General features: G+C 50.0%; 2 protein-coding genes across 5 annotated transcripts; both read right to left on the reverse strand.

Annotated features, from left to right (window-relative positions):
- Positions 1–1,032: 1,032 nt before the first annotated feature.
- Sema4a (semaphorin 4A) lies at positions 1,033–29,172 on the reverse strand. Of its 4 annotated transcripts, none has more exons than XM_074047882.1 (15): positions 29,097–29,172; positions 22,642–22,806; positions 20,779–20,939; positions 19,326–19,388; positions 18,977–19,075; positions 18,639–18,744; positions 17,708–17,824; positions 17,195–17,319; positions 16,867–17,039; positions 15,700–15,850; positions 8,542–8,722; positions 5,846–5,967; positions 5,545–5,702; positions 5,124–5,224; positions 1,033–4,739 (listed from the first exon to the last, which is right to left on the reverse strand). In XM_074047882.1, exons 2-15 carry the CDS (start codon positions 22,778–22,780, stop codon positions 4,147–4,149), a joined length of 2,289 nt encoding a protein of 762 aa, XP_073903983.1. In that variant the 5' UTR covers positions 22,781–22,806; positions 29,097–29,172; the 3' UTR covers positions 1,033–4,146. The 4 variants fall into 4 exon arrangements, with proteins under 4 accessions (XP_073903983.1, XP_020025421.2, XP_073903982.1 ...); XM_020169832.2 differs by lacking the exon at positions 29,097–29,172 and adding an exon at positions 27,061–27,253; XM_074047881.1 differs by lacking the exon at positions 29,097–29,172 and adding an exon at positions 26,844–26,940.
- Positions 29,173–36,755: 7,583 nt separating this feature from the next.
- On the reverse strand, positions 36,756–57,406 carry Lmna (lamin A/C). The gene is made up of 12 exons (XM_020169831.2): positions 56,753–57,406; positions 43,690–43,846; positions 42,331–42,456; positions 41,899–42,069; positions 41,577–41,702; positions 40,847–41,067; positions 40,531–40,753; positions 39,703–39,810; positions 39,476–39,595; positions 39,028–39,117; positions 38,018–38,284; positions 36,756–37,731 (listed from the first exon to the last, which is right to left on the reverse strand). Exons 1-12 carry the CDS (start codon positions 57,106–57,108, stop codon positions 37,705–37,707), a joined length of 1,992 nt encoding a protein of 663 aa, XP_020025420.1. The 5' UTR covers positions 57,109–57,406; the 3' UTR covers positions 36,756–37,704.
- Between the last annotated feature and the right edge of the window lie 11,138 nt (positions 57,407–68,544).

Here is a 68,544-nt window from a genome sequence, read left to right on the forward strand (position 1 = left end):
ATAGGGTCTCATGAACTATTTGCCCAGGCTGGCTTTAAACCATGATTCTCCTGATTTCTGCCTCCTGAGTAGCTAGGATTACAGATGTGAGCCACTGGTACCCTGCATGAAACAAGATCCTGTCTTAAAAACAACCAATGCAGAAAGGACTCAATTGGTAGAGTGCCTATTTAGTAAGCCCAGGGCCCTGAGTTCAAACCCCAGTTCCACAAGAAAAAATAAAAAGAGGTAGGAGTTGCCATTGCAGCAATAGTCAGGAAGACATTAACCATGGGTCCTTTTAAAGGGAAAGAGGAGTCCTTAAAGGAAACTACAAAGTAGAGGCTAAACAGAAAGAAAGTGAGGAGGAACCCTGTAGCCAGAGATCAAAGGACCAGTGTTAGGGAAGGAATTGTCACCATGAGAGAATTCCTAAAACTCAACAGCAAAATAAGCAACTTTGATTCAGCAGCAGACAAAATATTTGAGTAGACATCCCTTCAAAGATGATACACAAATGGCCAATGAGCACATGAAAAGAGTCTCAATTATCACTAGACATCAGAAAAATGCAAATCATTAAGATGGCTACTAGCAGACAAACCACCACCACCAACAACAGCAACAAAACAAAAAACAGAAAATACCAAGGGGTGGAGGGGATGTGGAGAAACTGGAATGCCTGTGCACTGCTGGTGGGAATGTTAAATGGTACACCTGCTATGGAAAACACAATAGTTCTCAAAAAAGTTAAACATGGTATTTCTGTATGACCCAGCAATTTCCATGTCTGGGTATACATCCAAAGGAACTGAGAGCAGGGTCTTGAAGAGATAGCTATGCACCTACGTACAAAGCAGCATTATTCACACTAGCTAAAACATGGAAGAAACTTAGTATCATTGACAGTGAATGGAAAAGCAAAATATGGAGGAAACAGACACACACACACCCATGTGATGTTGAGGGAGGCAGAGAGTGGTTGGAAAGGGGTATATTAGTCAGGATTTCTGGGGAGACAGAACCAATAGGACAGATGGATGGATGGCTAGATGATTGATGAAATGGGATTTATTAAAGGAATAAACTCACATGACTATGGAGACTAGCAGTCCTATGACAGGCCATCTGCAAACTGGAGAACCTGGGATGCTGGTAGCAAGCTCAGTCCAAGTCCTGAAGCCCCAGGCAGGACCCAGGAAGCCGATGGTATGACTCTCAGCCTGAGAGCCTAGGGTCCTGATGTCCCAAGGCTAGAGAGGTTGGAGTTCTGATGTTCAAGGGCAGGAGGAGGAGAAAGTCCCAGCTCCAGGAAGAAGGAAATCCTTTTCTCTGCCTTTTTGTTCTATTCTGGCTTCCAGCCAATAGGATGGTGCTCACCCACATTGAGGGTGGGTCTTCCCCACTCAGAACCAGGACTCACACACCAGTCTCTGGAAATGCCCTCACAAACATACAAAAGTAACACGTTACAAGGTTTCTAGGTAGTCCTTAACCCTAACAAGCTAGCACCTAAAATTAACCATCAGAGGGAAATTGTTCTAGAAGCTATTGGATGACTTGGATAAAGATGTCTAGCAGGCTTCTGTGCTCCAGCCAGTATAAGAAGAAAGCTTGGCTCTGGAGCTGTATAACTGGTGGTGAGGGATCCACAATGTTCTAAAGCAGGAAGATTTCACTGCCCATTCTTTTCATCCACCAAGTGAAGGAATCAAGGTACAAACAGGAAGAGCTGTTCAAGTGTATTAACATCACGAGGACCCCAGGAGTCCAATGTCAGTCCAGTGCCCTTCCCACTGCCCCATGCTATAGGCCCTTGGTCCAGCGGTCATCAGGGGAACAGAAAGACCAAGAAAGCTAATGGTGTGACTCAGTCTGAGACTGAGAAATCTGGGAAAAGGTTCTTGGAATGGTGAAGGATGGGCCTTTGGATAAAAGTGCCTTGGATAGAGACAAGGAAGAAAACGAACCAGCAGGGGGAAGAGAAATAACTAAAGAAGCCAAGCAGCTTCAATAAAATAACACCATAGTAGACAGGATCTGGAGAAGATATTTGCACACCTATGTTCATTGTAGAAATATTCACAAGATCCAAAGGTAGAAGCAACCTAAATGCCCATCTATGGATGAATGGATAAAGAAAATGCCAGGCATGATGGATCACGCCTGTAATCCCAGCACTCTGAAGGTCAATGGAAGAGGATATTGGGTTCTAGGATTGCTTGGGCTACGTAGCAAGACTATCTCAAAAAAACAAAGGAACAGTCTGGCACCTGTGACTCACTCCTATAATACTAGCTACTCAGGAGGCAGAAATCAGGAGGATCATGGTTCAAAGCCAGCCCTGGGACCTTATCACGAGACCTTATCTTGAAAAAACCCATCACAAAAAAAAGGGCTGATGGAGTGGCTCAAGTTGTAGGCCCTGAGTTCAAACTCCAGTACTGAAAAAAAAATTACCCAACACAAAAAGGACTGGTGGAGTGGCTCAAGCAGTAAGAGCACCAGCCTAGCAAATGTGAGGCCCTGAGTTCAAAACCCACTGCTGCCAAGAAAAAAAAAAAAAAAAAACCCAAGACCAACAAAACAAAAATAAAAAGAAAGAATTGAATGAAGAAAGAGAAAAAAAGAAAAAGAAAGAAGAAAATGCAGTTCAACCTTAAAAAAGGAAATTCTGTCATGTTCACCTCCTGGGTGAACCTGGAGGACATATGCTAAGTGAAATAAGTCAGTCATAAAAGGACAAATATATGGTTCCATTTATAGGAGATACCTAGAGCAGTCAAACACACAGAAATAAAAAGTAGAATAGTAATTGCTAGGGGATGGGGCGGAGTTGTTTCATGGATACAGAGTTTTAGTTTTGCAAAATGAAAGAGTCCTGTAAGAGTGCTGGGATCATAGGCATGGGCCACCCTACTTGGAATGTTTTTTTTTCACACAGAGCACACCTGTAGGTGATGAGGGAGTGGGTAGGTGAGGTGGGGGCCATGGTGGGGGCCAAATAACTTACGGATATAGAGAAGGAACTAACACACCAGCTCGCCTGGGCTAGAGGAGGGCAGAAGGCAAGTGCCTTCATGACAGGAGGGATGGGGGGAGGTATGTGGAGGTGTGGACAGTCTTGTTTGTCAGATATGGAGAGGGGATGTGGCCAAGATGGGGATGGCTGCACAGTCTTTCTATAAATTTGTCTACCAAGTGTCAAAGCCAACTTCTGGGGGCGGGGCCTGAGCTGAAGTCACTAGCAATGTGGGAGATCTGGGGACAGCAACTGTGGCAACTGCGGCCAGGGAGTCAGTGGCAGATGAGCTGTCACTGGGGCTGGGAGGGTAGCAGAGGTAGGAGAGTCTGAGGGAGCACGACCCTACAAGCCTAGTCCTCCTCCCTGCTAATACTCTCAAGCTGCCTGCTTCTAGCACATACAGGCCACCCTCTGCCTGTCCCCAAAAACCAGTCAAGCTTTGTCTTTTAATAAAAAATAAATTGTCTTTAACAAGCAGTCCCAAAACAAAGGGAAGAGGAAAGGAAAGAGATCAAGGGGTCGGCCAGGGTAAGGGAGTGAATGAGGCTCAGATTTGCCTTAGCCAGGGCAAAGGATAACAATCTGCCCAAACTGGAGCAAAAAGGAAGGTGGTCATATTTCAGGAAAGACTTCCTTGGAATCACTGTGCATGGCTGGTAAGGGAGAACATGAAGGAGCAGCTTCCTGCAGAGTCTTAGAGACCCCTGGGAGAGGACAGAGTTGGTGTCCAAGGTGGCAGCTGCTTTCATAGTGGTGTCTTAACTTACGGTGTTGGGATGTTTGGCCTTCATTACCATAGGGTCCTGGAACTGTCACCTGGAGCACTCTGCTTTCAGAGGGTCTCTGGAATGGCCAGAAGGGAAGGGTCCTCTCCAGCTTCTCCTGTCGTAGCACAGGTGCAGATCTAGGGCAGTCCCCAACCTGTTACAGAGTCCCCATGTGCTTAGCACAAGGGAGTCCCACAGGGGAGGCGGGCTGTGGATGCTTTCAGTGGTACAGAGTGGCAGAAGAGGCTCCAACCATGGGAGGAAGATGGTTGTCTGCGCCATTCCCACCCTACTCAAAGCTGCCCTGCTCAGGGCCCCCCAGCCAACATGGCCAGGTGACTGTCCTACTTAACAGCCCCAGCCTGTGCCCAAAGTTTAGGCCACCTCGGTGCCCAGGCGGTTATTGTCAGCGTCCACATCACTAGCAGAGGTCCTGTGTTCCTTGGAAGGCTGGTGGTGCTGCTCCCTGCTCAGTGGGGCCTTCTCCCCAGGGGGCAGAGTCCCACAGCCCTGGACCTTGCCCCTGGCCCGGAGTGCTCCCAGTGGAGAGGCGAGAAGGACGATGAGGGCTACAGAAAGCACTAAGGCAAGGAGAACGGTGACGATGAGAAAGTGAGGCCAGTAGGATCTCTGGGCAGCCATGGCGACACCACCACTGACCCTGGTCAGTGGGACCTCCACACGCTCCCGGGGAATGCCTGCCAGTTCAGGATCCAGGGCCAGGGACTGTTCCTGGCTGTCCACCCAGTAGGAGACCACAGGGTATGAGAAGCCATTCTCAGTGGCCACACACTGGTAGAGGCCCCCAACTCCATCTCGTGGCAACAGCAGGAGCGAGCCATTGTAGATGGCAGAAGAGGCTTCTGGGATTGCTGTTTTGCCATGAGTCCAGCGGTAGGAGGCCAGCGCTGACAAGTGGGGGCAGGGGAGCTCTAGGATGGAGTTGGGGACAGACAGGACTTCTTTAACTGGAAGATAAGGAAAGGAGAAAAACGGTTACTAGAAGGGAGAAGAAGGAAGACAGGAGAGAAAGTCTCTAAACCGTATCTGGACCCCAACTCTCATCTCTAGCTTCTGTTTTAACTCTCAGACTTAATACTACCCCCTTTTCTGTCTCCAACTAACCTCCATCCTTTTAACTCCAACTGTGACACCAAAATCATTTCTACCTTAACCTCTGAATCCCAGTTCAGAATTCCTATAGCTCCTTCCTATAGTCGGGACCCAAATCCATTCTGACTCTGGGGTACAGACTCACACTAGACAGGCACTGGAGTAGGACATAAGAGCAGGAAAGCCCACCCTGCCTGACATCCTCTAGAGTCTCTGTGCCTCCCCAGCCCTATACTTACTGAGTTGAGGGCGGCTCTGAGGCCTGAGGCTCCTACCCATAGGGCCAAGAGCACATGCCCACTCCGGGTTCCCTCGCTCCATGTCCTGCTTCCAGGAGCTCCTTAGAAGGCAAGGAAATCAAAAATCATCCCTTGAAACAGACAAAAATGGGTAGAGAAGGAGGAAGGGAAGGAAGTACGAGGGGAAAAAGGTGGACCAGGGAGACTCGGTAGAAGAAAGGGGCGATGGGCTACCCAGGATGCCCTGAGAAGCTTCAAAACTGCCTAGCAAAACACCATCCCTGGAGGAGTCAACACGGGAGGGATGGACTCTTGGAGTGACTATGTCAGTGGCCCCTGGGAAGAAAAGAGCAGTAGTAGAAACTGGGTCAGAAAGGTCTGGGCTGGCCATCTTCAGCCACCATCCAGGTCTGGCACTCACAGGATGGGGGTGGACAGAAGACGGCACATTTGTGACTCAGGGTCCCAGGCACAGTGGGGGTCCCGGGCAAGGACACAATCCACACAGCTCTCATAGACACTGCAGTTGGCTCGGGGAACCCTCCAGACGCCTCCTGAGAAACCTACAAACACTGCACCCTGGAAGAGAGACAGAGAGCGTCAAGGAGCCCCAGCCACACCTGGGAAAGTCCCAGGCCCTGACCAGGCCCAGGAGATAGCCCACCCCGGCCCCCATGGCCAGACCCACCAAAAGGCCATCTCATCATCAGGTCCCTTCCCACCTGGGTGGGGGCCAGTTGCAGGTTGCGAACAGGTTCAGGGTCAGGGAACAGCTGGATCTCCTCCACCAGATAAGCTCTGCTGTCTTCCCCACTCACCACAGCCTTGTGCAGGAACCCCGTGGCTATGGAGAGACCGAGAACTGAGATCTTCTTCCTTCATCCCCAGACCCATCTCTGCCCTTATATGGTCTCCCCAGCTGTTAGCCACTCTTTCTGAAGCACTTGTGCAAGGGACCCAGAACGTCCAGACTGCTCACTTCCCTCCTTAGTGCAGACAGGAACTTTTTTTTTCTTTCTTTTATTTTATCATTTTTACATTTACTTATATGTGTATACATTGTTTGGCCCACCTCCCCCCACCCCAGACAAAAGCTCTTGTAAATGGCTTAAAGTCCCTGGACCCTCTCCTTCCTCTGCAACTGCCTGACAAAACTCCAAACCTAGGGAAACCCAGCTGTCCAGCTATTAATTTTCTCCATAGATGTGGGGCACAGGGCAGCTGAGTATAGAAAATCACATTGCCAGCCTGCCTTACCTCCTTCAAATGTCTCTGCTCAAAGACACCTCTGGGAGATCTACCCTGACTACCCTTTTTAAAGTTGCAATCTAGGGCTGGTGGAGTGACTTAAGTGGTAGAGCACCTGCCTAGCATGAGGCTCTGAGATCAAACCCCAGCACCATCAAAGAAAAATTATTAACAACATTGCAATCTAGCTAGGCATGGTGGTGCATACCTGGAATCCCAACCTTAGAAGGCAAAGGCAGAAAGATTATAAATTCAAGGCTAGCCTGGGCTACAAAGGAAGACCCTGTCCCTTAAAAAATTTTTTTTGTGGAGTACAGTGGTTCAGGCCTGTAATCTCAGGTACTTGAGATGCAGAGATTGGAAGGATCAAAGTTTGAGGCCAGACTGGGCAAAAAGCTAGCAAGACCTTATCTCAACCAATAGTTGGACATGGTGGCATGTGCCTATAATCCCAGCTACCAGGGAAGCATAAATAGAAGGATCTCTGTCCAGGGAAGCCCAAGAAAGACTTGAGCTCCTATCCCAAAAATAATTAAAGCAAAAAGAATTAAGGGCCTAGCTAAGGTGGAGAGTGCAAGGCTCTGAGTTCAAACCCCAGTACAGCAAAAAAAAACAAAAAAAAAAAACAAAAAAAAATTTTTTAATGGCAACCTCTCCACTGGCATTTTTGATTCTCCCTTACACTGCTCTACTTCATGTTCTAATCTCATAACTGACATACTATCTAATTTACTTATTTGGGATGCCTATTGTCTGTGTGCACCCACTCCACAAGGATGGAGATTTCGTCTGTGTTTTTCCTAATGTGTTCAACACAGGCACACAGTGCCTCTTAGCATGGCCTGGAAGAATGAATGAACCTGGTGGACATCTCCCACTAACGTTCAAGTCAGGCTGGCAGAGTGGCTCCACTGGTAGAGTGTCTGCCTAGCAAGTGTGTAGCCCTGAGTTCAAGGCCCAGTACTGCAAAACAACAAAACAAAAACAATAAAACTCAAGGTCATGCCCTCAGCCAGCCCTCAATATGCTTCGCCATCTTGCTGTATTCTCCCGCTGACTCTCCCCTTTTTCCGCAATGTCTGAATCTACTCCTTCCTCAAACCCACTCCCATTCCCGGTCATGATCTTGTGTCTTCCTACTTCAGAGGGAACACAGAAGACTTCAGCTGGGCTGGTGCAGTGACTCAAGTGGTGGAGTGCCTGCCTAGCATGTATGTGTGAGGCCCTGAGTTCAAACCCCAGTACTGCCAAAAAAAAAGCAAAAACTCCCCAGCTTCCTGTGTGCCCCCCCTCCACACACCTACTCCTTCTTATTCTTTCCATAGCTTCACTCTCAGCCCAGCAGAGGCACTGTGGTGACTCCACCCACAGTGCCTGGGTGCTGGGACACCTGCCTCCTCCACATCCCCTTTTCCTGCCCATCTCTTCACATTGCCCTGTCTAACTGAATCCTTTTAGTCTTTCCTGTCTATGAAAAAAAAAAATATGCTGAGCCTCAGCTCCAGTGGCACGTCTGTAGTTCCAGCACTTAGAAGCCTGAGACAGGAGGATGGCAGGCTCGAAGCCAGCCTGGGCTAAGTATTGAAAACCTGTCTCAAAAGCAAAGCAAGGAGCCAGGTACTGGTGGCTCACGCCTGTAATCCTAGCTACTCAGGAAGCAGAGATCAGCCTGGGGAAATAGTTTGTGAGACCCTATCTCAAAAAAAAAAAAAATTACAAAAAAGGGCTGGTGGAATGGCTCAAGGTGTAGCCCTTGAATTAAAACCCCAGTATTGACAAAAAAAAAAAAAAAAAAGCAAAGCAAGACAAATAACAACTGAAAAATCACAAAAGAAACCTGACTGGACCCCAAAACCCTCCTCTAGTCATTACCCCTTCCTCTCTGCCCCTTCACAGAAGAGTGACCTCTATATTTCCATTTCCTGCTCCTTGCCACTCACTCACTCCTCACCCCCCTCAACATGGCTTCCCCCAGAACACAAGCAGCTATTGCTAAGACCACCCAAGACTTCCCTATCTGTGTTCCCCACAAAACTGAAGGTCCAAAAAGACTAGAGACTGCCATTCTTCTAGAGCCTCACGGGGTGTCCAGCACCCAAAGGTTTCCTCCTCAGCGGGGTGCAGCCCCAGCTCTAGTCCTCTGAGGGATGTCCTGATGTCCCATACTCACAGGTGCCCAGGTACATGACCAGATGACTTCGTCCATCAAGGCCCTGGGCTGTCTCCACTGCAAGTTGTGTGTACTCTACACCAGACTTTGCCAGCAGAGGTGTCCCCACCACCTGCTCATCCATCAGGAAATGGTCCTTCATGAAGGTCAAGGCTTTATCAGAGGAGGGGCCCACAGAGCACTAAAGGAGGAAGGAGGCAGGTCAGGTTGTCTTCAGCTCATCTTTGCCCCTGTCCTCCCTCCCCTCAGCTGCTCTGTGCCCTCCTCTCTTAGGGCAGTCTTCAGCTTAGGACGGTGGATAAAGCTCAGATTCTGGAATAGCGTGACTTTGAGCCTCAGCCTTGGTGTGCCTGAGCTCCTCAGTACCTACCTCACAGGCTCACATGAGGGCAAAAGGCACTAATGAATTAGTGATTGGCATGGGTGTGGTATGCAGAGGGTACTCACTAAACACTATCGCTGTCCTCTCCCTGAGCCCCTGCATCTGGGTGCCTGGCAGACAGGAGGGAGTGGAGTGAGTGAAGGCTCATTCTAGGCAAGGACCAGGTTTTATTCATATCTGTGGTCCCACGCCGAGCCCAAGACCAGCTCCACTGTCAATTCTCAAGAAATGCTGGCAGAGTCAACGATTGAATGAAGATATCACAGAAAGGGGTGGTGTGGCACGGCGTGTCTCTCAGCATAGTTTTGCATGAACTTGCTACATGATGCTGGGAGTCCGTTCTCCATTCTGAGCCTCCTTTTTCTCACCCATAAATGAGGGGGCTGTACCAGCTGTTCTCTAAAGGCCCTGCCAGTATGAACAGGTTGTAGCTCTGGATAGCTGTCTCCTGCTCTTTGGTCAGGATTCTTGTCTGTCATACCATCTTGGGGCCATCCCCAACTTTGTCACTGTCTTGGGGCCAGCCCCAACTGTCACAACTTGTCTAAGTTGTGTCCTTAGACTAGTTACTTCATCTCTCTGAGCCTCAACTTCCTCATCTGCAAAGTGAGGTAATAGCATCTACAGTATGCCATTTTGGTTCTAACAAGAACACATGCACTTACTTTCACCTCCTCCTAAAGGGACTTTTTTTAAAGGCATAATCCTTCAGGGATGTGGAGAACAGGAAAGAAATGTTCACATTTTGGAAGGTGGAAAGCAAATGAACAAAAGGTAAAAGACTTAGAAGAGAAGGAGAGAAAAAAATCTTCTTGAGCCAACCCTGGGGAAGCCCAAATCATCTGATTCCAAGGCAGAACTGCTCAGGTGCCTGAATTATGTCCTCAGCTACCCATGGAAGTGAGGTTAGAGGGGAGGCTAAGTAAAGAGGAATATTAAGTAAAGAGTATTTGATTTTTTGTTTTTGGGAGATGGCATCTCACCATGTACTGGAAATTTATTCCTTAGAAAGGGGAAAGCATAAGTATCTCAGTCAAGCATGGTGGTACATGCTTGTAAATCCCAGCAGTCAGGAGACTGAGGTAAGAAGATCTCAAGTTTGAGGACAGCCTTGTTAGCATAGTAATGATAAAAAAAAAAAAGAGTGAGACCCTATCTCAAAAAATCAACCAGACAACCAAACTACAACAAAACTCCTAGAGGGTTTCTGGATAGATAACAGCAGGCACAGTTGAGAGGGACACCATCCTGAATGAAATTCAGGTGGGCACACTACACGATGAGATTTCCCCATACACAACCATCTTCCCCTGTGATTCCCAGACACCAGGGGCCGACCATCTTCCTCCAAGCACAAGCCCAGATGAATCTGGAAAAACCGACTAGATGTCCAAGAGGAAAGACTTGGACACAAAAACACAGCCCAGCCAGACCACCTTAGCAGAGCTACAGTGGAACCAAATTGCCACATCTTGCTCATGGCACAGAGCATCCAAACAGATTTAGTGTGTCTCGCTTTTTTTTTTTTTTTTTTGGTAGTACTGGGGTTTGAACTCGGGTTCTCAAGCTTCTGAGGCAGGCACTGTACCACTTAAACCACACACTCCCAGTCCAGCCTTGGACTTTTGAGCCTCTTGAACTCTTGATCCTCCTGCCTCAGCCTCCCAAGTGCTAGGATGACAGGCATGTACTAGCAGACCTGACTACACACCCTTAAATATGAGTACATAGCCAAGGACTATGAGATTTGTGCATAAAACCATAAACATAGGCCAGATGCTGGTGGCTTATACCTGTAATCCTAGCTACTCAGGAGGCAGAGATCAGGAGGATTGCAGTTCAAAGCCAGCCCCTGGCAAATAGTTCTTGAATCCTATCTCAAAAAAACTCATCACAAAAAAGGGCTATTGGAGTGGCTCAAGGTATAGACCCTAAGTTCAAACCCTGGCATACCTCCTTCCAAAAAAAATAAAAAACCCAAAAACATGGTTTATAATCCCAGCTACTTGGGAGGTATAGATCAGGAGAATCAAGGTTATAGGCTTGCCCAAGCAAAAAAATTAGTGAAATCCATCTCAACAACCTGGGCTTGGTGGTTTGTGCCTGGAACCCCAAATAAGCAGCAGCAGGCATGAGTAGGCCTCTGTCTGAGGCCGGCCCCAGACAAGGCAAAAAAAAAAAAAAAAAAAAAGACCCTATCCAGGGACTGAAGGCTTAGCTCAAGTGGTAGAGCACTTGCTTAGCAAGCATGAAGCCCTGAGTTCAAACCCCCGTACCATCAATCAAACAAAACAAACAAACAAAACCTATCTGAAGAATGAGTAAAGCACAAAAGGGCTAGAGATGTAGAGCTCAAGTGACAGAACACTTACCTAGCAAGCTCAAGACCCTGAGTTTAAATCCCAGTATCATGAGAAAAAGAAAAAAAACTTAAAACAAACTAATAGGATAAAAAAACAAAACCTAAGAGGAAACAAAAATGATTCAGAGAAAAAAAATTTCACAGAAATCTATCGTTATTGTAAGAAAGGTAAGTGAAGACAGCACACTCATGAAACAAGAATGGAAGGCTGCAAAAGAGAAGTCCTTACTTCACATAAAGAGGGCAGTCAGACATTACATCATCCACAGAAAGAACAAACGACCACAATGAAGTAATAATCTTGCTCCTCAAAATCAAACCTGGATCAGGCCAAATTTCTACATCCAACTACTAAGCAATTTACAATACTTAAACTACACCACAGAGATATGCTTATTAAGATCCAGACAGTAGAAAACTCCATAAGACTACTTGCAAGCCAGGAGCCAGAGGCTCACACTTATAATCCTAACTACTTGGGAGACAGAGACAGGAGGATTGAGGTCCAAAGCTAGTCCAGGCAAAAAGTGAGACCCTATCTAAAAAATATCCAACACAAAAAAGGACTGGTAGAGTGGCTCAAGTGGTAGGGTGCCTACCTAGCAAGCGTGAGGCCCTGAGTTCAAACCCCAGTACCAAAAACAAACAAAAACTACTTGCAATAAAAAAATAACAAATGCTAGAAAGGAAACATATGTGTGCTAGGTATGGTGTTGTGCACCTATAGTTTCACCTACTCTAAGGCTGAATCAAGAGGATCGTTAGAGCCCAAAGGTTCATAGCCAGCCTGGGCAACACAGCAAGACAGCCGCTTAAAAAAAAAGAAAGTAAGATATAATAAAAAGGAAGCTGGATGTGATGGTTCACACCTGTAATCCTAGCTACTTGAGAAGCAGAGATTTGGGAAGATTGCAGTTCCAGACAAGTCCAGACAAAAATTTCATGAAACCCCCCTCTTGGGTGTGGTGGCACACACCTGTCATCCCAGCTACGTGGGAAGCATAAATATGAAGATGGTAGTCCAGGCTAGGTCAGACATAAGTGTTCAAAAAATAACTAAAGCAAGCCAAGCACTGGTGGCTCATGCCTATAATCCCAGCTACTCAGGAGGCAGAGATCAGGAGGTTCGTGGTTCAAAAAGCAAATAGTTCATGGGATCCTATCTTGAAAAAAAAATCACGAAAAAGGGCTGGTGGAGTGGCTCAAGGTATAGGCCCTGAGTTCAAACCCCAGCACTACAAATAATAATAATAATAATAATAATAATAATGTTTGTTATTTTTAGCAACAAAGATTGTGGTAATTTCTCACAAGTCACCAGCGGAAACTAATACAGATGAAATGATATGATGTCCAGAATGAAGGGGGAATTGGGTGGTTAACAGATGAAGCAAATTTGAGTGACTCTAAGGTGAAGCTGTTTAGTGGGTATATGGAGGTGCAGTATGCGTTCTGTCTACTTTTTATGTTTGAAAATTTCTATAATAGCATATTTTTTAAATAAAAGGGATATTCAGAGCTAAAAAAAACAGCTATATATCTCTATCTACGGAAAATCTTATAGAAGGAAGAGAAGATAAAGTTGAAGAACTCTCTAGAGTCAGGTGCAGTGATGCACATCTGTAATCCCAGCATGTGGGAAGCTGCGGTCAGGTGGGTCACAAGTTTGAGGCTGGCCTGGGTTACATAGTGAGACTCTGTCTCAAAAAAAAAAAAAAAAGTTGAAACAGCCTCAAGACCAAAAATTTGAAAATAGGAAAGATTTAAAAAGTAGAGGACCAGTCTCCAAAGTCCAGAAATAAGTGAGAAATCACTCTATTAGAATGTAGGCTCCAGCTAGTGGAGTGGCTCAAGCAGTAAGAGCGACTGCCTAGCCCTGAGTTCAAACCACAGTGGCGGAAAAAAAAAAAAAAAAGAGTTTGAGTTTGAGGCCATAGGCCTCGCACACATGGCACATGTCTATAATCCTAAGTCTTTGGGAGGCAGAGATCAGGAGGATCTTGGTTCAAGGCCAGCCCAGTCAACAAAAGCAAGACCCTATCTCAAAAATACCTAACACAAAAAAGGACTGATGGAGTGGCATAAGTGGTAGAGCACCTAGCTATTAAGTGTGAGGCCCTGAGTTCAAACCCTAGTACCACAAAAAAGAAAGAAAAAGTTTGAGGCCATCCTGGGCTACCTAACAAGACCCTAACTCAAAAAAAAGGTAAGATCCATGAAGGAAGGGCCTTATTCTGTTTTTCTCACTGCTGTGGCCCCAGTACTTAGAACAGCGACACATGTCTTCTATTAATATTTGTTAAATGGAAAGGAAATAGGGAGTTTTATAGCAGTGTTAGGGATCAAACCCAGGGCCTACACATGCTAGGCAAGCACTCTACCACTGAGCTACATCTCAGCCCAAGAACTGACAGAACTAAAGGAACTAAATAACCAGATTGAAGTGGTCCATTGAGTGCCTAGCACAATAAATAGAGTTCCACGGAAACACAATACTGTGGATTATCAGAATACCAGAGGCAAGGAAAAGGCACTGCAAGATTCCAGTGAGAAAAAACAGGTTACATTCAAAGGGTTTGGGGTTTTCCACAGATGCTAGAAGATATTACAGCAGGGCTTTCAGAGTTTGAAAGGAAATTATATTCTACAATTAGATATACCTAGCCAAACCATCAAATGTGAAAGAATAAAGACATTTTTAGACACCCAGTGTCTCAAAATATTTTACCTGCTATGTATCTTTCTCCAGGAATCTATGTAGGATAACCTCCACTAACTTTTTTTTTTTTAAGAAAAAAAAAAGAGGAAATCATGGAATACAAGAAATAAGATATTTTACAGAAGAGTGGTCAAGGGAATCCCCAGTATGATGAGGAAGGGAGATTCCAGGATGGCTTCTATGCCACCAGTCTAGACAGTGATAGGCATGAAGGATCTCCAGGAAGATGAAACTGTTCAAATGGCTAGTGGGTCTGTCTTCAGGAGATACTAAGTTCATTCAGGAGGAGCTTGGGGTTGAATTAAAGATAAGAGCTTAGAAAACAAAGCAAGCAAAAAAAAAAAAAAGGAGATAATTACTAACCCAAGGGGAAACAAAAATTATGCAAATAGGAAGAGTAATCATGGCTTACTACCTAGCTCAGCTATGAATAATAAGTATCATAACAGAAACACTGTTCCAGCCAACATTTTTGTAGGGTAGGTGGTGCAGCTCAGTGATAGAGTGCTTGCCTGGCAAGCAGTGGCCCTGGACTCAGTTCCTAACACTGCCAAGAAAAAGGCCTACCTCTAACAGTCACATTGAGGTTACGACTTCAGCAAAATTACTCTAAAACTATGCTCAGAGGTTGGAGGTCAGTGGCATGTTTGCTAGCCAGCTCGTTGGGAGGGGAGGATGTAGAAAGGCTGATTTGTAGTGTTTGCTATTTCCCAAGTGCATATGTCCTTCATGGGTGATTTCAAGTTACCAATGTTATATCACTGAGCATGAAAAGAGATGTGCAAAAACAGGTCTTAGCAGTTGTTTCAAGTGAGCTCCTACACACTGGGTGGGGGTGAGGAAGCAGAATTAAATCCTCACCTTCCAGAATGGGAATTAAATAGATACTTTCTGAAATTGAAACATGGAGAAGTAGCTATAGAAACATGGTGTTTAGGGATGGGGGTGTAGCTCAACGGTAGAGTGTTTGCCTAGCTTGTGTGAAGCCTTGGGTTCTATCCTAAACACCTGCAAGCAAAAAAGCACGATATTTAGAGATTTGGAGGAAAACATAGGAAGAACCAGAGAGTGGAAGATGGTTGGGGAAAAGTAGAAACTAGGGAGTTGGCTAGTAGCTGGGTAGTGCACACCTGTAATGCCAGCACTCAAGAGGCTGAGGCAGGAGGATTGCAAGTGAAGTTATATAGTGACAGTCTATATCAAAGAGAAAGAGAAAGAAAAAAATAGGGCTATTTTTGGAACCAATTTTTTTCTTTTTTTTTTTTTTTTTGTGGGACTGGGGTATGAACTCAGGTCACTGGGCTTGCAAAGTAGGCACTCTACCACTTGAGACACACATCCAGTCCTTTGGAACCAACTTTATAGATCTATCTGATTCTTTAAATCATGTACATATATAACTGATTTTTCCAGTTACATAGGAAATGTGGGCCAGTGCTTGGCACACGGCCCATGTTTTCTCACTGACAGATCCACATATGCGGTGTGCAGTTAGCCTTGGGGAGTGGTGGCCCTGGCAACTGCTCTGGGTATAGGACGGTGATGGATACCTGTGGAATGCAGGCAGCCAGGCCAGGTGTGTCTGAGCAGACAGGCCAGGCGGAGTGTGGAGCACTAATAGTTACTGGGCACTTACCATGTTGTAATAGGTGCTTTTACATGTGGGGGCTTTGCTTAGGGGTGGGGTGTACTCACACTGCCTGGCCGGGGGCTAGTCTCATGGCCCCTGTAAGTAGTCCAGCGTGAAGTTTCTTTGTCCAACTCCTTATACTTTCCCTTGAAGACATGCTCAATGTCCGTGAGGGCGAAGGCACAAACTGCAGAACTCTGGGTCCCATCGACCTGCCTGAAGAAAGCCAGAGGGTACACTGTCTTTGATTTCCTCTGCCATGCCAGTTGATTGCTCCTCCAGCCTTGGATCACCCTCAGTTGGAAACCGCAGAAGGGGAGGAGTGTGGAGGACTGAGCAAACTTCCAGCTGCCTCTTTTTCCCCTCACTGTGCTGGTAAGACCTGAGAGGGCCCCATGGAGTTCTCTGACTTTGGCCCATGGCCTGGCTGGAGGCCCATCTTAGGATCTAAAATGTGATTATCCTTAATGAGAATTAATTGGGGCACAAGCCCTGGGGTAGCTCCTGTCTGTCCTGCCTAGGCTGGGCTGTACCTGCAGGATGGGCAGTATAACCGGCTCCAGGCTGGCTCCACATGGATAAAGTTTTTTTAGGGTCCTTAGAGAGCCCACCACATGCCTGACTACCACATTACTTAATCCTTTAGCCCTGGTCTATGGTGAAGTATCGCTCACTCCCTTTCACAAGATTCTCTGTTCTAGATCCCATGGATACCAGACCCTAGTTGCACCAGATAATTTTGTTACCTGACACGTTGACAACAGGTATATAAACGCTGTGGGGCCAGACCAGGCTGTGGTGCCTCAGACAAATCAGTTAACCTTTCTCAGGCTCTAAGCAATGCATTTATTTTTCCTCTAACGATCATGATAGCATTTACCTCTTTGCCCTGGCCATTAGGAAACTGAGAGCTACTTTTGTGGCTGGCATCCAGGCACTGACTACTCAAGCATTTGTAACGTACTGACCAGATCCCTAGTTTCTTGTATTTTCCCTCTATTTCCATTTCCTTATTTATTTTATTGATTTAAATGTTTGCCTTCTGCAAACTTCTTCCCACCCTTTCTGGAACCAGGCAGAATATAAACTAATCAGAACTTCTCTGAGCTTTATTTTTCTCAGATGCATGAAATTCCTGGGAGGTGGTGACAATCAAATGCCTTCCTATCTAAAGTGCAGACTGTGTGCTATGCTCCCGATGGTTCCGGCCTCCCTTCACATTCCCTGCTCACCACTGGGAGGTGAAAACTGCATAGATGCGGGATACGGAGGGAGATTCTGCCTGCAGTAGGACTGCGTGGCGGATGACGTTGAATGGCAGCTGCCCCCGCTGGGCGCAGAGCAGCTGGGCCTTCAAGAAGGTGGTCCACTTCTTCTGCAGCAGCTTTTCACCGCCTACGTCATTCTGGGGGAGCGGGGCGGAATCAGGGGGCGCTGCCCTGGATGGCCCCGCCCCGCATCTCCCCGCTCCCATTGGTCGCCCAGAGCTCAGTCCCGCCTCTACCACCCCTTCCATTGGCTCCCTCACAGCCAACCCCGCCTCCCGCCCAGACAACAAACCTTGCAGACTTGAGCCACCCGGGATGTGTGCAGCTTCTCAAAAAAGTCAAATTCGCTGGCTGTCTCCTCAAAGAAGAAGTAGACGACCTGGGTCGAAGGGATGGCTGCCACGAAGGAGGCGTCCGCTGCGGGGCGGGGCAGATGGGTTTAGGGACTGAATATCTGGATGCTCTGGGTTCCCATTTGTGACAACCTGTGGGTCAGCTCTTGTGGCTGGGAAATAGTCTTCCTTTGATTCCACAGTTTGCCAAGGGGTAGTGATGGGGACGAGGGGGAAGTGTGTGTGTGTGTGTGTGTGTGTGTGTGTGTGTGTCTTGCTCTTCCTTAACTTATTGACGTAAAGTGAAAGCTTCATGAGGACGGGCTTTGTCTTTTTCCCTGCTATATATACAGTGATGCATACAGCATGCCCTCAACAAATGAGTTGAATGAATTAGTAGTAATTTACAGTGCCAGGTCTCCAGGACCGGGGAAAGGGGCCAGACCCGTGCTGGATAGGAGTCAAGTCCTTACGGTGCAGCCAGCGGAGGAAGGTGTCAGTCTTAAGAACAGGCTGGGATCCCAGCGTGCGCATCAGGATGGGCTGGCTGCCCAGAAAGTTGTTCATGGTGCCAGAATACAGCATCCCATCTAGAGAAGGAAAGAGGGGAAAAAAGATCTTAGCAGGTGGAGGCTTCCCTGCCCTCCTCAGACCTGCCTTTGCTGGGGGTCAGTCTCCAGCTCCTTCATTCATTCTGCACTCTTCTGCAGAACCCCAAATCCCAGCTCATGCCCCATCACCCAACACACACAAGATGCCTTTCTTAGGTTTCTTTGTCTATGGGAAATGCTCAGTGTGGCCTTCTATATTTGGCACTTTTCCAGCCTTTTTCACACACCCAACTGAACTACTTGCCAAGTAGAATCACTCATTGATCCCAGAAGATGGACTGTGTTTTCTGCTTCCACACCTTGGGTCCTGCGCTTCTCTTCCTGGAACATCAACCCTGTCCCTCTACCCGCATGTCTTTTAAGTCCTGTTCAAAAACCAAAGGCCACCTCCCCCAGGAAGCCAAGGTAGAAAGTTTTTAATGGTTTGTGTCCAGGCACAGGGCCATGATTCTTCTTTGTAACTCCTTTAGTCCCCAGTCCAGTACCTGGCATACCTGAGGTGTTCATACAGGGCACATTGGTTGGACAAATGAGTGAACCTCAGTTCTCTCCTTGGCCTGATCCCCTTACAGGATCCTCCTGACTCTGTGTCTCTTCACCACTTTCTCCTTTCATCTCCTTTGTGGCAGTTTCAATAGGAGCTGGTGGCTTGAGTGCCTGATTCTCCCTCTGATCTTGTGGCCTGAGGTTCTTGGCCTTCCCCCTCTTTGCCATGCTTTTTAGGAAGCTCTTATCATATTTCACAGAGTGACTAGAGAAGGCACTGGGATGGTCCAGGAAGTCTGATACTCACCCACCAAGACAGCTGTGTGCTTGTGAGCAGGGTCAAAGGGGCTTTGGCCTTTCCCCTCTGTGACCTTGTCCTCCAAAATGGGAAGCAGGTGAGAATCTTGGAGTTCCTGGGGTGGAGGGGTGAAGCTGGGGCCCAGAACGCCAAGGTCTCACGTCTGGGAAATGAGGGGCATGAGGGAGGAAGGGAGCGGGACAGAGAGGAAGTTGGTCTGGGGCCAGGAATGTCAAATGGGTCCTGAGGGACCACAGTTTTCCAGAGCTACAGAAGTACAGAAGATAGGCTGGGTAGGTATAAGAAGGGATGTTTGTGGGTCTGAGAACTGATGTCAGGTAACTCACAATAAAGGTACACGCAGGGCTGAAGGCAAAGGTCCCGCAGGCATAGAGATGAGTGGCATTGAAAGAGACCAGGACACGAATGAAGTTGAAACACTGCGTCTGGGGGAAACAGAGAATTCAGACTTCCAGGCTACTTTCTTCAAACTCCTGGGTCTCCAAAAGCTGTCCCCTCACTTCCTAGTGCAGAAAAGAGCTGGGCAATGCTGGGACTGTCCTGGGCAATTTTGTAGAACACAATCCAGGAAAAGAGCGCAAATGAGTGTCCTCCTCTGCCTGTTATGCTTGAGGGCATCAGTGGTGGTCTAGGGAATTCTCTGCCCAGAAATCCTACACCCTCATCTCTTCTTACCTCATTGCTCTTCTTCTTCAAGGCACATTCACTCTTTTTTCTGTCACTGGCTGGCCAGGAGATCTGAAGAGGAGATTTGGGAGGGGGAAATGAAAGGAAATAGGGTCTTCAGCTTTACCGGGACACAGATACATGACAGAACACGGTCTCAGAAATCAGACCTGAGTTCAAATCCAGACTCTGTCACTAAGCACTTTTTTTTTTTTGGTGGTACTGGGGTTTGAATTCAGGACCTCATTCTTACTAAGCAGATGCTCTATTGTTTGAGCCAATCCTCCAAACCTTTTTTGTGTTGGGCATTTTTAAGATAGGCCTTTGAGAACTATTTGCCTAAGCTGGCTTCAAACCTCAATCCTCCTGACCTCTGCTGCCTGAGTAGCTAGGATTACAGGCATGAGCCACTGGCACCTGGCCTAACTAAACACTCTTGATCAACTTCATAGGTTTCTGGTGGACAACCAGGTGGTGTTTGCCTAACACGAAGCATGGTACATACAGAAGCAGTGGTCAAAACACACATTTCCTAGAGAAATTGTCAAGACATCCTGGGTCATGCTTGGAGGATCTGCTTAGGTTTTTGGGTTTTTTGTGGTTTTTTTGGTTGGACTGGGGTTTGAACTCAGGGTTTCATGCTCAAAAGGAACTCTACTGCTTGAGTCACACTTTTAATCCATTTTGATCTGGTTATTTTAGAGATGGGGGTCTCATGAACTACTTATTCAGGCTGGATTTAAATCTCAATCGTCCTGATCTCAGCCTCCTAAGTAGCTTGAATTATAGGCGTGATCCATCGCCATTTGCCTGAGAATCTGCATTTTTAACTAGCACCCTGTGCATGCAGGCGGCCAATAGACCACATGTGGAGAATAAACCATGGAATCAGTCAGTAATTACTAGCACCTTCCCTCCCTGTCTTCCTTCCTGCAGATGCTTACATTGCTCCCATTAGTAGGGTAGCGATAACACAGAAATATCCGTGGTTGTGATTTTTCACAGTGGGTATTAAGTTATTGATACAATTTGAGTCAATGTTTATCTCATATGTCAATGATTTCCATAACAGCCACTTTAGCAGCTGATATTATTCAACAAGTAGTTATGACACCAGTGAACAACGAGGCCACAATATTTCCTGTCAGTTATGTTGTCAAGATAATATATAGCAGCCAGGTGCTGGTGGCTCATGCCTGTAATCTTCCAATCAGGAGGATCGCAGTTTGAAGCCAGCCCAGGCAAATAGTTCAAGAGACCCTATCTCAAAAAAACTCATCACAAAAAAGGGCTGGTGGAGTGACTCAAGGTGTAAGCCCTGAGTTCAAACCCCAGGACCACAAAAAAAAAAAAAAAAAAGACATATACAGCAAGAATTGCTGATTATTGCTGATTTGGAGAAAGGCAGTTGGTCTATTTTCATGTGTAAGCAGTTCACACCCTCTATCCCTGACTTCCTCACCATGTTCTTCAGCCTTGGGACTCCAGGATCCTGGATATTCAAGGCCAGGATGGCCTCTCGAGCCCCCACGTAGAGAGTATTCCCATCACCACTTAGGAGAAGAGTGTCAAAATCCTGGAGGCCCTTCTGTTGGAAGAAGCTAAGTGCCCTGCGTCCATCTCCTGTTGGAAGGTGACAAGGAGATAGAGTGAGGAGGAATTTTGGGCAGAAGCTGATTCCTGAGACAAAGATGGGAGAGGGGAAAGGCTGGCAGATCATGTTCCACAGACTTTGGCTGCGAGAGCCCCTCTTCTCCCTCAGCAGGCCCTCTGCAACCTGCCTTGCTGGCAGTCATAGGAGCTTTGTGGGTTGAGCCCCCAGTAGAGAGCTGAGGTAGCCAGAGGCAGGACAACAACAGCCTAGAGCTGCTGGAGAAGGGTGCCTGCACTCCAGACAAGAAATGAGGTAAGGCACAATGATGTTCTTTCAACCCTGGAAGCTCTGGTCGGGGAGGACATCTTGGTCCCCACTGGGGGTTGAGGAGAAGAATGGCAAAAAGACAGGAAGGTGTTCGAAGCCACAAGCAAGAAAGGGAATTTACAGATGGGCTGTGTCAGAGTAGTTTGAGTTTTAAGGGTCCTTCTTGCCACCTCCAACACCATTCCCGCTTCCTTCCCTCCCCACAGGAAATTTCCACTATTAGAAACGTGATAAACAGAAAGGAAGCATTTCTCTTCCTTTCTGAGGTCCATGTGGGCATACCTGGATGTCACCTGGGCAGGGGAAGTGAGGCTCCATTATCTACCTCATATGGCAGTGGTGGTAGTGGGGGGAGGGTATATGTGTGTGTGTGTGTGTGTGTGTGTCAGGGGAGGGGGGGTTCCTGCCCCACTGGGACATCTGCAAGGGGGAAGCTTTTCAGATCCTCTCTCATCAGCATATTTACACTTTTGCATTAGTTAGAGGACTAATGGTTACCTTTGAAGGCTCAGGGAATCTTAGGACCAAGAGAAGGAGTTGGGGGGAAATGTGGGAAGGTACTAGAAGGATCAGCGCCCCCACCAGGAGTGCACACACCCCACTCTCCAGTGGGATGGTCTGATGACTCATTCTGCTTCTTCCTTGGGACTATGAATTCTCAAGGGGCTTAGTCTTGTCAGTATTTCTACCCCATGTCCCACACAAAGGAGGCCTCTCTATCAATGGGCAGCTACATCTCCTTTACCAGGTTGCTTCAGAGAGATGCAAAGACACAGCTGTGACCAGGAAACCTGTGCCCCTACATTTTGGCAGGATCCACATCCTGCCAAATGTGGATAGCAGCTCCAGGGCCTCAGTGAGGAGCCACCCAAGCTGTGCTTCAGGGATCCAGGCCACACCCAGTTGGCCACCCCATGTGCTGATACTCCTGGCCTGGTACTGGACATGACCTGGTCCAGCGTGATCTCTGCAGTTGGCTTGGGCCTGGTCTGCAGAAGATCCTTCTAGCATGGGCCTCAACTTTGTGGCACCTGGGGGTGCAAAAGCAGTTAAGAGTTTCAGTTGCCCCCACTTGGTAACAGTAACACTTGAGGGAGAGGAAAATCACCAGATTTGGAGAACTGGAAGGAACAGTGACTCTGAACCCCAGTCCTATCCTCCCTTTCTTCATTCTGGGTCTTAACTGCATTGCCTTCTGGCTTGCATTCCTATTTCTGGCTCTCTCTCTCTCCAATCTTTCTCTCCTTCTCCAAGGCCCTCTGCTGCTCCCTGGCATCTCTTGACATCTCTGTTTCTCCATGTCCATTCTCCCCAGCATCTTCTCCCTCTGTCCCCTCTCTTTTTCCGTCATCCCTCTAGCTCTACATTGCTGTCACCAACACCTCTTGACCATCAGATACTTACCTGCATAGAATTTGACCCTGGGCATAGGCCCCTGCCCTCCATCCCCATTGGTCGGTGGTGACAGCAGCAGCAGGAGCAGTTGAAAGAAGAAAAGGCCCAGGAGATTCCAGGGATCCAGGCCCAGGGCTGAGCGGGCCATGCTCAGCCAGAGGCTGTCAGCAGACTCTGGGGAAACAGGCACCCGGGCACTTTCTGGGTGAGCAGTCCTTTACCACATCCCCCCCTGAGGACCAATTACAGAGCCCCAGGCGGCAGAAGTGTGTGTGGGGAGGGTAATGGGGAGGGGCACTTCCCTATCTGGAAGGGCCCTCAGAGTCTCACTTCCATCACACTCATATACTTGCCTGTTTGCCTCACTTTCCCCTCTACCTCTGGGCAGAGGCCCTGGTGCTCCCTGTGCTGCCTCTTCTGGTCTCTTCTCACCAATAGCCCTGTTCTGCCGTTTCTCATCTTCTCTCACCTTCCTGTCAGGGAAGTCCTTTGTGCCTTTCCTCCATAGCCTTCCCATAGCCCAGTGTCCCAACTTACCATTGCCTGGCCCTGGGAGAGTGCCTGGGGAGCAGGTTCCTGTACTCAAAATGTAAATTCCTCAGACTTCCCATCACTTTCAGGTCTGCTAACACTTTGCACCTCCCACTCACCCCTAACCCAGGCTGGCAGCCCAAGTCTGAGCCAACCTTCTCTAAACCTCTTCCTCAGCCTCAGGGGCTCAGGGGCTTTGATGATCCCTTGTATCTACCTGGCCCTCTTCTTCCAGGGAGGTGATGTAAGTCTAACCCACCAGTGTGGCTATCCACATTTCCCCGGAGTGGCCTCAGAGTCAAGCCTCAGAGACTAGGGGGGCTGGCTGTCTCTCAGCATCTGCAACTCCCCCCCATCTCTCTGCTCCTACTTTCTGCCTCCCCAGGGCTCTGCATCATCTTCCCCAAGACCACAAATGTCAAGCCACCCATCTCACCGCACATACCCCTGGACCAGCCACAGTAGAAAACCTGAGTGATCAGATTCTGGGGCAGGGGTGCCATCCAAGAGAAAGAAGAAGGGGGTTCCCGGGTCCCAGAGGCAGGGGACAGAAGGCTCAGCCTGGCTGGAATGGGAGCACGGCCCTCCAGGCGCCCATTGTGTCAAAGCCAGTACCAGCTCTGGCCCAGGGAAACCAGAATTTCCACCTCGAGTTGTGACAGATCCTGGCTTGGGCGGAAGTTGATGGATCAGGACGGGGGTGGAGGGGTTGGGGGGGAGTTGGCCTGCCTCTCAGGAGACACACCTCTCTCCCTCTCTCCTCTTCCCTCAGTCTATCCAGAAAGTTCAAAAGGTCTTTCTAGGTCATTCAGTGATCCCCCCATCTCTCAATCACATCACATCCAGTTCAACCAGCCTAGCTGTGGTTTCTTTTCTTGCTCAAGATTTCCCAAATACAGGACATGACATCGTCTTTCATATTCCTCTTTTCGCTTGACCTACATGGTAGGGGTCTCACCGCTCCTACCTACTGGGAAGTCCCCAAAGTAGTCTAACCTTCAAACCTCCCCCTTTCAGCTGGGCCACAATATTTAAAAGGTTAAAAAAAATTGTATTAGGCTTTTATCCATGACTTTGCTGAGAAATCCCTCTGTAGTCTGATTCCCATCATTCTTAGGGTGGTACCAGGCCTGTGGGAAGTCCAAGAAATATCCCATCTGAGCTCATGCTTATGGAGCACACTTCTGAGGCACCCAGCCCCCAATGGTGGCTGTTTGTTCCTCCCCAAAGGCTTCAGGGGAGACCTCAGAACGCAGGGTTAATGAGGCTCCGAGGACTCCATGGCCTATAAAGTGTCTGCCCACTCACCTAGGTCAGCTGACTGTAGGATAAAGAGCACTGATGTCTCAGGGATAATCGACTCCAATAAGTAACCCACCTCCATCTTAAATGTACATTCACATAGCCAGGAAGTCCTTCCTGTAGTGTAAATTCCATCTACCACCAGCCACCCAGGGTGATAGTACAGCCCAGCTAACTCCTTACAAGAATTCTTTTCTCTCCTCTTCTTCTGCTCCCATTATCTCTCAGTTCTCCCTAGGGGCTGGGTTCACATAGACCCCCTCCTGACAACTGTTTCTGTCGAAATATGCATAAGACCACAGCAAATTTGGAGATTGGTTGCCAGGTCCCTGCCAAGCTCTCAGAATCAAGCGAAACGTCCATTTTCCTGATCCCACCTTCTGTGTCTCTTCAACATGCAGCTCAGGCTAGGAAAGCCACCACTCCAGGGCCTCTCTACTGGAATAGAAAGGCTTATCTGGGTCACTGGGAGGAGTTCTGATGGGGAAGCCAGAGGGGCATTTCCAGTGCCACCCTTCCTGCCTGATGCCCTATTCCTGTCCCTTTGGAAGCCAGAGGCTCCATGCCCTTCCCAATTCCTTCTCTCACCATCCAGAGTGCTCCCAGCCCCAGACCTCCTCTCCCCTTCTCTCCCCAGCCCCTTTGGCCAATATGACTAGTTGGCACTATCAGGTTTCAATCCTCTCAACCATTTTAGCAATAATCCCATTTCACAGAGAAGGAAAGTGAGGCTCAGGGAGGTTTCACAGTTAGCAGCCAGGTCAAATGCAGATCTGCATCTTTCAGAAGATGACCATTAACTACAAGATCTCTCCAGAGCCTGACTTTCAATCCAACCCCTTCCCCAGTGTCAGAAGCATAGTTTGGAGAGCCTCAGTTAGGTGGAGAGACCTTCAGTTGGGTGGAGAGGGTGAGTGGAAGGTGGGAGGATAGCAAGTTCTGTCTGTCTCCTCTAGGCTAAGAAACAATCACTCTGGGGTTGGGGGGACTTCCTGAGTCAGAGGCAACAGAACCCTCCCTGAAGAGAGGGCAAAGGTACCACCCCCTGCTTCCTCAAGAGCCTCTGTTTCTGGGTCAAGTTCAGCAAAGATCCAGGTAGGCAGAAGGCCACCCTGTCCCCAGCAGTGTGCCCCTCACACCTGAACCTCTGGCGTCAGATCCAAAATCTCACAACTTGCATCTGACAAGCCCACAGCCAGAGCTGGCTTCACAGGTGCGTGACCCGTGCCGTCACTCAGGGCTGTTTTCAGAAGGGTCCACAGTTGGTATAATATTCTTTCCTCTTGGAAGTCTTCACACCGTTTAAACCAGGGACCCACGTTTTCATTTTACACGGCGCCCCACAAATTATGTAGCAAGTCCTGCCCACAGCATCAAGAAAGCTTAGAGCTGGCAGCCCCACGCCCTCCCTTACTGCACAAATGAGGAAACCAAGGCTAGGGAGGGGAAGAACCTGGGCTGGAGTTGGCATCAGGCAGCAGGTGGGGTGGCCCTGGGGTCAGATGTTCAGGGACCAGGCTATAGGGACAGTGCCAGGTTCAAAGCCCCATTCTGGGCTTCTCCCAGCCCATTTCTTCACAAGCCTGGAACACAGCCTGTGGCCCCTCAGGAAAACAACACTGAGCTTAACCTCTCCCCAGCAGGGTCTGACTCCCCACTTCCCCCTGCCATCCCCAGACCATACAGAACCATAGACCCCCTTCTGTCTGGCTTTATCACCCAGAGTAGAGACTAGATGTGGGGGTGGAGGTGGGAGGGAGGATGGAACCATTGCTCCCACCTCACCCCATGCTACCTCAGAGTCCCGACCAACCCCAGGGTTTCTGTCTCTTCAGAGCCCCTGCATGGATGCCTCACTGAGGGATGGGCTCCTGGGGCCAGGACAGAAGCCTCACCAATGACCCGGAAGGTCCAGTTTCCTTGACTCCTCCCCCTCCTGGCCTCCGGGGCAGCCCTCAGAAGAGCAGAGTCCTGAGGAACATCTGCTGCCTGCTCTCCTTCCTTAGCCCCACAGCCCTGCCCCTCATCTACCCTCTTTTTATGATCACAAGCATGGCAAATCAACTTATATGGGTTGAGTGCCTATGTGTGTAGGCACTAGGGACATCCCCAAGCCTCTATGTCCCCGGCTCCTCTCCACCTCTTTCCATCTTGCTTACTCCAGCCTTCTTGCTATCCACCCAGCCCAATCCCTCCTAACCCCTTACCCAGTGGCTCCTAGGATCCCTCTTCCAGTCTGGCTAGAGCTGGAAGCTGTGCTGAGTATTGCACACAATGGCCTGACCCCTCTGTCTGCCCCTTCTTCAGGGCAAAGCCAGCACCAAACAATGGTCCGCCCCCTCCTTTCAGAACTGTCTGTTAGCTCTCATCTCCCTTACCTGGAACGTGGGGAATGCCACAGCGTTTCCCTCCCCCTGGAATGCCAGGCAGCTTTCTGGTCTCCCGGTGCCTCGTCCCTGCCACACCCCCACCCCCATCCCCAACCCCATCCCGCCTCACTGGTCCTTAGTCACCATGGCAACCGCATCTCTAAGTGGGAGGGACTAGAATCTCCCCATATTCTTCCTCCTCCTCTTGTGTCCCACTGTGCCCCACCTTCTGTAGCTCCTGGATCCACACATGTGGAGGAAGAGGGGCTCCAGATGTGGGAGGAGGTGAGGAAGGGGCAGTCCAGCCCCTGGGTCCCTGCTCAGCTCCCTTGACCACCTTCAAGCAGGCATCACTGGGTAGATGTTCCCCAGCTGGGTGATGTTCCCCTCTATGGCTAGTTTCTCTGGGTCTCCTTCTTCCCCAGGGAACTGGGTAAAAGTAGGGGAGACACACCTGGATGCTACCCTGGCCCCATGCAAATGGAGTTTGCCAATACGGATGCAAATGAACAACATAAATATATATGCAAATAAACCAAGGGAGAGGGTCACTGTCTTCTATTAATAGTCTCCTGACTTCTGAGGGAGGGGGCTACTCTCAGGTTCCAGGTTTGCCTTCTCTTTCTAAGCCACCATATAAAGAAAGTGGCTTCTCAGAAAAAGCTTTGCAGCCTAACCCCCCCCCCCCCCGGGACCTATTAGGAGGGAAAGGTTTGTGCTGTAAGAGGAGGTCTAGAGGACAGACTTCAGAAGGGACTTTCCAGAGGTCTAGACTCAATAGGTATAGAAAAAGAGAAAAGATTGAGCTGGATTTTTTTTTCTCATCTGTGAAGCAGCAGAGCAGAGGCAAACAAAGATTTGGGTAGAGGCTTTGGAAGCTGAGTTTTGTGTCCTCTCTCAATCCTGATCCTAAGCCACCCTGTCACCAGAACTCCCTTCTGTCTCTGCAGGGCCTCAACTTCTTCACTGGTAAAATGAGGAGTTGAAAAAGCCCCTTCCAGGCTGTTCCCTTGGTGGACAGGAGGACTCTGAAAAGGGCACCATGGGGCTGAGGAGCAGGAGCCCTGGATCCCACGCCTACCTGCCTATAAATTGCTGTGTGATCCCAGGCAGGGCTCTTGCCCTCTCTGACTCACATAAGTAAAAAACAGTTTTCCAGCCCACCTAGGAGCAGTTCAGCTCCTCTGCAAACTTATAGTATTTTTAGGAAGAAGGAAGTGAGCATGCTGGAGTCAGCCTCGGACAGAAGGTTTCACAGACCAATTCTGGTTCCCTTTTGGGTCTAGGTTGGGGTGGTGGGTGAGGATTTCTTTCTGGGGTGGGGCAAGAAGGGCATGCCATGTACTGAAAGCGGAAGCAGACTCAGCAGAGCGGCTATCAGCCCCTCTCTACTTCCTGACACTCCATCCTGGGGTCTCAGACAGTTCCTGCCTGCTTGTTCCGGCTCCTCTCTCTAGGACAGGGAAGAACTTATTTGGGATGGAGATGACAGGACTAGAGGAAACTGAAGCAGTACTGAAACAGCAGGAGGAAGGCTGACCCACAGAAAGACCTCGCACCCCTGCTGGAGGTTCTTGGGTCCTTGCCCCAGTTTCTTCACTTTGAGGGGAGTTGGGTCTGTCTCCGTTGCACAGTTGGAAGGGGCTATATTTCTGAAATGATCTAAGGGCATGGGGGAGTCTCCATGTCTCTCCGGGCTCAGGAGGCCTCTCCTGGCCTTGGCATATGGAAGTCTAAGCTAAGTGGTCCTGGTGAGAGAGCAGGGATTTAACCCTGGGTGGTGGCCATGGCTGCAGTGGGAAAACTTGCTCGGGTGGCCTGAACACCCAGGTTTCCTGTTCCCAGTTCTCCGGTGTGGAGAGGGAGAGAGACTTTCCCAACCTAATCTCCATTGCTCCTGCTGCAGCATGCACAATTTCATTTCCTCTGGCTCACCTAGTCTCAGTTTCTCCACTTGTGAGAAGATGGGGTGACAGGCTCATGTCTTGTCTTTGATTGTGGAGGGGGCTGGGAGTAACTGATGGAGTTTAGTAAATGAGGGTCGCGGTGAAAATGAGATGGGGAAGGGAGACGAGGAGACCTAGGCCTCCTGCTCCTTAGGATTTGCCCCTCCAGAGCCCTAAAGAGTCAGAGGACCACTCCCCACCATTCTCCATTGAAGTTGGCACACAGACTCCCTATGTCCACAGTCCAGGAGTCAGGCATCCCACCCCCCTCCCACCCAAAGGCCACCATCCCCTTCCCCACCGCTTCGAGCCTTACCCCCAGCCCAGCAGTGGAGACCCTAACCCAGGCGTCCAAGACTTCCAGCAGAGTCTGTCCCAGGCGGGGGGTGGAGCAGGGGCGGACATGGGAGGGGAGGGGGTGCCTGCCAGCCCCCTCCAGTGCCCCAGTTCCCAGGCAGCTCTTAAAGAGACCAAGAAGAATTAGCTAGGGGCAGCTTAAGGAGTGAGTGTACAGAAAAGGAGGTGGTGGGGGAGAGGATTGGATTTGCCAGGGACTGGGAGCAGCATGGGGGCCTGACACCTCCCTGCCCACCCTGGAAGCCCCCAGACTCTTCTGCCTAAGAGACTATGCCTCACCCCATGAGGCTACCACGCCAGCCACCAGCTTTGACCACCCAGATCTAACTGCCACCTCTCACATCCTTGGGTCCCTGCCCACTTCCTTCCCCTCCCCCATATTCGTGCCACCTCAGTCTCCGGTGAGGGCTGCCAGCTGGCACTGACTGGTACCAGGCATGGAGAATCAGCCCAAGAAGTGGAAGGGCCCCAGGAGAAGGGAGCCAGCCCTTTAGAGTCAATGTGGGAAGGTGGGGAGCAGGAGACACCTTCCCTCCCAGTGGCCTACCCAAGTCTTGTGTCCTCTGCCCTCTGAAAGTAGAATCAGGGGGCAATGAGGATCTGGAGAGTTTGAGAGATGGAGAACCCTGGCTCACCCCGACTCTCCCCTACTTCTTATGGGTTGTGACATGGAAAAGACAAATTACTTGGACATTTACTAGCCATGGAGGGGTGCAAGGCAGCTGAAACACACTGAGGAGAGGGACAAAGACATGGAAATGGGGACGGGAGGTGTGGTTCAAGTGGTGAATGCCTGCTTAGCAAACACAAGACACTGAGTTCAAATCCTACTACCACCAAAAAAACAAACAAACAAAAAGGAGTGGAAATGGGACCGGGCATGGTGGTATGTCTGTAATCCTAGCTACTGCTATTCCTACTCCAGAGGCACAGATTAGAGGACCTTGGTGGGAGGCTACCCAGGGCAAAAGAGTGAGACTCCATCTAAAATAATAATAATGATAATAAAACTAAAGCATAAAGGTCAGGAGGCATGTCTCAAATGGCCTAGCAAGTGCAAGGCCCTGAGTTCAAACCCCAGTACCGCCAAAAAAAAAAAAAAAGTGGAAAAAGAAGGATGGCAGGCAGAGATAGCAAAAAATTTCAGTTCTCATCTCACTCCTCTGCTCAAGCAACTAATTCCCATGGAATTCATTTCAAAATTCCTGGCAGGTATTGGAGGCTCCTATACCCCCATGAGTGTGGGAAGGCTCTACCCAGGCCCACCCAGACACGGCCTTTCTCCAAGTTCCTGTTCAGTTTGCCTCCCACCTTGAATTGTATTTCTTCCCATATCTACGTGATGGACTTCTTCCTGTCCTTCTACACCCACACCAAGAGAGCCCCTTCCTCCACAAAGCCCTCTGTGGTTGCCCTACAGGACTCTCAGTTGCTACAATATTTTCTGGAGTCAGGGTCCCTGAGTGACTTGGGTAAAATCTCCCCTCACTGTGTCCTGGTTGCCTCACTTAAAATGAGAACAGTAGCAACCTGCCCACTAGCGGAGACCCTGCAAACTGGTTCCATCCTTTCGGAAATAATTTGGTAACTGCAAAAGTGCTCTGGAGCGGGTCCCTAGGTGGTGGGGATTTTATGCCTGACTTTGTATAGCACTCTGAGGACTTTGGCTTTTACTTCGAACAGAACAGTAACCAAACTCTTAATGAGTGACTGTGCTATCCTGTGGAGAATGAAATGCAAGGGCAAGGGCAGGAGGCCAGGTGGGAGCTAATGCCATGATCCAGGTGGGAGATGGAGGGGGTGGGGCAGTGGTGAGCTGGACTGATTTAAATAAATCTTTGGAGGTGGCAGTGTGGCTCAAGTAGTGGAGTACCTGCCTAGCAAGTATGAGGCCCTGAGTTCAAACCCCAGTACCACCAAAAAGGTAAATAAATAAATGAGCTTGTAAATAAATCTTTGGAGCTGGGTATGGTGGTGCAGGCCTGTAGTCCCAGCTACTCCGGCTGCTGAGGTGAGCCCAGGATTTGAGGCCAGACTATGCAACACAGACAGGCCAAGTCTAACAGAAAAGAGAAAGAAAGGGGGAAAAAAACCCCAGGTAGAATACCTACTTAGGACATGAGACCCTGGGTTCAATTTATTAAAAGTTTTTTTTAATTTTTTTTTTCTAGTAATGGGGTTTGAACTAAAGGGCCTTGTGCTTGCTATTCAGATGCTCTACCATGTGCCTAGTCCTTTTTGTTTTACTTATTTTTTGAATAAGTTCTCACATTTATGCCTAGGTCAGCCTGGATCTCGATCCGCCTATTTACACCTCCCATGGAGCTGGGAATGACAGGCGTGTGCCACTGAGACCAGCTTTTTATTGGTGGAGATGGGGGTGGTCCTTGTAAATTTTTGCTCAAGATGGCCTCAAACCAAGATCCTTCTGCCTCAGCCTCTGGAGATTACTGGAATTATAGGCATAAGCCACAATGACCAGCCTTTAAATAAATAAAAAAGTAAATAAATAAATAAATATTTATTGCAGTGTCAAGGATTGAACTCAAGGCCTACACCTTGAGCCACTCCACCAGTCCTTTTTTTGTGTTGGGTTTTTTGAGATAGTGTCTCACCAACTATTTGCCCAGGCTGGCTTTGAACCTCGATCCTCCTGAGCTCTGCCTCCTGAGTAGCTAGGATAACAGGCATGAGCCACTTGCACCTGGCAGATCTTTAAATAAATTTAAATAAAATTTAAATCCAGACATGATTTCCTAATGGATTGGATGTGAGCTGTGAGCAGGCCAGCAAGGACGACTCCAGGATTCTGGGCCTGAGATGGGGAAGATCATAAGCAGAGCAGATGGGAGTGGGGATCTGGATATCAGTTTGGGACATGTTAACTTTGAGATGCTATTGACCTCCAAGTGAGGAGTCCAGTGAGGAGATCAGGGCAAAGGACCCAAGGCTCAGGTATAAACTTGAGTCACAAAGTATTGAGTGGTTAAAGCCAGAGGCCTGGAGGAAGCCTCTTAGGGTCTGAGTATGGATAGAGAACTCAGCCCTGGGGTGCTCTTGGCACAGTGGCCAGAGAGAGGAAGGATCAGCAATGTTGGCTGAGAAGGATGAGTCACCTATGAGTAACAAGGTCAGGTAAGTTGAGGACTGAAAAGTACTCACTGGGTTAGTTCTGTGCATGGCATTGGGACCTTGGCAAGAGCGGTCTCCGGGGAAAGTAGAAAGCAGGTCAGCAGTTGGGTGTGAGAAGGGAAAGTCTGAAGAGAGAAGGGAAGGTGAGAAGTAGTCCTCTGGGGTTGGAGATGGCCATAATAAGAACAGTAGTTCCAAAGGTGTATGATCACAAAGTGAAAGACAGTCATCAAGGGAGGAGGCAGAATTCCATTCCAAGAAATGGGGATGGAACTCAGGGTTTGAACTCAGCTGCTCTACCACTTGAGCCACACTTCCAGTCCAGTTTGTTCTGGTTATTTTGGAGATGGGGGAATCTCTCAAACTATTTGTCCAGGCTGGCCTCGAACTGCAATCCTCCAGATCTTAGTCTCTCAAATAACTAGGATTATAGGTGTGAGCCACCAGCACCCAGCCTGAAATATTTTTTGAAGGCAAAAAAGCCTGAGAAATAATCTGAATGCTCGGAGGGGACTGGTTAACAAATTGTACATACATTCAGCCATTAAAAAGTATATTGGGGGGCTGGGTGTGGTGTTATCTACCTGTAATTCCAGCTACTCAGGAGGCAGAGATAGGAGGATTGAGATTTGAGGGAAGATGGGGCAAGAGTTAGTAAGACTCCATGTCAAAAGCAAACTAAAGCTAAAAAGGCTGGGGGAGTGACTCAAGTGGTAGAGCGCCTGAGTTCAAACCCCAGTACTTAGGAAAAAAAAAAAAAAAAAAAAATATATATATATATATATATATATATATATAGGCACTGTGACCTTCAGTCCCGGGTACACTGGGGTCTGAGGCAGAAGCATGACTTGTGCCCAGTAGTTCCAGACCAGCCTGGGCATACAGTAAGACACCATTCAAAAAAAAAAAGTAAGTTGGGGAGAAGGGACTGAGAGATGCTGGCCAAAGGGCACAGAGTTTCAGTTAGACAGGATGAAAAAGTTTTGAAGTTCTACCCTACAGTTTGCATGGTGCATAATTAATAATAATGTATACTGGAAAGTTGCAAAGAAAGCTCTTAAATTTTCCTTCCATAAAAAAAAAAGTGAGGTGATGAATATGCTAATTAGCTTGATTTACAGTGTATACACATATCAAAACATCACATTGTACTCCATAAATATATATAATATTATTTGTTAATTATACTTTAATAATGAAGGGAGTATGTTTATATAATAAATAGCCTTTGTAAAATATTTGCAAAACATATGTTATAATATGTATGTATTTATATGTATACGCATATATATGCATATAAAGTCGAGAAGTAGCTCAAAACACCAAAAAAAAATCAAGATGAAAAAGATAATCTCCCGCCCACAAAAAAAGCAGGCAAAAGAACACGAACGTTTTTCACATCGGTAGAAATATACATGAACGAAAAGATATTTTCAAAATTCTCTTCAAAGAAATGCAATTTAGAGCAATAATGAGCTATAATCGTGTTTCTACCAAATTGGCAAAGATTAAAACTGACAAAAATTCTGGCATTGGAAGGCGTTTGGGGTAAAGTGTGCCCCCTGCTGGCGAGAATGATAAGTGTCCATCCTCTGCAGATCACCGGCAACGTCGTCAATACATACATATATATGTAGGTATGCATGTATATGTGTGTGTGTATGTGCGTGTGTATATATATGTGAAAATTGAAAAAATATACAAATAAAATTCTGGGGGGGGCGCCGTGGGCTTACTCCTGTAATCCTAGCGACTTCAGAGGCTGAGATCAGGATGCTAAAAGTTTGAAGCCAGTTCAGGCAAATAGTTCGTGAGAACCCAGGGCTCAAGTGCTAGAGTGCCTGCTTTTTGAGCTTGAAGCCCTGAGTTCAAACCCTAATACCAGGGCTGGTGGAGTGGCTCAAGTGGTAGAGCACCTGTGTAGCAAGCATGAGGCCCTGAGTTTAATACCAAGTACCACCAAAAAAAAAAAGTACCATAAAAAAAAAAAGGCCAAGGGGCTAAGGCATAGTGGCTTGTACATATAACCCCAGCTACTAGGAAGGCAGAGATGGGGAGAATCAAGGTTTGAGGCCAGCCCAGGGAAAAAGTTAGTGAGACACCATCTTAACTTACAAACCCAGCATGGTGGTGTATGACATCTGTAATCTACTGGGGGGAGCATAGGTAGGAGGATCTTGGTTCAGGCCAGACCCTCAAAAACTTGAGATCTTATCGAAAAATAACTAAATAACTAAAAGCAGAAAAGGGCTGGGTATGGCTCAAGTGATAGAGCATCTACCTAGCAAGCTTGAGGTAGTGAGTTCAAACCTCTGCACTGCAAAAAGAATGTTATTTTAAAATAATATTTATAAATTTTGAGGGCCTAGCTCAAGCGGTAGTGTGCCTGCCTAGAAGGCACAACACCCTGAGTTCAAACCCCAGTAACGCTGAAAAAAACCACATGTAAACTTAGAAATAACAATGGAAGATGTTTATACATGTTCACTGAGAAAAGCAGAATCAAAATGTAAACCACAATGAAGCCAGGCATGATGGCACATGCCTGTAATGCCAGCACTCAGGATAGTAAGTTGGAGGCCAGCCTGGTCAGCAAGACCCTGACAATAAAAAATAAAAAGGAAGAAATCAGTGAGATCTTAACAAAGTACAGTATAAGCTCTGTAAGGAAATCCATCAGTGGTTGGCTCTGGGCGATTAACCTACTGGGCGATTAACCTACAGAGTATGTATTGCGCCAGGCCTGGATGCTGAGCTGCGTGGTGAGCGAGCACCAGGTGAGGGAGCCACGTGTGCGCACGCACATTGCACACTGCACCACCGGCGCGTTTGCGGCAGCGATTGCGCACTTGCCTTAAAGAGCAGGGACTGTGCTTGGCGTCCAGGTGTCCCCAGCGCACAGCACCCGCGCAGGCTCTGAGCCAGACTCAGCCCTGCTGCGGTGGAACCCTGCCCAGGTGCGCGGACGCCTCTCGGGTCGTGGTGGGGCTCTGGCGCCCCAAGTGCCGGGTTCAGGAAGTGCACGTGTATGTCCTAGCTACTGCCCAAGGCCGGTGTCTGCTGAAAGAGAATGGTTTCCTTTCTTTGAAGCTGCCTAGCCAAGACAGGGATCCCTTCATCGAGCGCTCCAGCCCTTCCTCTTAGTATCCTTTCCTGAGACTGCATGGAGGGTCTCAGCCTAGGGGATTTCCAACATGACTAGCATGATATCTGTCCTTTCATTAATTTTTTTAGGTTTTTTTTTTTTTGGTACTAGGGTTTGAACTCAGGGCCTCATGTTTGCTAGGCACGAGCTCTACCACTTGAGCCATTTCAGCCCTCTTTTCATTAATTTTTTAAAGTTATTTTTCAGGTGGTCTCACATTTTGCCCTGGGTGTGTGTGTGTGTGTGTGTGTGGCCTGGCTGTGATCCTCCTTATACCTCCCACATAACTTGGATGACAGGTTTGTGCCACCACACCCAGCTTTTATTGGCTGAGAAAGGGTCTCCATAATTTTTTGCCTGGCCTGAACCATGATCCTACCAATCTCCACCCCCCAAGTAGCTGGGATTACAACTGTGGACTACCACACCCAGCACCGTCCACATTTTTTGTTCAGAAGGGAGCATAATGTCACAAGAGCAGGGGTCTGCAGCCAGACCTTGGGGATCTCTGCCACCTGCTGTGTAGCTTTGGGCACATTCACTCTGAACCTCCACTTCCAGGGCCAAAATGGACAATAACCATCTTTCACGATGGTGTAAGGTTCAGATGAAATGGTGCAGAAATGCTCTGGGAACCAGAAGGCAGGAGAAAGATGGATTACCACAGCTCACTTTCCCTGTTCTAGGCCCTTCCCTTCTGTCAGCTCATGCTCACAGGTCATAAGCCATCTTCCCCAGAGACTCCTGCTTTGCCTGACATATCTCTTTGTCCCCAGCAGTGAGTCTCTGACTCTGCTGGAGTGAAAGTTCCCTGAAGACACTGAATGTGTGGCCTTGCTCATTTCCCTGTCCCCCAAGCTGAGCACAAGGTGATGCAAAGGGACATTAGCTATTCCTTTGCAAGGTAAGCTCTACTCCTTTCCTTCTGCCCTATCTCCCAGCTTCCTTGGGTCCTGAGATGTCACCCTCAGACTGGGTCCATATCATGTGTCTTTATTCATGCTCAGCTGATGGTCCCACTTAGAAGGTGCTGATCAGTGCCAGATGAATGAAGAAGGTTGGAAAGGAAATGCCCTCCTTGGTTCTATCTCTCTGAAGGGTATTGGGAGGCAGAGCCCCAGCGGATGGTTGATACATAGGCCAGTCCTCTCTGTCAGGCCCCACAGAGTGCCAGACACACATCTGAGGTGTTCTGTGGGCTTCATCACTTGCTGTGCCCCCAGAGGAGTGAGCCTGGGCAGCAATGAGTGAGGATGCAGCCACCATGCGGCACTCTGTGTATACGTGTCTGTCCCTCAGAACACACCACCAACAAACAGACACCACAGCAGCCAGGGATAGAAACAACTAGTGTATTGATTTGGGGAGGAGAAAAGGGGTGCAGATGGGAAATGGAGAGGCCAGGGGCTCCTTAGTGTTTGCCAGTAACTACTGCCACATCCCCTTGATCTCTCTTACCTTCCTCCTCTGTGGTAGGGCCTCAGCAGCCTCTCACCCTTTCCAGTAGCTTCCCTCTCTCTCTTCCCAGCACCCCCCTTGACTTTGACCTCCAGTAACTGGACTGAGCCCACCCAAGCTCTAAAGCTAGGAGAAGACAGGCTTACTTCCTTCCCCTTTCTTCCACCCCCTCCCCCATTGCATTCCCATCTCTTGTCTAAACGCAATACAGAAAAAGCAAGCACAGCTGGTACCTGGGGGAATCAACTCACCCCAGGGCAGGGGCAGAGGTGGGGACTGGGAATAGGGCAGGGTGAGGAGCCTCACCCAGGTGTAGTGGAACCAGGCCGAGGCCTGGCTCAGCTGTCCTCTCATTCTGAGACTGATCTGGCAGTTGACCAGCTATCTGGAGGAGGCTGGTGGAGAGGACTCCATGCCTGCCTCTTAGGCACCATGTCACAGGGTCCCTGGGGTGGGGGCAACAGCCAGGGTAGCAAAGCAGAAACTAGGCTTGGTAAAAGCACCCCCTTCCCTTGGCTTCAATAGGAAGCCCTTTTTGGTTTTAAGGCAGATACAGAGTTTCCTGGAAGCAGGGAAAGGAAGAGGGAGAAATTAGGGTTGAGATAGAGGCTTTTTTTTTTTTTTTTTTTTTGCTTGTGTTTTTCCTTCAATATAAAACCACTGTAGAAAATAACTTCTCTTAGAAAAAAAAAATATAGAAGAAAAAACCGAAGGGGATGTTTTTCTTTGGCTTCAAGCCTGCTCCCATGAGGTGTAGGGCAGGGGGTCAGCATCAGGTGAGGAGGAAGCAGATGGCCTCCACCTTGACCCCTGCCTGGCAGGTCCCAGATTACATGATGCTGCAGTTCTGGGGGCTCTAAGAGAGAAAAGAGAGGCAAGGTGTGAGCAGCAGTGGCTGGGCCTATCCTCATCCTCCCTTGACCCCACAAGGGAGGTGGTATCTCCCCATTTCTCACACTCTAGCCCTGTCCTGACCTCAAGTCTGGGGCTCAGACAGGAGGGGCAGGATACAGGAATGGACTGTCTAAACTAAGGCTGCAGGGAGGGGGCTCCCACTCCCCCGGGGTGCGGAAGAGAAGGCTCTCCCCCCAGAGGGCCACCCCATCCTACCTGTAGGATATGGAGGCAAAAGGATGACTCACCTGGGTTCGAGGGCTGGAGTTGCCCAGGATGTAGGAGCGGGTGACCATGTTGTCCCCGAAGCTACCCCCACTGCCCCCCACACTGCGGTAGCTGCGAGTGACTGTGACACTGGAGGCAGAAGAGCCAGAGGAGATGGATCCGCCCACCTGGGCTCCTGAGCCGCTGGCAGATGCCTTGTCGGCAGGCTGCCCACATGTCCCGCACAGCACGGTGCGCGAGCGCAGGTTGTACTCAGCGGGGTCCCCCGAGCTGCTGCAGTGGGAGCCCTGAGGAGGGAGACAAGGCTCAGGGGGGACGGCGAGTCTGGGAGTGACTGCTCAGGCCCAATACCCAGGCTCCAGGCTCTTGGAGGTTCCCAGCCACTGGGCAGGAAGGTGGGGCTCTGCACCCAGGGAGCCAGAGGACAGTGGGGGCTTGGGAAGGCCAGAGGCTGGGAGGAAGGACATGGAAGAGGAGAATGGTCAGAAAGACTTGGAAGAAGAGAGGTATGGCTTTGACTTTTTATAAATCCTCTAAGTTTAAGAGGAAAAGGGGGAGGGCAAGCTTCTAGGGCAGCAGGCATGCAAAATTAATTTAGGAGAGGGATAGGAATGAGAGAAAACATTGTTGTAGGGAGAATGAGAAGACATGCATGGGACAGGACTGGGGAAGGGGCAAGAAAGGAAATGCATGCAGCAGGAATGGGAGAGAGAGGCAGGGCTGGGTGCCCCATCTCAATCCTCCATCCCCTTCCCAGGAGACAAATCCAGACCTCGGTCCACTGCTCCCATGGAAATACTCCATGGCATCAGAAAGTTCCCACTCCCTTCCTTACCAGAGAAGGGCACCCAGTCACCTGGGTTCCCTGTTCAAGGTATAGGGAGGAGAGAGAAGAAAGGCCAGGGCAGCGAGTGAAGTTCCAAAACATTCTTTAATGAAAAGACTTTGGCATGGGAGATGGGGAGAGGCTGCCCCAGGCCTAGCTGGGTTGCCCAGTGCAGGCTGGGCCTCAGCGGCGGCTGCCACTCACGTGGTGGTGATGGAGCAGGTCATCTCCATCCTCATCCTCGTCGTCCTCAACCACAGTCACTGAGCGCACAAGCTTGCGCATGGCCACCTCCTATAGAGACATGGGACCAGGCCCAAGGATCAGGGGATGAAGGCTGGGAAGGGTTATGCAGCCTATCTACCCACACTAACCATCTGGAACCTTTCTGTGGCCTGCCCTTTGTCTAATAGCTTGCTGCTCACTCCATCCTCTGTGGTGCTGGAGCTAAGGAATTTGCTTCTACCCAGGAAGACACTGTCAGCTCTCTGGATAGGAACATGGCTCTATGTCTAACTACCCTCACTAACTTCCACCCATCATGCTGCTGGGGGAGGCTCTTTTGGTTTTCTCAAAGTGACCCTGAATGAGCTCCCATTTTGGTCACTAGGGGGACCCTTGACCAGCAAGAGGCAAACCACAGCATACTCACTTCCCCAGTGGAGTTGATGAGAGCAGTGCGCAGGCTGTTCCCACAGCCCCAGGTGTTCTGCGCCTTCCACACCATGTCAGTAGGAGGACTATGGGTAGCCCCAGCTCCTGCAGCCCAGATCTGGGGAAAGAGGATTAGAGAACATTGCTCACTCCAGTGCTCCCGTCCTCAAGCCAACCCATCTCCATCTAAGATCACCCCAGAGTCCCAAGCACCCTGGCACTCACCGTCACCACCTGTCCAGCTTTCAGGGTGAACTTTGGTGGGAAGCGGTAAGTCAGCAAGGGATCATCTCCATTCTGGCGCTTGATCTGCCAGTTGCCCATGGACTGGTCCTGCCAGGAGGAGAGGGAAGAGTAAGGGGGGAAGGCTCAATCCAGCTCTTGGGTTTATATCACACAAGGGCCCAGGCAGGCTGGGCATAGTGGTGCACAGTTATACTCCCAGCTATTTGGGAAGCTGAAGCAGGAGGACTGTTTGAGTGATCCTCTCAATCTAGAGTTCAAGACCAGTCTAGCACCATAGTGCCTTCCTTTCTTAAAAAGGAAAGGAAGGGAGAAGGATGGTAGAGGGAAGGAAAGGGAGAAGAAAGGGAAGGGAAGAGAGAAGGAAAGGAGAGAAGGGAAAAGAGAAGGAAGGGAGAGGGAGGGGAGGGGACGAAAGGAAAGGAAAGGAGAGGGAAGGGAAAGAAAGGGAAGGAGGGAGGGAAAGATGAGGGAAGGGAGGAAGGGAGAAAGGAAGGAAGGGAGGAAGGACAGAAGGAAACCCAGTCATGTCTGCTACCACCCACATTCATTGAGAGGCTTTCTCTCCACCCAGTCCCCCACCACTGACCTTCCCCGCAAGCATAACAGCTGTTATCCTTATGCTGTGCCAATTATATTTTCATCCTCCCAACAACTAAAAGACAGGAAGTACTATTCATCCCTATTTTACAGATGAGGAAACTGACGCTCTCTGAAGTTAAACAACTTGCTCAAGATGTCACAGCCACCAGTCCAGGAACCAGGAATGAAACTCAGCTGTGTTCCCTTAGACCCTGACCTGGGGCCTACCTCATTGGACTTGTTGCGCAGTCGCACAAACTTGCCCTCCTCATCCACCTCCTCCACTGCCACACGCCCGCTAGTACGAGCGTGCTGCGAGAAGCTGCTGCGGCTCTCAGTGGACTCCAGTTTGCGCTTTTTAGTGATGCTGCCCCCACCCTGTGTCTGGGATGAGTGGGAGGAGGTGCGGCCACGGCTGCGCTGGGAGGTGGGGCTGGGGGACAGGCGTAGCCTAGAGAGAGGAAGACAAGGAAGAGGGGCTTTAGTCAAAGTCAATCACTGGCCAGAGGCCACTGCTATCACCTCCCAACCCCTCCTAGCTTACCTCTCCTCCTCTCCCTCCAGGAGCTTTCGGTAAGCATGGATCTCCATGTCCAGGGCCAACTTGATATCCAGCAGTTCCTGGTACTCATCCAGCTGCTGCTGCATCCTTGCCCGCATGTCAGCCATCTCTCGCTCCTTCTCCGCCAGCAGCCGCCGGCTGGTGTCCCGCTCCCGGGCCAGAGAGTCCTCCAGGTCCCGAAGCTTTGCCTCCTTGGCTGCCAGCTTGGGTGGGAGAGATAGGGAGTCTGGTGAACTTCCAAGAGCCCCAAGTATGGAGAGGATTGTGGGTAAGGTATAGGGCACCCAGAATCTCTAGGCTCTTATCAAAGCCCATGACAGGCTCTGTGGCCTTGGCCAGTAATCAGGAAGCAACTTCGCAGTATCTAACTGAAATCTCTTGTTCTGAGGCTAGACCTCATTTCCTCCTATCACAAATGATGCAGCAAGCTAGAAATATGTTGGTGTTTTAACACCTGATACTAAAGAGCATTATCTGTGAGTTAGGGAGGATGAGAATGACCTCTATTTTCAGATGGGAAAACTATGGCTCTGAGGATGAGGGCGAAGAAAGAAGGGATACTGGAACAGCAGACAGGCCACAGACTCCAAATCCCAGTCCATGGTCCTTTGGGCCTGTTCTGATCCTCCCCTTCCCTCTCCTGCTTACAGTGCTTCCATGTGCATCCACCAGGACAAATTGTCCCTGCCCCAGGGGTGGGCTGGGGCATCACCTGCTTCTGGAGCTGGCTGAGCTGGGCCGAGAGGCTGTCAATGCGGATGCGGGACTGCTGCAGCTCCTCGTGGGCAGCCCCCACTAGGTTGCTGTTCCTCTCAGCAGACTGCCTGGCATTATCCAGCTGCAGGGAGAACACAGAGTTAGTACTGCAGGGACTCTAAGGAATGGCATTACTGCTGCAGCCTCAGATCCTAAGCCACTGCTGCTTCCCTGAGCTCCCTGCTACCACCTGCCTGTCCCCCAAGGCGTATCCCAGTGTGGGCAGGGGTAGGCTGCTGAGGGCAGAGGCAGGGAAGGACTTGGGGGAGAGCAAGCACCTTGGCAGAATAGGTCTTCTCCAGCTCCTTCTTGTACTGTTCCACCTGGTCCTCATGCTGGGCCCGCAGCTCCTGCAGAGCATCCGCCAGCCGGCTCTCAAACTCACGCTGCTTCCCATTATCAATCTCCACCAGCCGGGTCTCATGGCGCCGTTTGGTCTCACGTAGTTCCTGGAAAAGTTGGAGATGGAAATCAGAACTGACTCCTTAGAAGTTGAGACCCAGAAGGCCAAGCTCCCTGGCCTGCCCTAACTCCACAAGCCCCATTAGCCCCACTAACCTGGGAGCAGGGTGCAGGCCACCCCCCACTTCCCTTCCATTAATACAGGAGCTCAGGCAGGTGAGCTCTGCATACAGCTGATCCCCAACCCCAAGACCAGTGTCTGTCACTACCCAGTCCCAGCATCCTGGCTTGCAATACACAGTCCCTACCTCACTGTAGATATTCTTCTGGAAGTCCAGTTCTTCCTTAAGGGTCTGCAGCCTGTTCTCAGCATCTACCCGCCGTAACATTTCATCCTGAAGTTGCTTCTTGGCCTCACCCAGTGCTGCCTCAAGCTGCGAGGAAGTAGGCAAATGTCAGGAAAGGATCTCAGGCCATGAGCTGGAAGGAAGCTGAGTGGTGGCTGTTCCCAGGCATCCTGCATTAACAGGTCTGGGGGAAGTGAAGGCCCGGGGTGTCCACGGAGTCAAGGGCATCCACTCACTCACAGTAACTAGTCTGGCAGGTAACTGTGCTGCGAAATCAAAAAACTCCTCCACACAGAACTTCCCTGCCCTTGGCATACCATAGCAGTTGCCATGAAGGAGGTGTGTGCAAAGTAGAGAAGGAAAATGAGAGAAGGAAATGAAGTGTGCCTGGTGAGGTAGGGAGCTTGAAGGCCTTCAAGAGGCTGAGACCTGGGAGACAGGTTAGTGGGGCCTGGGGAAGGGCACTGTTGTGACTGCAGGGACAGAGACACATGTATAAAAGAAAAGCAAGAGTTGTGTTTCACAACTCTTTGGGGTCTTCAGAAAGATCAGTACTGCTAAAGCCTGAAGTACGAGGATGGGAGGGGTGTAGAGAAGTGACAGGAGATGTGGCAGGGGCAAGATCATGAAGAGATGCCATGAACAGAGGCTCTAAAGAAACCTAAATAGGGGAGAACTGTGCTGAAAGATTCATGTTGACAAATGCAGGCTGGTAGGTACAGCCAGGAAAGGCTAGGGAGGGTGAGGCTGGAGGCAGACCTGGAAGAGAGGGGCCTGGCTTTGGTTTTGGAGTCAACCTGCAACTTTCTCCCCGTCTGTCCATGGTGTACCGTGGGGACTGGGCCTGGGAGGGAGAGTGACCACTATAGGAGCTTGCCCATTAGAGGCTCGCCTCACTCTAAACAGACCAGGCTATATTACTGGGAACAGATCAGCTTCTCCAGGCTTTTTCCTTAGCTTGTAACATGTGAAACAAAAGCAGAGAATAGATAGCAGTGTTTTGGAAGTAAAGGCCACCATACGCTTGCAAAGCTTCTCATATAGTTTTAGCCATCAGCTCCCCCTTATGGCCACAGTGGCTAAGAAGAGAGAAATCCCAGGCCAGGCAGTTAAATGAAATGGCTTGTGGTTTACTTTAAATTCACTGTGTAAGAGCCCGTAAGTGGCCATAAAAAAGGATAAAATATGGTCTGGATGGGAAAATTGATGCTAGGACAGGTGAATGGCTCAGGGACTATATGACAGGCCAGACTAAGCACCTCTGAAGGTGTGCCAGGGTAGAAGAGTGAGTCAGGTGGTAGGGCCCAGGGGGTGGCCTACCTTGGCCACCTGTCCCCGCAGGTCATGCAGCTCGCCCTCCAACGTGCGCTTCTCACTGAGAGCAGTGCTCAGTGCGGCCTCCTTGGAGTTGAGTAGAGCCTCCAGGTCCTTGAGCCGGGCCTGGGCAGCCAGCAAGTCACCCTCCTTCTTGGTATTACTAAGGAAGAGAGAGAAGAGTGGGTTTCAGAGAATCCTAGGCAGGACCCTATTCCAAGAGGTCAGCTATGGGTGCTGAATCTGCTGTTCTCCAGACTGGCAGGAGAGGGCGTCCTTGCATTAGGTTTGTTTGCAACTGCTTGCCTCTGGGGCTGAGCTCCCACCACCCCCAAGATCCCCCAAAAACCCCTTCCTGCTTCTCCACCCTTCCCATGACTCAGGCCTCAGGAACGTGCCTGGGGCCAAGGGCAATGCTAGATCCCATAATATGAATGCCTTTCTCTCTTTCCCCTCCCATTCCCTCCAAAAGAGACAGGGGCACCTTTGTCTTCCACCCCTTCCCACACAGGGCCTTAACTTTCTCCTCCCTGGACTCCACCCATTCTTGCATTCAGCCAAGCTTCCCACCCTCTGAGCAGTCAGTCAACTAGGCTCCCAGCCTTCAAGGCCACATGTTTCTAATGCTAGTTTGAGCCCCAAACGTGTCGGTCCCTCTCCTCATTCCTTCAACTCATATGCGTCTGTAGGGAAGGAAAGTCTGGCTGGAGTCAGGAGATCTGGAACAAGAACAATGAGGTGTGACATTGACCAGTATTGGAACTCCAGTTTGGACAGAGTCCTCAGAGAAGGCTGAGCCCTACCGATTGGCCTCAAGCCTCAGCATCTGGCTCCAGATGTGGTTTCCAGGTCCATCTGGCCTTTAGCTTTGAGCCTTCCTATTCCTCAAAGTGGGCAAAGTTGTACCTAGGCCCAACCACACAGGACTGCCCCTGTCTCCCTCACCTTATTACTTTTGCTAATAAACTGGAAAAATAAATAGAGGTCCTATTGCTTAAAATCTTGGGGGAACAGGAGGTCAGTGACTCACGCCTGTAATCCTAGCTACTCGGGAAGCAGAGATCAGGAGGATTTAGGTTCAAAGCCAGCCCTGGGCAAATAGTTCTTAAGACCCTATCTCAAATAAATAAATAAATAAATAAATAAATAAATAAAACCTTCACACACACACACACACACACACACACAAAACCTTGGCGATGGATGCCACTGGCTCATGCTAGTAATCCTAGCTACTTGGGAGGCTGAGATCAGGAGAATCGTGGTTCAAGGCCAGCCCAGGCAAATAGTGTGAGAGACCTCATCTCCAAAATAACCAGAGCAAAATGAACTGGAAGTGTGGCTCAAATGGTAGAGCCCGTGCTTTGCAAGTGTGAAGCCCAGAGTTCAAACCCCAGTCCCACCAAAAAAAAAAACTCAAACTTGGGGGTCCCCAAGAATTTTCCAAACATTACAATCCCTTCACAAATAAAGAATGAGAGTAGGCAGAGATCCAGGCAGTGGCAGAAAATATTCAAGGGTCTAGTCCTAGCTGCCACCTGTAAGCACATCAGTCCTCAAGTATAAGCCTACCACAGCATGTGGGAAAAAGGAAAACCAAAATGTGGCAGGCAAGAAAAACCCACCCTGGGGAGGAGAAACACAGCCCTGCAACATTTTTCTCCAGCTACAAAAGCCCTAAGCTTTATGAGGTCCAACTACTCACTCTGAAGCAGAAGAGAGGCTAGACTTGCGGAAGCTCTGGAGAGAGGAGACACTTAGGGGATTTCAAGCAAGGAGCCAACTGGGCTCTGCTAGTCTGGGAGGGGGGAATAAAGGAACACTCAGAGGGGCAGGGGAAGGGTGTGAAAACCTGCAGGGAGCTCCCCTAGCCTCTGTGCCTGCCTCTGTTCACCCTTCATGACAAGTTGTTTAAGTGCAACAATGTCTATCTCCTGAAAAGAGCCCCTTCCAGAACGGGAGGATGCTTCATCTCAGTCTGAAAAGCTAAAAATAAAGTCAAAACCCAGCTCAGGTTTTGGCTGCCATCCGGCCCAGCCTCTGGCTGGGAGCTCAGCCCCAACTTTCCATGACTTCAGAACTTTTCCGAAGCTGAAGCAGCTCCAGGGGGAGGAAGGAAAATGAAGAAAAACCGCTGGTAAAGTGAAGCGACATGCAGACACAGACTCTGAGCTCCTTGGGCCAACTCCAAGGCTAGCAGGGGCTTCCCAGAAGAGGCCTCTCCACCCTGCAGGCCAACAGCTGCAGCTGGCTGTATGAGGACTCTCAGAATTTAGAGAACTATCTTACAGTCCCTTCTGCTCAGCCTCCTCCTTTTACAGATGAGGAAACTGGAGTGTAGAGGAGTTTGGATAGCCCTGTGTGACAAGCACTGCAAACGGGTGTAGTAACAGTGTTCTATTCTAGAGCCACTGATATAGGTAGGACCCTCTCCCTCCACCTCACTACCTTCCAGAAGCTGGGAGGAGGAATAGAGAAAACCCCCCGTGCAACAACACTCCCTAGTCCAGGCAGCCACAGCTGGGAGAGGCAGGGAGGCAGGAAGGAGCCTAGGCCAAGATAGTTTCAGACCATGCCTCAAGGGCATCTCCTCCCTACTTCTGCATCTCAGGCCTCTTAGACACACCAGAGATGGAACTTCTGGGGGTGGGGGAGCTTTTTTTTTTGGTGGGTTTGGGGTTTGAACTCAGAGCTTTATGCTTGCGAAGCCCCACTGCTTGAGCTACACCTCCAGTCCCTGGGATTCTCCTTGGTAATACCGTTCCTTGCAGTGCCCAGCAGACACTGAAATACATGGTACCTGTCTTCTGGGAGCTTATAGTCTAACACACACAGGAATGGTTTTTTCAATCTAGCCCTTTTACTTCCTGCTGCTCCCAAAAGTAGTGGTGATGGCAATAATAATAATAATATACAGTCATGTGTCACTTAACAACAGGGTTACATTCTAATAGGTGTCATTAGTTGATTTCATCATTGTTCGAATATCATAGAGTATGCTTGCACAAATTGAGACAGCTGTCACTAGACAATAATCTTATGGGACAGTATGGAGCCATCTTTGTTCATATATGGGGTCTGTCATTGACCGAAACATTGTTATATGATACTGGACTGTAACAGCAAACACTTTCATTTAATCTTGACAACTATCCTCTGAGATAGGTGCTAAATGTGATTGTGGAAACTAAGGCAGAGTGAGTTATGTCCAAGGTCCTGCTACAAGTAGATAGCAGAGATGGAAATTGATGCTGTACCGATTTAGCACATGCCACAACATATTGGCCTCCAACTAAATTAAGAGGATTGTTTCCCTTTCTCTCCTGGTTGTTTTGACTAGCGTTGGAAAGAGGTGATAAAAGGACCACAGAAGACATACCCTGAAGATGAGAGAAACCATGAGCAGAGAGAGGGAAGTGACGAAGAGCCTTTGTGGTTTTCCTAGTCAGGCATGGGGAGCTCCCATCTGCTGGGTAGAAGCCACTATCACCTATGAGCTTATGACTCAGATCTCTGAAGTTCTGTGGCCAGGGAACCACACGCACATCCTAAGAAATGGTCAGGGGTAATACAAAACCCAGATTCTCCTAACTTTCCCCTAGTCCTACCTGTCCATTACCAAACGCCATCCATTTCCTTCCCAGTACAGGGCCTCAGACCTAGCAGGGACCAAAGCAGACACCAGCCAGGCATTTGGCCTCTGGGTGGTGGTGCTGCCCAGGTAGCACTGGAAATGGCATAAGGAAAGCTGAACACATGCTCAACCCCGTGCTGGGTTGGCAGAGCTGACAGGGTGGGGCAGGCCATGGGAGTTGGGAAGGGGTGGGAGCCTGGGGTTCCTCAGGTGACTCATGTTCAGGCAGACAATACCAGGGCAGGGGTCGGGAAATCCTCTAGTACTCACAGGGGAAACCCTGGCCTGCCTTAGTCCTGCCCCAGGCCCCGTGCCATGCTGTGGAGGGCCAGCTTTTCCCATGGCAGCATTGTCCAGGCTTCCCAAGCACGGGAGTGTGGCTATATCCCAGTTGCCTCCAGAGGCAAGAAAGGCTGGGCATCCTGTTTAACTCATCCCAAAGCTGACTGAATGGGGAGTGGGGAAGGGGAGCAAAGAGGAAAAGAGTAAGGCAACCGGGCATGGTGGCCCATGGGCACACCAGTAACCCCAGCAGTCGAGGCTGAGACAGGAGTAGATTGACTTTAAAGCCAGCATGGGCTATATAGCAAAACCCTGTCAAAAAACAAACAAATAAACAAACCAACCAGGCGGTGGCTTGGGTCTGTAAATCCTAGCTATTCAGGAGTCTGAGTTCAGGAGGATCGAGGTTCCAGAACAGCTAAGGCAAATATGAGACCCCCATTTCCAATATAACCAGAGCAAAATGGACTGGAGGTGGGGTTCAAACAGTAGAGTGCCTGCTTTGCAAGTGCGAAGTCCTGAGTTTAAACACCAGTCCCACCAAAAAAACAAGCAAATAAAAGAGTAAGAACTGATGGAGGGAGATAGGCAAAGTTGGGGTCAGCTAGGCTGAGGCTGGCGACCAGTTCCCCTCTCTTGCTGCTTTGGGAAGAAAGGCAACAGGCGCAGCAAAGGAGCTAGGTGGGCACCGTGCCAAACCCAGGCGCTGACCCGCCCACTGAGTCATCCTCCTCAGCCCAGCTCCGATGCCAGATATGGAAGCGGGCGGCCGCAGGCCTGTTTGGGCCTGGTTGCCCCGAGCAACGAGCTAGGCCTGAAGGGAGTGGCCTGCGTTTCCTCTCCTGGCCTGGGAGAGGGACAGCGCAACAGATTCTAGACCAGAGCTATAAATAAGAAGTGGGCGGGGAAGACGAACCAGGGGGCGGAGAAAGAGCCAGCCCGGCCCTGGGACCGCCCGCCCCGCCGGTCAGTCCATCCCGAGAGCCCGGCCTCACCAGCCCTCGGTGTTCCCCATCGCTGCGGGGTGCGGTCACCGGGAGCGGAGGCAGGAGAGCAGAGGTCTCGCGCCCCCTGGGCATTTCCTATCTCCCAGGAAAGGGCGCCCCCTGTGGCTGGGCAGAGCCGGGCGTTCCAACTCCTTCCGGGCGGGCGGCTAGACCTCAGCCTAGTGGATCCCTCCCTTGAGATCCAGCAGCTTCCGCGGCCACCCTAAGCCATCCTAAGTGGACTGCCAAGTTCCTGCCACCCCTCGGGTTTTTGTTGTTTGTTTTTTCCTAATTAACAAGGCGGTCAAGGCCGGGTGCGTGGTGGACATACTTGTAATCCCAGCATTAGCGAGGCTGAGGTAGGAGAATAGAGTTTAAGGCCAGCCTGAGTGACGTGAGTCCCTGTCTCAAAACAAACAAGCAGTCAATTCCCTTCATTTAATTTTTTTTTTAAGTATGTGTACAGAGCTGGTGGAGTGGCTCAAGTAGTAGAGCACCTGCCTAGCAAGCATGAGGCTCTGAGTTCAAACCTCAGTACTGCCAAATATGTGTGTGTGTGTACACATATGAATGACCTCTATAAAGTATATTCAATATAGAAAGCTTTATGTATTTGATCCACCCCTCTTTGTTCCAGCAACTCCTCCCACTGTAGAGCTTTACTCCCTTCTTATCTCCCTCCACACCCATTCCCCACACCGCAATTGAGCTCCACCTCAGCTGACCCTTGACCTCTGTTTTTACTTTTAGCTGGTGTTTTACCTGTGGGGTTCCAGGCCTTTTCTGTATGTGCTCCGAATGTCCTGTGACTAGTTAGTTCATATGCTCAAGGCTTCTAGACCAATTTCTGTACTTTTACAGATGGACAAACCAAGGTCTGGAGAAGAGATAACTCAGGTACGAAAATCCTGCCCACCAGGTCACTGAGGACACTCACAGCAACAGGGACAGAACGCAGAAAATGGCTGGTGGTGTAGCTCAGTGGGAGAACACACGCTTAGGAGGCCCGAGGTTCCATCCTCAGCATAAAAAGAAAAGAAAATGAGCTGGGGACCAGTGGCTCACACCTGTAATCCTAGCTAGTCAGCAGGCAGGGATCAGGAAGATCATGGTTTGAAGCCAGCCTGAGCAATTAGTTCATGAGACCCTATCTGAAAAAAAAAAAAAAGGCTGGCCCTGAGTTCAAACCCTAGTACCACCAAAAAAAAAAAAGAAAGAAAGAAAAAGAAAAGGTAGAAAATGGCCATGCACAGTGGTGCACACCTGTAATCCCAGCACTGGGAGGCTGAGGTAGGAGGATCTGAGTTCAAGGCCAGCCTAGACTACATAGCATGCCCTCTCTCAAAAAATAGAAAAAGAAAAATGGTTGGCATGATGCAGGAAGGCTGAGCAGAGAATAATAGACAGGTCTAGTTAAAGAGCCTGGAAGACCCTAGAGTGACAAAGGCCTAGTGAAGCTGCCTTTCCTGAATTCCCTCAATCACTGCCCCCACACATAACTGTGTGCAGCCACCAATGGTTACCACTGCTTGGTTTCTTGGCTGGTCTGTGGGTCTGTAACCACTTTAAAGTAAGGGCAGAGTGTGGACAGCCAGCTTCCTCACCCCGGCATTCAAGGTACTGAACCGCTCTGGAAAGGAGACCTTGAAAGGAGGAACTGAGGTAGGGGCAGGTATTCCAGGGACTTAGAAACTTCTGAAGCCTTCCCCAAACCCCACCCTGTGAAGTTCTGGATGTCTTACACTTGGAAAGCACATGATAGGTGCCCCATATGGACCACCCTCAACCTCTATACACAGGCACATGTGCCCACAGCTGGCAAGGCTTGACTTTGGCACGCCTGTCTTGGCTGTGACACCCAACAAACACGCCTGGGGTCTGAGGCACCTCAGATCCCCTTCCAGGGCAGTCAGGCTCCCAGTTGTCCTTCCTAAGACAAAGCCAGTCTTAATTCCAGGCAGAGGGAGTGACTGGGATGGGGGCTCTGGTGCCCAGAATGGGGATAGGAGGCCTATTGACATGTTCAGACGAAACTCCAGCAGGTCTGGCAGGAGGCCAGGCCTGAGTCACAGCTGCTGGGTGTATCAACGTGGCATTGTGCTAAGCAGGAGAAGTCTGGGGCCACAGGCCAGAGCACTGTGGTCCTAAGCAACAGGCATCTGGCTTCGTCTTCAAGCTTACCCTGCAAAGTCCCCTGTCAAAGTCCACTTCCCATCTTCCTGGCCTATCTTTTTCTAGAAGTTATTCCCGCGTTGTTACAAAAATACAAGGATGGGGCCTGGGGATAGACAGGGAGGTGAGAGGGATGGCCTAAGAAGAAGGTAGAATGTCCTGAGGAGGGAGGAAGGGAAACCACTGGCCAAAAGATGGGGCATTTAGGGGGTCCTCACCAAAAGCTGACTCAACAGCGCCTTCTTGGGACTTACTAGCTTTCCATCTGGTGGTACAAGATTATCAACCCTGACAGCATCAGGAGTAAGTGGGAGCCGCACCCCAAGGTCAGAAGAGGAAGTGGGGGAGGGCCTAGAAGTTCTGGTCTCACTACATTCCAACTAAGCTAGGAAAGATATAGCCCTCTCTCTAGGCTGGCAGGAGGTGGCAGTGGCAGTGGAGGAGCTTCAGGAAGAAGGGAGAGCCTTTTCCATTTCCAGATAGCCTCCTAGCCACTGCCCAGAAGCCAGACCTCTTGAATGAAAAGTCTCTAGTTCCCCTGGAGTCCTTAAAGGGACTCTACTTGTCCTCCACCAAATGCACACCATTATTCCTCTTTGCTGCAACTTGAATGTAGTTCTGAAGGATAGACTACCCCTCAGCCACTTCTTTCCTGACTGGACAAGTTTTCGGTCTCCTGTCCACTCTGCACTCTGCCCTCCACCGTGACTCAGCTCCCCTGCTGGGCCTGGGATCCCAGCCAGACTTATTCCTGGCTTCAAGAGGCAGGATTCCAGCTTCCTTTCCCATAGCAAGACAATGGCGTGGGGAGAACCCCCTCCCCAAACTTTGTCCCCTTTCTTAAGGGACTGGTAAGGTACAAGACCTGCTCATAGCCCAGCTTCAGGTTGGGAAACCAGAATGGGTGAGAAGTGGGCAGGTCAAGGTCACTGTGCACCTCCCTCTGGCTCCAGGCACATGCTGTCTAATCTGGCCAACTAGAGAGTCTAGCCTTCATTAGGTCCTTCCTTCGAGCCCCCAACGCAGGCCAGTTGATGCTAGGCGTCATTCTCTCCCTGTCCTGCTACATGACTGGACACTCCCTGTCCTGCTACATGATACAGCCCTTTCCACTGCCCTGAAGGGGGAGCACTGAAAATGAATCGTCTTTCCCAACCAGCAACAAAAACAAAGCATATGCCAAGAGGGTAATGTCACAATAATTAACCATTTCTAAGAAACTGTCTTTGAGAAATAGAGACTAGTGTTTTTAATTCCACTGCCTGTGGGAAATACTGCTATTGAGAATAGCACTGTCTATTAATTATATTTATATTGATTATATTTGACTTTACTACTAATACCTTGGTATTTTAGAGGACTGTTTCTCTCTCTGAAGGCCATTGTACTACTTGGGAACCTAAGGGATCTCTGGGGAGCTTCTGCTCTAACTCCCTTTATTTATTTATGAGACAGGGTCTTGCTATGTAGTCCATGTTCTCCCTTTCTAAGGAAATCCAGAGAGGGGAGGTGATTAACTGAAGATCATACAGCAATTTAGTGGCAGGGCCAAGCCTAGAACTAGGAACATAGGGCCAGGGCTGTTGATACTGCCTCACACTAGCTGTCATTCTGTTGGTGGGCTCCTTACCTCTTACTAAGGTATAGCAGATACTGCTCCATCCACAGATGTCTCCAAAAACATCTGAGACCATGTCAACTTCTGTACATTACTGGGGGCCAAAGAGGAGAGGATGAGAGGAACTCTACCTAGTGTTAGGGCCTCTGAGACAACTGGTCTTCATGCTGCAGCTGCTGGTGATAAGGGGCTGGGGAAGAGGGAAGTGAGGGGGAGGAGAGGAGAGGGCACAGTTGGTAGGTAAAGGCATCTCCTACCAGTTGTCTCCTCAGCTGTCCCTGGCTTTAGCCCTCTCACTGAGCTATTAAATCACTGGAAGCAGGACTAGGAGGGGGAGCAATGTGCACATCCCATGCAAGACTCAGACACCTGGAGGCAAGGGACAGGCACTAGGGACCCTAGTAAGGACTGACTCTTTGGCTTCCCTTGAGCATCCTAAGCATTTCTCAGCCCCCCACCCCCAGGTTTGGCTGCCATCTTCTTTTCTTTCCTTCTGCAGTGCTTGGGTTTGAACTCAGGGCCTACACCTCGAGCCACTCCACCAACCCTTTTTTTGTGATTGGTTTTTTTTTTTTCAAGATAGGGTCTCACGAACTATTTGCCCAGGCTGGCTTTGAATCGTGATCTCTACTTCCTGAGTAGCTAGGATTACAGGTGTGAGCCACCAGCACCAACAGAATCTCCTTTTCTTTTAATCACAATGTGAACTGGCAGGGGAGTGGCAAGTGAGGTGGAGCGGCAACACCAGGAGGCACCCTCAGGTAAGGGAGACCCCCCACCTCCATTAACCTAATGTCTCTGCCAAAGGGCACAGCCTCCTTCAAATCCAGGTAATTCCCATGACAGCAAAATCTCATAACAAGTCCCATGATAATCTTAAGACAAATTACCAGCTTCCCAGAGCTGACTGTCTCATGATCTATGGCCTGGCAGGGTCCTGGGTCTTTCCAGGTACAGGCTGGAGCAAAGGCCATTGATCAATGTTAACAAGCAGAGCATTAAGGCCCCAGAGCAGAATCTCCAGGCTGCAGAAATGGTGCTAAGCCATGCCTCCTCACCTCACCCCAGATCTCCAAGCTGTCCCTCAAACTAGAGAAGTGAGGTTTAATGGGAAAAGTACCCAACTGGAAGCTAGAAGGCTTGTGCTCAAGTCCTGCCCTATCACCCCTTCCATGACATGGGACAAGCCTCTGCACCTCTGTGGCCTTTGCTGTTCTTGACCTATCAGAGCTCCCATGACCCCTGCCTGCATCCCCCCGCCTGTATGTAGGACAGCCACATAAAGTGGGCAATTCAGGAAGTTGTCCAGCCTGAGGGCCTCATGACGGGAAGAGGTGCTTCTGCTTTGTGGGTCTAGGATCTCCCCATTTCTGACTCAGCCTTCTTCTGACAGTTCCTCACAGGAAGGCACAGACCCTGGCACCATCCTGTAGCCCAAGTCAAAACTCTAGGATCAACTTAGGCCAGGCACTGATTGCTCACATCTGTAATCCTAGCTACCAGGGAGGCCGAAATCAGGATCATGGTTCCAAGTCAGCCCAGGCAAATAGTTCGAGAGACTCCCCCCCTACCCCCACCCAAGCTCCAAAATAACCATAGCAAAATGGACTAGAGGTGTGGCTCAAGCTGTAGAATAAGTACCTGCTTTGCAAACACAAAGCCTTGAGCTCAAACCTCAGTCCTACCAAAAAAAAAAAAAATTGTACAATTAACTTGGCATTCTCACTACTTGTGCATAGTGCCTCTCCTTAGCCCTGATTCTAGGTTTCACCAGAGAAAAGGGACCCCAGGATGCAGTGGGGAGGGGACAGAAGATATATTCAGGCTCCCATCCCTCCCCTTTAAGATATCTGTGGTCTCCGCCCTGTCTCCTGATGTCTTATAAAGCCACTGGGGTAGGAGGAAGGGGGGGTAGCATCTGAGTCATTCACCCAGTTGTCTTGCCTGGGGTGGCCCAGCTCCAAGCCTGGACCCCAACTCCAGGTGGGCCTTCCCTGGTGCTTGCAACCTTCCCATTCTCCCCACACTGAGGTGCCCAAATCTCTTGGGTTCCAGGTCAGAGAGACAGGAGGAGAGGGAATGTGGAAGGAGAGGAGGGGAAGGGAGGGAAGGGAAGGGGAAAGGGAGGGAGGCAGGAAAAGGGGTGGGGGAGAGACAGAGAGAGAGAGAGAGAGAAAGAGAGAGTTGGGGGAAAGGTTTTTTTCTTGGATCCTATAACTGAACAAGGGGCCCCAAACCCCTGGGTGTGGTCAAGGTACTTAGGTTGGGCCAAGGATTGCCACAAGCTCTCACAGATAGCCTTGTATCCCAATTCCAAGACTTGCACTGAACTCTGAGCTCTAATTAAACATTAAACCAGACAACACCTTCCTTCCAGACTTTGGTGGGACGAGTTGGAACAATGTCTTTCTTCCTCCCCCAAACTCTTCATGCTAGTCATTTCTCCACATCAACCTGAGCATAGTAGATACAAAAAGAAGTAATCCTGTTTCCTCCTACTGTGCATACAGGAGACAGACACCCCAATCTCAGTCACATTTGTCTCTACCCCACCAGCCTGGAATCCAGATGTGCAAATCCACCCTCCTTTTCCGGAAGCTCAGCCTCCTCAGTTAGGATCAGTGGGGGAGAACAGAGGCAGGTGGCTAAATATAACAAGTACACACATCACCCCCACCCCACCCCACATGTACTCATACACCCGCCTTGTGTCCCAGGCCTGGACAGCTGCACCAGGAGATCCAGGAGACAGACTTGTGTGGCTGGCTGAGCAAGAGCCTATAGACTCCCCTGGCCCTGTCTCCATCAATGCTTTCCCCAGATCTGCTATTAATGTCCTCCACAGAGAATTGCAAAGGGGGCTTTGGTAGTTGATTGGACTAGTTTAGAATAATAACTCATTGGGGCTCCCCTAGCTTGCCTCCTATCTTTCATAATAACTTAAACTCATGTAATGAATGGAAAAAGGCAGATGATCCCTTTCTGCAGAAATAAAGGTGGAACCCATCTCCCCACACAACTTCCATCCACCCTTCAGGAGGCTGATGGATCAGCCATCCTGCCACCTGGAGCTGGGGGCTAGTAAAAGGTAGAATGACCAACCATGGATACATAGAGTGGTTCCAGGAAGAGCATGAGTTTGAAGATAATTCAAAGGGAGAGAAGAGGTTAAAGCCACTAGTCCCTTAGGGCTCTCCAAGCACCTTCAGTGCTTTTTGGCCTGGGTCTATAGAGAGGAAAGGGGAGCAGAAAGGAAACCAAATTATTGGGGGCTGGAAGAAGAGGGACTAAACTTCCAGGCTCCCTGGAAAAGAAAAAAAGAAGGTGGAGTCAAGTAGGGTGGGGCAGGGTGGGGTAGGGATGGGTGAAGTGGGAGTGGCCTGAAACTTCCAACGGCTGGATTTCAAAAATGTCACTGTATTCCAGCAATTTAATAAGGCAAAGATCAAGATGTCAGCAGCTAAGACGATGGACTTTGGCTTATCTGGGAAAATGAAAGTGGCTCACCCCAAGGAGGGAGGAAAGGACAGAGCCCCCAACCTTCCAAGACAACAGAAAGAAAGCCTGGGAAGGTGCTCCAGTCCAGGGCATAACACAACTTCCTGAGCCTGGAGTTTCTGCCCTCAGTCTCCCTCCCTCCTTTGCATTCCTGGGCCAGGCAGGCCAAGGGCTGTGGGAGCTGCAGGGTTGCCATGTCCTGGAGGTCTCCTGGTGGGCCTGACAGAGTCAAGAAAGGTCCCAGACATTCAGGGAGTGAGAAAGAGTTTCCCAACTCTTAGAAAGAACCAGGAAAAGATCACACCAAAGGAGCCACTGCCTTGCTCCTTGAAGGGGGAAGGGAGGCTGACCTGCCTTGACCCCTCTCCAGGACCACTGGACAGATGCCAGCTTGGAGCTCTGTCTTAGGGGTATCATGTGTTCATCGGCAGGCTGAGTAAAGTTGGCACAGTGCCAAGCCTGCCAAGAAAGTTCTAACAGGGCCCTCTCACCCATTCCAATGTGTTCTGAGTGCCTAGAGTTCCAAGACCTGGCAGGGCCAGTTCTGCCTTGCTCAAGTCCTTCCCCCAGGCTCCGAGTGGCCGTCAAATTCCCATCCTGACAGTATACGTTCCTGTCGCTACCCCTACTTGGCCCCCATGCCCCCACCATTCCTTATATCCCCCACCATCTCCCAAAGACCCCTCCCCTCTCTGTCGTTGACTTCCCCTTGGCAGTGCCAGTCACCCGTTGGGGGCAGTTCCCGGGAAGGAGGAGACTATATGGCAAGGTTATCGGCCGCCTGGGGCCTCCTGCTCCCTTCCTGGAGCCGGCCCGGGGCGCCGGTCAGTGCGCCCTCTGCACTCCGCGTCCGGCAGGCCGCCACCTGGCCTCACTCACCGCGCTTTGAGCTCCTTAAACTCCTCGCGCACTTTGCTCAGCTCCAGCTGCAGGCGGGCGCGCTCCTTGGCCACTGAGTCGAGGGTCTTGCGGGCATCCCCCAGCTCGGCCTCGTAGGCCGCCTTGATGCCGGACACCTCGCGACTGACCACCTCTTCAGACTCGGTGATGCGAAGGCGCAGCCCTGCGTTCTCCGTCTCCAGCGAGCGCACACGATCGATGTAGACCGCCAACCTGTCATTGAGCTCCTGCAGGTCCTCCTTCTCCTGCAGCCGGGTGATGCGGGTGGGCGACAGTGGGGTAGAGCCGGCCTGCGCCCCACTACGGGTGGCGCGCCGCTGGGACGGAGTCTCCATGAACGGCAGGGTGGCAGCACTGCCCGCGGGGCAGGGGGTCCCGGGAAGGGCACGGGGCTCAGACGGAAGGACAGAGACTGCTGAGGGGCGGAGCGTGCCGGGCAGCTAGCTCTCAGCTTGCTCCTGGCAGGCTTAGAGGTCTGGGCCGGGCACTGTCGGACCTCGGGAACTGGGTTGGCTGGGGTAGATGCTGCGCTCCCGCGAACACTCTGAGTCACCGGCGCCCGGGCCTCTGCTCTAATAGGTCCTCCTCTACAGGGGGGCGGATCCACTGCTCTTAAAGGGGCAGTCACCTACCCACAGGGGCAGGGAATAAGTGAGGAGGGCAAGGACCGTCAAACCCCACCTTCTTCTGAACACCCCCGTCTTCTGGCTTCTTAGTCTTGGTTCCTGTCTGCTCAGCGCTCTCAGCTCAAGCTTGCTCCCCCCACCCCCCACTGCTCAGGCCTTCAGGGGTAGAGGGCAGAGCCAAGGCATAGGAATGGGTGGGCAAAGGACAGAGGAGAGGGGAAGTGGGTGAAAAGCAAGAGAGGGTGGCAGGGAGGGGCAGGGAACCAGGAAAGTGAGGGGAGGGCTGAGGCTGGTGCCCATCAGAGTGACTCACCGTCTTCCATCATTGGCTCCCCCTTCCCTCCCAGTAGTAATAGTGAGTCACGTCTATTCCCCCACCCCCAACACACGGGGGCTGCCCATTCAAAGATGCATCTCAGTATGCCAGGAGTGGAGTGCAGTGGGGAAGGAATGCCTGGGTTCTTTGAGAGACTGTTAAGCTTTGGAACTTAAGTTCCTTTATGCCCTGAATTTGGGGGCAGGGGTCAAGGGTCTATGGTCCTTTTATTCCTATGTTCTTCCCCAGATATCTGCCTTTGAAACCAAGCATTGATCTTAGACCCAAGCAGCAAACCTCAGTCCCCTAGAGAAGACCAAGAATAGGTCCCAGGAGCTGCCTCCTGCCCCCTTTCTTTGAACCCAAGCAGTTGGAAAAAGAGGCTGCCTAGCTCCCTCCCCCTTCACTCCCTTTCTACTGCTTACCCCACCCAGCTAACTCCAACACTGTACTTATTTTAATGGATAATTTAAAACAGATACCAGAGCTGTGCGTGTATTCATCACATTGCCAGACACCAGGTCCTAGATTTTTGTGGTTCTAAGAAGGGCCTGAAAAGGGGAGCAGGGCCTGGGGCTGGACAGTCAATGTAGAGTCTTCATCTTGGTTCCAACTAGAAAGGGAGTAGTGGGGGCCAGAAATAGCAAAGACCTCTCAGCTTTGCTGGCTGGGTAGCCAGCACTACACTAAGCAACACATTCCTCTCTGGCTAGGTCTACTTTGCAGTCAGCTCTGGGTGACTTTGCTGAAGTTCCAGGGCCCATCATGGGTAAGCCTTGACCCAGTGCCTCCCACAGCGTATTCTCTGATGAGGAACCTGGGCAATCTGATTATGTTGCTAACTCCTACAGCTCCAGGATATTGGGGTTTCTCTTGTGCACAGGGAAGTAGGGCTGGACAGGCCCTCAGTTCTGGCTTCTGGGCTGCGCATCCAAGTGTACCAGGGGCAGGAGTAGAATGAAGGCAGAGACTCCAGATGTTCAGAGAGGAGATCCAGGAAGGGGATGCTTAGATGCTCACTTCCATGAGGGTGACCAGGCACTGTGATGAGAACCCAGGATGCACCCAGGTGAGACCCAGGATATAGCTTCCTCTCCCTGCAGCTCTCTTCTCCAGGGTTTGGCACCAACACTCAGCTTCCCAGACAAAACAAAACAAAAAAAGTCTTGTTCTGCTTCTCCCCGTTCTGTTCCTCAAACCAGAAGCAGAGACGAGACGGGGTGGGTGAGCCAGTGAAACGTGAGGATGGGGCTCATGCTGTTCCTACTGTCTCAGCTCCCTCCCTGGCACTGAGTCCCCTCCCAACCCTGGCCTGGCCTGGCTTCCCCTCCTGGCTGAGGAAGCAAAACCACACTTAACCCTTCCTGTTGGAACCTCCCTATCTCTGGGGAAAAACAGTAGGAGAAAGGAGGAGGGCTTTCACCCCAAATTTCACTCTGAGCTCTTTCCAAAGAGTCTCTGCCATCACCACCACCACCACCATGACCTCTGCACTTCAAAGGGGGGGTCTTTATCCTGAATATTCCATCCTAACTTTGGACCCCAAATGGGTCCCCTTTCAGGCCCTTAATGGAACCACAAAAATCTGGGATCTGGTATCCTGGCAAAGTAAGTCTGTTCTCCCCATGTCAGTGAACAACTCACCAGAAGAAGGAAGAGTGGAGAAAGCCATGTCCACAGGAGCTGAGCCTGCTGGGTATAGGGGAGTTGTGATAGAGTGGTGGCCAGGTTCTAATCCTTCCTCTTATTGGATGCAGGATAATACATCTGGTACTGAATTCTCTGAACCTCAGTTTCCTCATCTAACATGGTCAGAGTGACTACCAAAGCCACTGGATTTGGCCTCCTGGGTGTGCAGAGCTCTGCACCCCATGCCACAGAGTAACAGCAATATCATGCTTGCTCTCAAGGGAATCTCCCATTGGTCAAGACAGAGGGAGGGGCAAAACCAAAAAAGTATAAATTGTTAAAGAGTAGCATAGAACTCTAAACTAGACAATGAATTCCAAATGGATCTCAGAAGTCTGGGAGATGGAGTATTAATGACTGAAATGAGAATATAGTGGTTGAATCCAAGGGATGGCTTGGGTACTTGTCATAAAGACCAATGATCTCGACAAAGGTGCTCTTCTGTGTGCTTATAGCACCCTGGGCCTCCCTTCAGTAACCTCCCCTCCTAAAAGTGCTGTGAGGGACACGAGGGACCAACTCTTGGTCATCTGTTTCTCTCACACCAGATCCAGTACTTGGCACATAAGAGGTGCTCAGTGTTCCTTAGAGGAACAAATGCATCTGACCCTGTCATTTTTCAGGTGAGTGACTCTGTATAAGTTATTTCATTTCTTTTACCCTCAGTTTCTTCATTTGTAAAATATGGGATGTTGTGATAAAGAAGGTAATATGTATTTGAAGGAAGGTTTCTTAGAGAAGGTAGGTTTAGGGGCTTGTCAGAAGTGCCTTATGCATAAATAGAGAATTCACTCATTCAACAGCTATTTAGTAGCTGCACATGATGGTTCATGCCTGTAATCCCAGCTACTCTGGAGGTGGAGGTAGGAGGATCTTGAGTTTGAAGTCAGCCCTGGCAAAGTTGTGAGACTTTTTTTCCCCCTGGTACTGAGGTTTGAACTCAGGGCCTACACTTTGAGCCACTCCACCAGCCCTTTTTTGTGATGGATTTTTTTCCAGATAGGATCTCACAAACTAATTTCCCTGGGCTGGCTTTGAACCGTGATCCTCCTAGGATTGCAGGTGTAAGCCACCAGACCCCAGAGTTAATGAGATCTTGATTCAAAAAAAAAAAAAAAGCTGGGAAGCATGGCCCAAGTGATAGAGTACTTACCTAGCATGCATGAAAACTGAAAAAAAAATTGAATACTATGTGCCACTCTTCTAAACACTGTAGAGATACAGCAGTGAATAAAGCAGATGAAAATTGGGGCTGGAGGTATAGCTCAGTGGTAGATATCATGTTTAGTATCTGTGAGGTCATTCCTAGCACCACAAAAAAAAATAAATTAATAAAACCAAAGAAACAGATAAAGACCCTTACCCTCATGGAACAGACATTCTCATGGAGAGAGCAAATAACAACAGACAAAATTATCATTTGTTAGAAGATGATAAATGGTATGAGAATAAAAGTTAAAAACTGGACAAAAGGCTGGGTGCTGGTGGCTCACACCTGATAATCCTAGCTACTCTGGAGGCAGAGATCAGGAGGATAGAAGTTTAAGGCTTAAGAAAAAAATGAGAACCTATTAAAAAAATGCCCAAGACAAAAAAGGACTGGTGGAGTGGCTTAAATGGTAGAGCATCTGCCTACCAAGTGTGAGGCCCTGAGTTCAAACTCCAATACCACCCAAAAAAAAAAGCCGGTCAATTCTCAGTTACTCACACTTTTATGAATTTTAAAGTTATGTATTTTCACATACATTGCCAACTTGGTCCACGAAATGACCTCATGGGTTGGAGACTGTTTCCCTACTTTACAGGTGAGGCTGACTTTCCCAAAACTAGACAGCTAGTAATAGGAGCTCAGAACTTGGACTGGACAGTCTAGTCCAAATCCAGGATATACTTCACTATCTTCTGCCACTTTGGCTGGACATGTAGGAGGTGCACCAGTGGACTGTGCCAGGAGGAAGTTTGTGCAGAGGTGCTGAAGTGGGAAAGAGCTGAGTGTGCAGCCTGACCTGCTGAAGCAGAACAGGAAGCCACCAGAGGGGAGGCTGGAGTGTCAGGAGAGAAGTGAGAGGTAGAGGTTGGAACCTGGTACTGGTACTCAGCTGGAGTCCGAAGAAGAGGGTTCTAGCTGCTTGATAGGGTCTGAGGTCGAGGAGAGAAGGGAAGCATCAACACCAGCAAGAAAAAAATGTACAGTCAGAGCCGGGCACAGTGGCGTCCACCAGTAGTCCCAGCTACTCAAGAGACTTGAGGCAGGAGGATCACTTGGGTCCAGCCTGGGCAACACAGCAAGACCTCATCTCAAAAAAAAAACAGTCAGAGGCACTGACCTTGGCAAGAGATAAGCCAAACTGTGGTGGGGTGTGCTCAACAAAGAAACCAGAAGAGTTTCAGAGGCATACTAATATACTAATATTGATTAATATAGGGAATATTTGTGGGGTACCAACTGGTACTAAGCACTTGGTATTTGCATTATCTTGTCGAATCTTGTATAAGAGTACACAAGGTAGATACTACTATTTGCTGTATTTTACAGATGAAGAAACTAAAATCCAGAGAGGTTAAATTATTTATGGAGAGCAGGGTTCCCCACCCTTGACGCTATGGACATTTCAGGTCAGACAATTCTTTGTTGTGGGGGGAGAGTCTGTGCACTGTGCATTGTGAGATGTTTTGCAGTATCCATGGTTTCTACCCACTAAATGCCAGAAGCACTTCGGCTCTCAGTTATGACAATCAAAAAACATTACCAAATATCCCCAAAGGGAGGGCAAAATCACCCCTAGCTGAGAAGCACCTGTCTAAGGTCATATGGTTTAGTAGTAGAACTGGAATTTTAATACAGGTTGGCCTGACTCCCAAAACAAAGATCTTACCATCACATCAGGGTATAATCCTGGACAGGTGGGAGTCAGAGAAGAGGAGTCAGATGGGATCCTAGGCCACTGGGGAGGCAGTTAGGCTCCCTGGTGGGGATGGGAAGGGGTGACTCTCTAGGGTCTGGGGAGGTGGAGGAAGATTTGGAGATCCAAGACCATGGTTTGGGAACCCCTTAATAGTGGGGTCTTAACGAATGGTCCTTGTCTTATTCTTCCTTTAATCATAGGGTCTAAGACTAAACAATGAACTGCTGAGTCATTTCTGTACAAGTGATAGTTACAACCTTGACAGAGGAAGACCTCGCCCATTCTTTAAGTGGCTGCCCATGTGCCAGGCATGTGGTTAGGGCCTATGCAGAGGTGGATCCCATTTAATCTTCACCTTGACCTTATGAGCTTGGTATTATTATCTGTACTTTATAGGAACCCCAAACTCTGAGAGGTTGAGTAATTGGCCTGAGGAAACACCTCTGAGTAGACTTGGCTTCTTCCAACTGGGACTCACCAAAGTAGGAAGGATGCAAGCTCATAGCTGATTGAGAAAAGGGGACATGGGGCAGGGGAGGCCTTGAGAAGAAGCAAATGATTGACAGCTATCTGTAAAGCCTGAGAACCCCTCATTCAAATGAAATCTCATGAGGAGGAAAAAATCCAATAAACTAAGTAACAGAGAGGAGTCTCTCTAGCTGGGGGGGCTTGGAGTGGTAATCCCTCCCCCCCCCCAGAGGCCCTCAGGGATCTGAGGAATAAGTCCTTCTTTATATAAGTGGGCTGAGTCCAGAGGGAGAAAGATTTGCCCAAGGCCACCCAGACAAGCAGAGCCAGAACCCACAGATAGGTCCCTGACCACATGCTGCTCTACCTCAGGAGACAGAGCAGCTAGCTGGACAGGTTTTATTTTTAAGTTTTAGCAAGGATTTTTTTTTTTTTTGGTGGTACTGGGGTTTGAACTCAGGGCTTCACACATGGCTAGACATGTGCTCTACAGCTTGAGCCACTCGCCAGACCCTTAGCAAGGATTTTAGTATAGCGGGATAAAGGAGGAAGAAATGGGGAAGGGGGCACAGGAGGGAATATTTCCTGCTCCCCACACAGGGAGCAAAGACTCCTGGCTGGACAGATTTTAAGGAGCCTTTCAGCCCAAGGGACTGGCATTACAGTTCCTACCATGTGGGAGGTGGCCGCTGAGCTCACCAGGCAGGAAGGGCAGCTGGATACCAACCAACCCCTCACCCCTCACACCTGGGCAGGTCTCCCAGTTGACAACACTTTCACAATCAAGATTGCTACCTTAGCCTTTGCAAATCTCTTTGAGGAGCATAAGCAAGTACCATTATCCCTATATTACAGATAAACAAGAGGAGGCTTGGGCAGGTTAACTGATTTGCTCAAGGCCACATAGCTTACAGGTGACAGAAGCAGGCCCCAAACCCCAGGTTTCTTCCTCTCTGAAATTCCGCCCAGACCACAAGGAACAGCAAATTCTAGAACCTGCCCAGGAGCTCCATTCCCAACATTCCAAGCCACCTCCCCCACCCTATACCTGTCGGAGAGGGCCACCCCACATGTGCACCTCGGGCTCCCTGAACTGTCAAAACACTCACCACACTACACAATTACTGCCACAATACACACCAAAGCAGACAAAAGGCAGACAGCTGGCAGGGCATTGAGCAGTGCCATTGCCTTCCTGTCTCCATCCCCAGTTTTTGCCCTTCACCTGGGGTCTTAGGGTTGGAGGGGCTCGGGGGCGGGGCCCGTGTACACAGGCAAATCTTTTGGGACGGGCAGTCTGGCTGCGCTGGGGCTGGGCTGCCTCCCCCCTCCACACCCCGGAGGCGGCAGCAGGCCGATGCTGACGCAGGCGGCTGCGTGTGGGCGGCCGCATGTGAGTCTGTGTGTATCTGTGTGTGTGGTTGCTGGGGCCTCCCCGGCCTCCTAAATGGGGGTTTCCTTTCCCTGTTGCCAAGGAAACAAACAGAAGCGCCACAACTCCAGGACTCAAGCTGAATTAAAGGGTCTCCTCGCCCCATGTCCCCACACCCCCCACAACACACACTTCCAGGAAATGGGGCAGAAAAAAAATTCCATTTCTCCTTTACCCCCTCATTCAGGTGGAGACCAAATGTTTGTGGAGCCTGAAACTAGGATGCACATGTCCTGGTTAGCTGGGGACAGAGGGGTTTCTTAGGACAAGGGACGTTTAGTGCTAAAATTGGGATGGTTGCTGATCCTACATAAAGCACACAGTTTTAAGAAATATAACCATATGGCTTGCAAATTTCACACTGACATATGACCATGTGGAAACACTAGCAGGCTCCTCTTAGGCCTTGGAAGGGCTCTGAGGCATCGCCTTCCTTACCTTCAGAGTACATCTGAGGCTGTCCCTAGCCCTTGCAGCCCCCAAGCTCCTCAGGGTCCCCGTTAAAGGTTCTCCCTTGGCACTCAGCAAGGAAGGTGGTGGAGGTCTCCGGATGGGTGGGGTGAAGCATGGGGCATGTTCTGGAGAAGTGGGCAGGAAGGACTGCCAAGTGGACCAAGGGGGTGGGTAGGATCTCTGCAAGATCTGCAGCCTGGTTGGGATGGCAGGTTGGGATGGCGATGGAGTACAATTGGGCCAGCAATTCCAACATTTACTCCCAGAAGCTAGGAAGAACTCAGAGCTGGGAGGAGTCAGGACATCATGCAACCCAACCCCCTTCCTTCTAGATTCACAATAGTCCAGCTCCCCAGATTCCCCTTTCCAGTCCCTACGCCAGCCCACAGGCCCGCCCCAGAGGAGCACCCCATTGCCACTCTTCCTCTAGTTAGTTCAATGCTCACAGGGCAACCCTATGAGCACATCTCACTTTGGCCTTGAACCCTGAAGGGCTCTTCATCACAGTGACAGGTAATGAGAAAACCACTGAAGGAGAGAGGTGGTGGGAGCCTGGCCGGGAGGGACAGAATGCAGGGTTGAGGTTTGCTGGCTCTCTAGACCTGGCTGCCCAGGGAAGGGCAAGGGGGCATCTGTTTCCCCTTGGCCATGGTCCCCTCAATCCTACCCCAGAGAAGGTAAAAATGGTGCTGGCTTCCTAATAGGGAGCTTATTGGCCTGGGGATGGAGAATGAGATCCAGCATAAACATTCCTACACTTTCTTCTTTCCCCTGGAGCTTCATGGAGTGGAGCTAAGGTTTAAAGGTAGAGGCATTCATCCTGTTGGAGGAAGGGAGTGAGGTCATGGGACTCCGTGAACACCAATGATGTATTAGGAGCCATAGCCAGGCTGGGCTCCCTGTGGGAAGTGGTGGGAGAGGGCCAGAGGACCTGTCTGGTATGGGGTGGGCCCCCATTCAGATACCTTAGTGGATGAATCAAGGGGTAAAGGATGGACTAGAGAAAGTTGAGGACAGGGTGAGTGCGAATGAGGGAGAGGTAAGTGTAGGGAAGGGGAAAAGGCTAGAAAGGAAGTCTGCTGTGAGGGAGGAGCCAGGAACAACATCTGGAGTCCAGGCAGAGGGCCCTGGAGTGGGGGAATAGGCAGAGAGGAATTGGCTGAGAGGCCCAGGAATTGAGGAGAGGGGCAACTACCCTGGCTGACGCCAGTGCTACAGTCCCAGATCCTGGTGGGGCAAATATTTACCCGATGACAACCGTTGCTAAGCAGGAAGGAAGGAAGGAGGAGTGAGACCAGTAGCTGGAGGCCCTTCCAGGCTCCTCCCCATCCCTCATAAAAGACAGCCTAGAGAGAGTGAGCCATCAGCTTTGCCTAGGCCCTTCACCCCTACCCTGAAGGCTCAGCTATATCCCTCCATGCACATACATCTTGGGGTCACCTTTACCACCCCCTTTCCCAAGCTTCTGGTAACAGGCCAGAAAGCTGGGCTTAGAAGGAATTTAATCCTTGTGCTGTCAGGCCTTCCCTTCACCCCAGTACAGCTCCTGGGGCTCAGACCCTAAAAACTTCCCCCTTTCCAATCCACTGTTAGGGGAGACTGGGAAGGGACTGCTGGGATCTGGTGAGGAAGGGGTTACTGAAGGGTGGAGCCAAGATGTCCAGGGGATGAAGTTGGGTTGGAGGAGGGAGGAGTGTTCCATTATTCCCTGTTCCAAGGGGCAGGGGGCAGAGCTGGAGGAGTTAAGAGAAAGGGTGCTGAGGAACACTCCCATTGCCGGCCCCTAGGCAGAGGAGAGGGAAGAACAAGGGAGGGGAGGATGGGATGTGCTCAAATGGAGCCAGATGTGGCCCATGTGATGTGGGCTGTTGCTGGCTTAGGCACAACACGGGCAGGATGTGCCATAGCAGCTGGAAAGGATTAGTCAGAAACTGGGAGGGGGCAGTCCCTAGAGAAGGGGCAGGGGAGATGACAGCTAGTCCAGGACCCCTTCCTTTCCCACCTCAAGCAGATGAGGAAGGTCAAAGGACTCAGCCTCAAGGAGGAGTTGGCTAGGGACATGAGCTGCCCTCCCAGTCCCTCCATCAAATGGACCACATCTGCCAACATGCCCCAGGTTCCCACCCATTTCCCTGGCTGAGTCTGGGTCTCTGAAAACAAAATGGAGATCCTGACACCTCTTTCCAGGGTTGTGGGAAGAGTCCCTGGAGCAGATGTACCAGGATGTGCCAAGGGCCTGATTCAGTACCCAGCACCCAAGAAGGACCATACCATAGGTTCTCTTCCTTGCCCACCTCCTCATGATGAGATCTCTGCTCTGCAAGGCTTCTTCCTAGGGAGTCAACAGATTCTCACAGCAGCCTCAGGCCCTCTGGACATTGGGACCCAGATAGGAGGGAAGGGTTGGCAGGGAGGGCACAAAGAGGGAGGCAGTTGCTGGGGCTGAGAAGAGGCTCCTGGAATGGCCAATGGAGGTTCTCAGGGGCTGCAGGGTTGGCCAGAGTGACCTCAGGAACAAAGCACCCAACTCATTGTAGCATCCATGATCCATGTGAAAGCAGGGGTAGATGAAGGGCTATCACTGTAAAATGAGCAGAGACTATAACTTGACCACAGCAGGGCTTTTCCAGCACCACTACAATAACACATGCCCATAGGGAGAAGGAGGAGAGGAGCCAGGAAACCAAGCAGAACTGAAGAGTGGTCCGTGGTGTAGCAGGGGTGCAGCAGTTGAAGTCTATAGAAGCAGAATGGTAGGGCTCTCTGGTAGGCAGGTCCAAGTTGGCAATCAAAAAGGCTGTTGTTTTCCAAACTCCCATTGGAAAGTTTGAAAAATACACATAGCGATGTGACTCACTGCCCCCTCCCAGGGCCCCCCTTTCCTGGTTTCTGTGATTTTTCTCCCAAGCATTAATTCAAGGCACATTCTCACAGAAACCAAAGCTCGATGAGGGAGGGCAAAAGGCAGCTGAAGGAGGCTGAGAGGCACCTAGGGAGGGGCTGAAAATGGAGGTGTAGGCTGGACTGGCAGGTTAGTGTGGTGGCTCGTGTGCCATGGAACCAGTAGGGGAGAGTTCGCTTAGTGCACTTAACACTCAGCAGTGCAGGCAGAAGGCTTCAGTCACACGACCTCCACCTAAACCAAACTGCCCCAAAGGCCCAAGGTAAGACAAAAATGAACCCCCTGGAGCTCACAGTCTCCCAACCAGAGGAGCAGGACCAGAACTGAAACCCAGGGGCCCTGCCTACTGTGTCTACAGTTGTCCATGGTACTCTGTTGTCCTGTGTACCTCGGGCCCAGAGACCTTGCTGTCTGCTCTCCTCCTTGGAACTCATTCCTAGGCCACAGCTGTGGCCAGAAGCCCCAGAAATTGGAAGTGGGGAGTTTTTCTGAATTTGCTCACTTCCACTGCCCCCTCCCCAGCATGTATCATGGAGCAGGTGCACAGGGTCCCTTCTTGTGGGCTAAGGAGAATCCAGACAGGCCTGCCCCAACAGTGTGTCTTTGGGCCAGGAATTCCCCAGACAGGCTGGGAAAAGGGAGCCCCTGGCAGCTGGCCATGGGTGAGTGGCCTTCCACTCTTGAGAACTCTTGGAGGATACCCCAAGCATTGACAGGAGTGATTACTAAGTAACCATACTTGTCATCCCTCCTCGAGGCAAGCACTCTTACCACTTGAGCCAAGTCCTCAGGCCCTCCCTTTTCTTTCATGGGGGCTGGAGTTTGAACTCAGGGCCTCATGCTTGCTAGGCAGGCACTGTTACCACTTGAGCTACTCCACCAGCCCTTTTTTGTGAGGGATTTTTTTCGAGATAGGGTCTCATAAACTATTTGCCTAGGGCTGGTTTTGAAACACTATCCTCCTGATCTCTGCCTTCTA

The sequence above is a fragment of the Castor canadensis genome, chromosome 11, assembly GCF_047511655.1.
Source record: "Castor canadensis chromosome 11, mCasCan1.hap1v2, whole genome shotgun sequence".
In the NCBI taxonomy this organism is placed as follows: domain Eukaryota; kingdom Metazoa; phylum Chordata; class Mammalia; order Rodentia; family Castoridae; genus Castor; species Castor canadensis.

Coding starts and splice junctions, on each gene's coding strand:
- Sema4a (XM_074047880.1), bottom strand. CDS start 23,666: ATGGCACCCCTGCCCCAGAATCTGATCACTCAGGTTTTCTACTGTGGC. Junction 22,807..23,608: donor CTACTGTGGCTGGTCCAGGG/GTATGTGCGGTG, acceptor CTGTTTCCCCAG/AGTCTGCTGACAGCCTCTGG. Junction 5,968..8,541: donor GGTCATGTACCTGGGCACCT/GTGAGTATGGGA, acceptor GTCTCTCCATAG/CCACGGGGTTCCTGCACAAG.
- Lmna (XM_020169831.2), bottom strand. CDS start 57,108: ATGGAGACTCCGTCCCAGCGGCGCGCCACCCGTAGTGGGGCGCAGGCC. Junction 41,068..41,576: donor TCAGCCAGCTCCAGAAGCAG/GTGATGCCCCAG, acceptor CTCCCACCCAAG/CTGGCAGCCAAGGAGGCAAA. Junction 37,732..38,017: donor ACTCCAGCCCTCGAACCCAG/GTGAGTCATCCT, acceptor TTTCTCTCTTAG/AGCCCCCAGAACTGCAGCAT.